Raw genomic sequence first — 72,089 nt, forward strand, 5'->3', positions numbered from 1 at the left:
CGTTATTTTCTAAATTCACCGTTGTGTTTGGTGAAGCGATGAACGCAATGGTTTTTAATATTCCCTGCAAATTTTAGTTTGCATAGAGCACAATTACATTTTGATCAACTTTTTGCTATACTGTAGGCTACTGATGTAGGCTATAAGTTTTCATTTACCATTTCGCTGCTAAACAGAGCATAAGCCTAATATTGTTTTAGCTGTAGTGTTAAAACGCTTGCAAATAAATCTTAAATGAAAATCATCAACGAAAAAGTGTTGGAAACCATTGAAACAAACAATATCAACTTTTACAAACTATCAGAAAACTTATTCAAAAAAGTACCGTAGAAAACACGCAAAGTAAACTGAGCTGATGTCTTGAACTGCAGGCTGCAGCATCGCAGTGCAACTAAATTTGTGCAGACAAACTCGTCTTCTTGAAGTCTGAAAATATTTTAACATTGTGGACATAGCCAAGACATCATAACCTAACTTGTCTAAATTGTGTTCAGTTGGCCAATTCCGACGGAGTAAACAGTTTTGTTCAGGCTTTTTATAGCCATCAATCTATCACTCTCGCAGTGCTTCTCTCTGAAGTGATGTCCTACGCACTTTGGTTGAACTGTGCTAGTGGTCAAACTGTCTTTGTATTTTGGGTCACAAAATCGACCTCATCTTTGAATATGTCAAGTAATATTTGCATTGCAACTAAATCATAATGCCCATTGTATTCAATGCCTCGCACCCTAGGTAAACATTATACACAATGCTTGCATGTTATACAGTAGGTCTACTACACCGACGTAAATATCAACTGCCTCTTACGCCGCTTGTTACGCCGTTAAATGGCCTTTTAATGTTATGTATCGCAGCTCGAAGTCCAGCTAGGTTACGACTTCAGCGACAATCTCTACCTAACAATTATTGCGTCATTATGTCACTTCCAAAGCGAATGCTATTTCCAAATCACACCTAACGCTCATGGTTGAGTAAGCACAGTTTGGAAAATTATTAACTCAAATAAAAGTCTTGAGCTGACGCTTCAACAACAAGTTGACTGCGAGGGCGAAGCTTTTACAACAAAAAAACAACTAGCAATCGTGAAAGAATTTGCACTCAACGTCAAAAGTTTTAGGCTATTCCTTATGTTTTATCACTGAACTAATTCGGACATGAAGTTAATCAAACCAAAAAGTAATAGAACTTTTGACAGAAAAGACACGTTTTTAAGTGTCAAAACGTTAAACGTTGCTCTATGAACGTGGCGTAGATTACTTTCTAAAAAAACGGTCAACATTTTCGTTTCTGCGATGATGGTAGACCTGGGGTGGATACCAGATCCAGGAAAAATGACGACAAATAAAAGCTTGAACGTTGGAGTTCTTTGCGCCCAGAACTAAGAAGTAATGCGAAGTAAACACACAGCGTCACCAAAAGGCCTTGGCGAACGTGTGCCATTGCGTGACTTTGTGAACGAAGAAGCTTCAAGACCAAGCGGAGCTGGTTCGACTTTCGGGGTGTGCGCTTGAGCATTGAGCAACGCAGTTAAGGAGTGTTCTCCATTCAGCGGAATCTAATGGGTGGAATAATTTCCCGCCAACAGTACTTCAACAATCGGAAACTTCACTTTGTCAATCTCGGTGACCGGACCTACTTCAGTAGTTCAAAGTCTTTACAAGTATGCGAAACTGCCAAGATTAAGCTCTCAAAGAAGCTTTGCCAGTCTGAAGATAAGGATTCAAGCATATAATGCGATGTGTAGTTGTGCACACTGCACACGTCTTGACGTGGCAATGTGGGCTAAACAATTATTGTGAAATGGAACTGCGTGCCACTCTAGGCTATGCCTAACCATGCGTGGGTCAACTTAATTGTTTTGCTCTGGACCCACTATTCTTACTCACTTACCACTCTTTCCATCTTCAATTATAACATTTTCTTTTATTCCATCATAAATTATGCCTACATTTGCAATTAATGTAGGCCTATACATCTACATTTATTATATTATATTCATTACACATACATACATAAATTGCATTCCATCATAGAAATCTTCTATTGAATAGAATCTAGTCCATTTCAAAAATTTCACCATCTTCAAATTTTGGGATTTCTACTTTTTTATATGCCACAAGTAAGCACGCAGACTATGGGCTAAATTTTACAACAGTATATTTTAATTGCAATTTTCTGTGCCCACCAACTACCAGCAACAATTAGTTTGTTATTTTTTTCAAACGTGAACCTCATGCCAGACCATCATCCGCATTATCAGGTGGTGGTAATTTTTACCTTGTGCTTTGATTATTTCTTGCTTGAATTGTCTGTGATGCTTCTCACGTGTATTCTTCATGTTTTCACGTTTTTGTTTTTCCCAATGCAGGCTACTGCTTCAGTTTCTTCATGTTTTTTACGTGTTGTTTCATTGCACCATTCAAGGTAAGACAATCAATTTCTGGCATGACGTTTATTTAACCAAAAACTATTTTTAGATCTGTTTCTCAACCCACTTCATGATACCTTCCGCTAGAATGCTAAATAATACAAAGATAGGTCTTCTAATTTTAATTTCTAACACCAGACATAACGTAATATTTAAGAAAAATTGATGATACTGCTGTTAAATTTTAGCTTAAATTTAGCTTACAGTTTATGGGCGTACTTATGGCATATAGGCTTACCTACAAATGCAGAAATTACAAAGTTTGCAGTAGAAAGATGGCATGGAAGATGAAAAAAGGTTTTGAAATGGAATAGAAGATATCTACAGTATGATGGAATAGAAATGGAATGAAAGAAAATATTAAGTTGGAAAATAGATAAAACGTCTTTCATTCCATCTCATACCCTGCTGATAAGGAAGATTGGATACATCTTGTATTAAATCCAAAAATTTGGCTCATGAGACTTGTACTGACATTTCTAATCTAAATTTACATTATTGCAATCAGTGCATGCAATACCTTCATTATTGTAACTACATAAAAAAAACAGTCTGTTTAATTATTAAAAACTTGAGAAACATGATGTTAAACCTATATTGTGATTTTTTTTTTGATCCAATTCAAAATATGGGTTTAATTGTATAATGTCCTTTTTTTTAGTTGCACTGAAATGTTCAAATTTTTAAAGGTATTTTCTTGTAATTGTTGATTCTTTCAAAATCTGCTTTAAATTTACATGAAATTTGCATGATCAATTTTCATATTTAAATTTGCAAAATCACAATGATTGTGCTTGATCATTAACCAAATTGCTGTAATCGATTTACATTAATTAAGACCAAGCCAGCTCAGGCAGCCAAAACAAACACAGATGTCTTTTGTTTTTGCATCTTGCGAACCAGGTTTACTTTCAGTTGTTGATTGTAGGCTATTTTATTTTTAATTAATAGCAGCCTACCCTGCAGTAGGCTTACTACAAGAAATAAAAAACTATAAGTATGCCTTATATGAGTAAAATGATCAGAGCCCAAAATGCAGAAACTAAACTTACAGTAGGCTAACTACAGTATTTCTGAAATTGGTTGTAGACAAATGTTTTTATGAAAAAGTTTTGAATACCATTCTTCCATGAGTTCGTTGACAACAGAACTTAGAAAATGACGTCAGATAGCATTAGGGTTCAACGATGAAATAAAATAAACTGTCGGTCGACAAAGTCTATGGTTTGAGAAAGCAATGTTTTTGGCAATTGGAAGTGTTCGGTTGGTGATCTCAAGCAGTGCTGTATTCGAAGGTATACGGCGGTATACGCAGTATACTCTCTGCTTTTTCGAGCAACTGTAATATACCCTCTGGGTTTCCAAAGAGAGTGCTTATAATATCCTTACTGATTCTTGACAACTACTAACTAACTACTTATCCATTTGAGGACCAATGGTACACGAGTGTAGGCCTACCATAAACTTAATTTCGTACCGAGATACAAAAACAGGTACAAAAACAATTTTGTATACTTATGTCATAGTCCAATTTTGATGTTAATAATTCATGTTATGGTAAAATAAAGATCAGTATTTTGCAAGTTATGTATTATCTATCATTTTGGCAAATCTGACAGTAAACCATGTGCTTTTTTTACGAATACAGCGCTGATCTCGAGGCACAAACTCTACCTACTACAGTCTATTTAACACTTGTTAGTATTACATCCCTTAAACATTAGCCTACTATACGAAGACGCTGCTTTTATATAAAAAACAAAATCAGAAAAACAAACTTGAAGTAAATGAGGTTTGCAGAATACTTTTACATTGATTAGAGCAGTGTTTTTTTTAACATTCCTTGAGCCGTGGAACACTTTATGCATTAAAACAATCTTGATTGTTTGTTCCCAAATCAATGCATTTCTTAATGAACGCGGTTTTGTGGTTGTGAATTGAATGTGCAAATTTAGCTAACAGAAGGTGGCGCTCGCAAGCAAAACTTTTCACTTTTGTTTCGTTTAATTGATAAAAATTCTTGCTGTATCGATTTCTGAAAGTATTTGGGAAAGTTAGGAAACCGAACCTTTGTGCGATGCCCTTTAAAATTTTAAAACGATGCACCAGGGAGATGCGACGCACAGTTTGAAAATCGCGGTAGCCAAATACACAAATAAAGCACAAACAAATATATTTTTAAATGTGGTCGTCTATCAATCATGCTGAAAATTAGAAAACTTTTATGGACTCCGTAAAAACGCTTCGCGAATCCCCAATTGAGAACCACTGTTCTAGACAGTCCTTTGGAAACTTTGACTTAGGAAGTTGGTAGGCCTACATTTTGTTACACTATAATGCTTGTACAGCTGCTGGTAAAAAATATAAATGAATCTTGCAACTCGTAAAAATTAACAACCAGCAGTTTAATTCGTTTTACGAAACGAACAATAGAAAACAAAGTTAATAATTTAACATATTATGTATCAGAGATTTAAGCTAGATTCTAGGTTTTTATGAACTTCGGGGTTTTGATGATCGAAAATTTTCGCATTCTTTGAGATACACGTTCAAAAATGCGTATCTTTCAATAACAGCTTTGTTTGAGTAGGGCAATGATAGATTAATATTTTAATGCGTATAAGTAAGGTAGCCATACTGTAAAGCATTTTGGAGTAAAAGTAAGTGGCCGAGAGTTCGTAGCACGATCAATACTGCAAGCTTGCAAAACAGCACTGCTAGGAAAAAAACAAAAAATAAAAACATTTCAAATCAGGCTACATAATCTTGATACAATTTACTACAGTATATAAGGCAAGAGCTTGCAATGAAATTGTAAAGTATTTTGGCTTTGACTGCACCACATTCAACAGCAGTGGAATTCAAGTGACAGTAAGGTAGGTTATCTTGAGCAGCTTTTATTGATGCTGGAGGTATTTTAATTTTTGTTTTCCTCCACAGACATGTTCGATCTCCAAGTCATGGAATTTGTGACCCTTATCAGACATCTTACACCACAGCAGTAGCTTGAACAAACTGTTATAAAGTTAGTTTGCAGAGCCAAAGCTTTTTTTTAACTTTCAGTAATATTAAAAGATTGTGCAATTTATTTGTCTGGTTAGCTTAGAGTTATTCATGGGAAAGACCCCAAATTACACGAAAACAAACAAATCAATAATTAAAGTAACGATCGGAAGCAAAAGATGCTCTCTTCATTGTATTCGCATTGCATTTAAGCATATTGTTAAAAATGTTGAATTTAGCTTTGCAATCAAAGTTAGATTTCTTGGCCAACAACCTCCGTTGCAACGTCAATTTAGCAACTTCCAAAATCATAAGTCACAAAACTCGGCAATTTTATATACATGCTTGGAAACCTACTTCTACAGCAATAGGCTAATTAGTTTCGAAAAAAATCGAACTTATTCTTTATTTGAAATAGGCTACAACAGTTATTAGATCCATATGCACGAAACTGAAATAAACAGTATCAAATGTTAAACAAACATCACAATTCAAAATATAATTTTAATAAAACAATAAATTATAGGAATTGTACTCAATATTTCATATCGACACATGTTTCATATCATGTTAATTTTCATGTTTCATTAGCTGCAGCATGTGTTACGTAAATAATGAGGGATTGTTCGATTACGATGCTCCAAATACAACATATGTTTAGTAAATACATGAGAATGAAAATATTTTTGGTTATAATAGATCGATATGAAGAACAAACTATTCAAAATCAATGGCTGACCAAGGCAATTCATTAATGTTCCTGTCACCAACGGTATTTAAAAAACACTCCTTAGGTTTTTAGCTTGCATTCTCTGCTGCATTGTTGATGAGATGGTTACGCTTTGCTGGGGTTTGCATTCCCTGAAGTAAACAGACTAATTAGCGTTTGGCAACAAAAGTTTCCCGCATAAGTGAATGATTGAGAGGGTATTTGTTTTTTAAGAGTAAGTGATGGGAATTTTTCTTAAGATCAACTGACAATTTGCAAAGTTGCACAGCTTTGAGCCACAAACATATTTTTTTATCTTGTTTCCATAGAAGTTAGTGGTGTAAAATTTTGTTTGCATTTAAAGTATTCTTCTTCTTCTTGCTTATGAGTTTAGACTTGGTGAGGCCTTCCACATTCAACTTCAGCAAGGTGATGCCTTCCCATACGACAACTGAAGTTGCCAACCCTGGACAGCTATTTGACATGAAGGGCGCATGCTCTGAGTCCGCATCACTCTGAACAGGATGGAGTTGCTTGTAAACCACTCCATCGACGAGTTGCAGATGGAAATACAAAGCTTTTAAACTATTCGCTTGATTTAACCAGGGCTGTGGGGTCGGAGATTTTAACGTGTCCGGAGTTGGAGTCGGCCTGTTATAAACCGAGAAGTCTGAGTATACAATGTTTTTTTTGCCAATTTCACGTAGCCCTGTCAGAACTGTGGAGTCGCAGTCGTGGAGTCGGAGATTTTGCCGTGTCCGGAGTCGGAATCGGCCAGTTATAAACGGAGAAGACAGAGTCGAATTTTTCGCCCGACTCCACAGTCTTGAATTTAACCGTTTTTCTGTGTAGGCTACAAAGTCTTCAATGATTTTTCAGGTGCTCAGTAACATACATAAACGTAAACTACTTTAAGAAAGAAATGTGTCGTCAGTCGCAGATTTAAAAAGAGTGGTGGAACTTTATTTGCTTATCTCCCTCCAACATAGCATACAGAATAACACAATTTTCTTTAGTCAAATTTTGTTTAGTGTGAAATTTCCACCTCAACGTACAATTCATATGTTGTCTTAAAACAAACATGCAATATAGGCCTACATTCAAAGCTACACGAGAATTAATGATTTTTAAACCATTTCACAATCTTTCTCGGTTTTATGTAATATTTGAGAGGATATTCAAACCCAAACAAGTAATCTACTTAGAAAAGACAGCTAGCATACACCCAATCAAAGTTTTACAACCTTTTCTTTCCGTTTGAACCAGAAGTATTTAGTAATAGATTTCAATAGACCTCTGATTTGCATTATCGCTAGATGTGGTCGCTTGATTGAGAGAATTTTTTTCGTCGGATTGAAAGAGTCTCTTTGGGATATTATTAGTAAGTCTATAGGTTATGAATTCTGTATGTTTGTAGCAAAAACGAATTATTACAATTGCCTTGTTTAGTTTTATTAACTTTCATCTACCGCATTTTGCCTACTGTTATACACAGGGGCGTAGTTGAACACCCCTCCCCCACCAATGTAGTTGTAAAATCGAAGACCCGCCTTCGCATACATTTGACATCAAAATAATTTATTTGTACTAAAACTGAGCAAATTAAATATATTTTAGAAAACAAATCAATAGCTTTTATCCCTAAAGTCTGAACCTTAAAACATTTGACCAGGCTATTTCAAAAAAATTAATTTATGTCGTGAAACCTGTTTTCGTTCATTAGAACTCTTCAGCACAACTGAATTGAAACAAAAATTAGCCTACAATATAAATAGATGTTAGCATAACTGGACTAAAACGAACGAAAAATTACATATTAAATAGATAAAAATATTCATGACCTTCATATTCTTTTCTTTTTTTCATTGTTTTGGCAAAATCGCAACTAACGAATAGGCTACTACAATTTTAGAAAAATAGCTACGCCGGTGGGTTGTAGGCTACAATACTAAACACTTTTAGTTACGTTAACTAGTGATGTTTTTTGTGCAAAGCTGTATTGGCTTACTCAGTTTACTTCAAATCGTGTTTAAATTTTAAACACTGCAGTCCCTATTACAGTATTACAATTTTATTGCAGACTTAACTCATGACGTCATCAACCATGGCAACTTCAATGCCTGAGACGACAATGATTGCCAGAAACGTGACGGTGTACAAGACTACCTTCCCGCCTATATTGACGACAGAGTGGACAGTATCTCTTGTCTTGACTATTTTGTTCATTATCTTTGGATTTTATGTCACGGCGAGTCTCTCCGTATACGAGTACATTATGCTGATGAAGAGTAAAAAGAAAGATAGAGATGTAAAACTACGCGATAAAAGTAGAGCCAACTGGATGAGATGGTTATGCTGGGGTGGTTCAGTATTTGCCTTATGTCGGTTCGCACTGGAATTGTTAGAAGTTCAAAGTGGTCACACCCAAGATGGTGTTTGCGACGCAGCAAGAAAAGCAAAAGCGATACTATTAAGTGGCGCGTTTAGTTGCATTTATTTGGTATTGTGGCTTAGACAACGCAAGTTTTATCAATCATCGGCACTGCTGCATCTGAGTAGCCGTTGGGTTCGTTTCTTTAGTGGATCTGTCATCATCTTGATGGTTACTGCAAACATTGTAACAGTAGCTCTGTACCTTTTCACTCGAGAATATGAAAGCTCATACAGAGGTTGCATTTTAAAGTACTCAACCATATGGAGCAAATTGCCTGGAGCATTACTCTTCATTTTCACTTGCTCTTTTCAGGTAGTTCTTGTTGGATTGCTGATATACCCTTTATATAGGCATCGCTCAGCTTCAAGCAATGTTAGTCAAACAGCAGAAATGAAGATTGTAAGACGCGTCGCCATTGAAGCTTTCGTAACCGTGATCACCTCAGTGCTTTGCAACATAGTAGCAGTAGCAGTATTGACCGATGGATACGGACTTTTGAGGCAACTTGTCTATGATTTTGATGTTTCGGTTTGCATGCTTGCAGTCATACATTCGTTTCATGATTGGAGAACAAGATTGTTTCTATGTGTGATGCAAAAGAAAGTAAGCAGTAGAAGTACAGAACGATCCGTACGACCGCGACCTGCTTTGACCAGCATTAGCTCACTGACTGTTAACGAAACTCTTTAATTAGGCTATTCACACGACTTTCAATTTAAACTATTGCTAATCCAGATCGATGAGATGTTTGGTTTGGAAATAGTTCGAAGAATGGAACGACGAACTCATTATTACGAAACTGTAGCAATCGATTATTATGATTTAACAATCACCTTGCACAATTCTAATTCACTTCGGTAGGAGATATGCGAAGGCTGGATACATACATAAATAAAAACTACTGAAATTCCGGCCACTCAGGGAGCCGCAAGTCCAGCAAACTTTTCCAAAGGCGTCGCAAAGAAGAAAAATTGAGAACCACTGAGCTACAGCATTGGCAACACCATGGGCAATGGTTACTTAAAGCATTTTGTTTACAGTCTTCTTTGTTGAAAAAGTTGTAAATACAGGGAAGAAAAGCAAGAATGGATGTTAAATATATTACGACATTGCTCAATGCGAAATGAAACTTAGTTAGACTGCGAGACTATTGTACAAACAACCATATCGTTACAAAAAGATTAATAAAAACCATAGAAATCCGATGGATCGAAGTATTTTACAGCTGCTCATATTACAAACACAATTACTTCACAACAATCTCAGGAACTATGGAAACAGTCATGGGTGGGAAGCCAGCAAGCAAATTCTGTAATACAATGTTGAAAAGGTTAAAAAATGGCAGCTGTTGCTATCTGGGAATGTTCAGCAATCGTATTTATTTTGATGGGGGTCATGCGAGCAGGGCTGTTGAGAGGATATTTTGTGCCTGGTACCAATGAGATCTTTGGGTCTCAAATCAAAACATTTAAAAGAAAAGCGCACTGTATCCAATAAATAGCCTACGCTGTGGTATCATGTTTCTGGACCCCGTGAAAAGGTTCATCGCCCCTAAAATTATCTCGGATCCGGATTTAAAAGTACCCCTTATACCCCCTGCCAAGGCTATTGCAAACGGGGCAGGCCAAATAACAAAAGCCGTAAAATGTTGGAATCTATCCAAATATTGGAGAAATTCATCATGCTGCGCAACCTGACTGAATTGTAATCAGCCAACTTTTTGTCGTTGTAGCCTATAGTAGCTGCATTATAAAGTAGTTAAACATAAACTCATTTTCGTTTAAATTAATGCTTAAATATGTACTGTATCATAGAAAAATAAACCAATACAAAATAGTCTGTTAATAGCATTAGGCAAAATAAGAATGACCTCTTGCAAGACTGTAAATGATAAAGTTAAATTATTAAAAACAGCCATCGCGTCTCATTATGGTCTCATGTTGCTGTGTCATCATTGTTCCAAACGTTTATTGCGATAGAACGATTTAAAGGTTTTTATTGCTATTACAACGTTTTAATGACATTGCACATGTTGAATGACGTTTCATAAATGTTTGGCCACATTTAGTAACTGTATTTACATACTCTTTATTTCAAATATTAAAGTGTTTGCTCCCCGAACAGTCGCTTTTGCCTCCCTTAAGTTTTTTTTTTTAGCTACGTCAGTGGACCAGACTATGTTCATCAACTCATGTGTCAAATCAGGCACATAATCATCCTCATTGGCACACCAGGACGCAAATGAACCGATTTTATCGGAGCTGAGTTCAAGTTTACAAAATATGTGTTTGCAAGTCTGAATTCAAGCTTGACATCTTCATCTGTAGTTTTTTGTGTTGCTGCAAAAGACATTGTAAATATTTTCATTTTTATTTCAAACTCACTGGATTAATGAACTCCGAATTCAATCAATTTTTATTTTGAGTATATAGCCCATAGCCAGGACCACTCAGAAGATAATCTGGACCGGTACCAATGAAATCTTAGAGCACCAAATCAAAATATTTCTAAGAAAATATTCAAAGAAGACGAGTTGGCTTTTTCAAGTTTCCGAGCCCCTTAAAAATTTTACAGGCCCTTAAAACCACCCCATTAGGCCTGAGTCTAAAAGTACCTCCTGGATCCTCCAATCAAATCTGTTGTCTCTATAATGATTTATATGTTTTGTACTAGAGTTAGAAAATACGGCTGAGTTCTTTAAATTTGTAACCACATCGTGTACACTTTCTATCAATGCACATTTTCTTTTGTTGGCAACATGGTGTGGATCTGGAGAAGGTGTACAAAAATTAAATACATTCCATGAATGAGAAATGATTTATTGACACACGTCGTTTCCGTCAAAGGTTTGATACCGTTTAAAGTCTGAAAGCAGATCAAAACATAGAAACTTGTTGAAAACGGACTGTTTTCTGTTTTTGAGAAAGATTTGCTTTGAAACTATATTCATTCAGTTACTACTAGGGAGAAAGGCTTACTTAAAATGCTTCTGATTCGAGTCTCTATTTTTTTCTGCTATGATCCAGGATTCCATACACAACTAGATTTCTTTTAAAAACCAAGTTTAACCGTTTTTAAAAATATATATAAATGTCACAAGCGGCCACTCTTATACCTACTACAATACTGGTACAGGCAAAAGAAACAAGCAGTTGATAAGAATGATAAAGAATTTTATATATCTAAACCAGTGGTTCCCCACGGTGTGCGGACCGGTACCGGTCCGCAGCAACTTTTGTGACAGTCCGACAAAAAGTTTTCAATTCTTCACTTGGTCACGTGCCCCACCCAAAATCAAGAAAAATAACATGTCACTTTTCTTCCTTTTTACAATCTTTTCTCGCTCGCTTTGCTAGCTCAATCACAGTTCATTGACCTTGCAGCAGCATGGGCGTCGCGTGTTTTGAAAAGTAGTGTAAATATAAAAGATGTAAATTTTTGTGCCTCTCAAAAAAAATATCTATATTAACAAAATGCGTATTAGTTTCTGGGCAGCCGATTTGTAGCAAGAATTGACAGCGATAGACACGTGTTTCGCCCATGAGGCTAGGCTCATCAGTATCGCACCGTATTTCAAATCGGCTGCCCAGAAACTTATCGTTTATTGGAGGTCTAATGGCTAGCGTGGAAGCTACACCGTTGTGGTTAGCGAAACGCAACTGCTGCTCGCTGTACTAGTGAGTGCTCAGCCTTGTGCTGACGGCCGGAAGAACGCTTCTTCTACACAAAATGCGTATTTTTATTTAGCATCGTATCGTTTATTTCATCACAGAATGCATTGCTAATCAGCGCTTTACGAAGCAGACAGTGTCAATGCAGCCGCATGAAGGCGCACCTGAGAACATTATTACCCGAATCCATTCCATTGCTCAGTGCCAAGCAGGAATAAAGATTTAACGCCACTTTTAAAAAGTCTTTGATATGACCCGACAGAACATCAAACCCATGCCTACCGATTCGGAGGCAGACAGATTAACCAGTAAGCCATCTAAGCCATAATACAAAATTGCGAAGTAAAACGCATTGTTTACTCAAGTAGTCAACATACGTCATACTACATAATCAAGTAGTCAACAATTAAATTGTTCACACAGTCAACAATTTAATTAACATATTCTAGTGTTTATTGAAGTATACAATAAAATGTGCCATGTGTAGGCCTACCTACTATATCGGAAAATGGGGATCAAGGACGTAGCCACGGGGCCTTAGGGAGCACCCCAAAATTTTATCTTGCCACTCCAAAAAAATATTTTAATACGATTGTCATTCTTGTTAAATGACGTTTGCTCCCCAACGGTTGCTTGTGCCCCCTTTAAGTTTTATGTTTAGCTACTTCACTGGTGAAATCATCGCGGACGGATATTCAAAGTTTTCACGAAAGACTATAGCCTATACTACAAAACCAGCCACATCTTCGTCAAAGATGCGCTATTAAAATCATGTCGCTATGAAAGAAACTAATTTGAAACTTAATTTCAAGTTTAAACCAAACTTTGTAGGCTAGTTCTAGCCTTTACAGAAATTAAGTTTTTGATTGGATGAATTTAATCAAGTACAACGTGTTAGTCTGAGGCGAAAACAGTATATTGGAGCACAAAATACACAAAAGCGACCAAAACAATGCAAAAATTTGCATCTTTTAGATCTCGAAATTTCATTGTTCATTTAGCTAAGAATTTTTGGGTCTTTAATCACATTCTGGTGCCGCGCAAACTTTTTTTTTTGAATTTCTTATTGCGTACAAACCAGCACTTGAATATCAATCTTAAAAGTATTTCAAACAAGCAACTTAAAGATAATTTTTTTCTCTACACACACCAACATATTTGCGTAGGCTGCATTAAATATTTGAATATAGTTTTGAGTAAGTTTTTTTTTTTTTTTTATTTCTTGACGCACCCCACCTAAAATAATTGTTCCCGCGATACTCTGGTCACCTGTCCGCCAAACGATTTTTATATTTTTATTGGTCTGGCAGTATTGAAAGGTTAATAACTACTGATTTAAACAATCTAAAGTAGGGGTTCTCAGCCGGGGATCCGCGGACCCCAAGGGTGCACGAAATATTTTCAGGGGTCTGTGAAAGTTTCCGAATTTGTAACTTGATTAATAAATTACAACATTTAAAAATTAGTTATGTTTTAATTCTGTAGGCCCTATTACAATGATTCACAAGCTGTGCTTCAAATGTCGTCACACGAAGGTTCGGTTTCCTAACTAAAAAAATTCATATCGAAAAGTTAAGTTTTTTCGTAAGTCTATGTATGCTCAACTCATTTCTTTTGAGATTGCAGATTGCTGATCAATACTTAATTTAGAAATGCAAACTTTAAACAGCACTCACACTTTTGCCATGATTGTGATAACAACGAAACATTGATCACAAATGAAACAATGTGAAATTCTTTGTAAAGATTGCAAAAATTCTAGCAATTTTCGATAAAATTTATAAGAAAACATCAAGTCAGCATATAGGTTAGGCCTACTGATTTTTCATCAGGTGTGCTAATATATTATGCAGTAGCCAGGGCCGTTGACAGGATTTCTCGGGCCCGATACCAATTTATTTTCGGGCCCTTTTCATCGACAATGTTATAAATATGAAGGTTGTATGCAAAAATTTATTGATGTCGTTTAAGCATGGTCGTCTAACGAATCTTGCACAACCTTAAAATTTCCCGAACCGCAAAACTTACTATCTCTATCTAGCGGTTGCTTTTTTGAATTTTTATTTGTCACATAGCGATAGAGTATTACTTTTTGATTCCATTGATGCTCCACCGGTCATTTTAGGCTCACCAGAAGGGAATTTACAGCAAAGTTAGTGCAGACGGTCAGAAAGTTTTCAATTTGATTTGGAAAAGGTTTTTGGGCCTAGGTCAAGCATTTGCTGATTGCTGCAATCGGAAAAGCGGTTTTGGTCTAATTTTTAGTGCAGAAATAGGGATAGCAATCTTCTTGTTTGTGCCATTCAGTTTTTGAGTTTGAACAACTGTTAGTCTATTTATTTTAAAATTCGTGTTTCCGGTTATTTCAATAAATATTCGTGGTTAGGGAAATCACTATACTAGACTAAATTCATATTTTATTGTTTAGTGGCTGAGGTGGCTATTTTACCACTGGAGAACTGAAGTGGGCCCGGTACCCAGATGGGGGCCCGGTACTTTACCAATTGACGGCTGAAGTGGCTGTTTTAACCTCTGATGGCAATTCCTTTAGATCTAATTATATTAAGATCTTGATAATGTCTGAAATTGCCGGGAATCTTTTAAATCCGGGCCCTTTAAATATTCCGGGCCCGGGTCCAAAAGTACTACCTAGATCCTTCTGTCAACGCCCCTGGCAGTAGCTCATAACGTGACTTTGTCATTGTTCTCAATCATCATACGTGCCTCGCAAGTGCAGAAATTTTTTTAAGTGAGTCACTTCGATACTATGAAACATTCGTTGCCTGTTAGGAAAAGCGATATACTAAAATTTCAGATACTTTTTAGGGGTCCACGACCGCTTCGAGAGCACCAAAAGGGGTTCGCCAAGATAAAAAGGTTGAGAACCGCTGAATTCGAAAGGTCTGTTCTAAACGATTCCAAATATGTTTACATTAACTTTTTTCTCTCTTGTCTTCATGGTAGGCTACTTTCTCCAGCATTGCAGTATATATTTTATCAGACTCATCATCGTTATTAAGTTTCTTCCTCTCGTCGAGGGTTGGAGGCAATGAAGCGCCAAGTTTCTCTGTTGTGAGATTTTTCTTTTATCAGACTATGGTGGAATTTATATTAGGGTGTTTTTAATTTTCTCATATCGTAAGTTTGATTTGTACAGGGCACCAGGTTGTTACAATTGGTAAAAAAACAATGTCTTTCAAATTTCAAGAAAATATTTCAACATTTACAACTTGCGCAAGGAGGTTGAAAAATTCGCAAAATCAATAAAACAAGCAACTTTACAACACGCAACCAAATAACCAGCTTTATTCAGTACTTTTAATATGCACGCATTTCAGGCACGTTTATAGGATAACAAAGCAAATATAGCAACAAAGCAACTATTCCTCTAACAACCTTTACACCGTGTTTCACCCATAACCGAGATGATCAGAAGCAGTGGCGTATTTAGAAAGCTTATTAGGGGGGGGGGGGGGGGGGCAATACATTGTGTCAGTCAGCCGTGTAGCGGTCCAGAATCGCCAAAAATACCCTCATATGATATTTGAACGGCCCCATACTTTAAATCAAGAGCGATTCCGCAGAAGTAAGTACTGTTCCAATCAATGAACCAACAAAAGATATCAAACGCTTCAGAACATAAACAATAATGGAACATAAACAATAAGTTAGTCCTTCCGACCTCGAATACTTTTGAATATTCTCGACGATTCGCAATGACAGCCATCGCATTAAACTTAGAGTTTGCGCTTGGCAAATATGTCAATGACTGCATCATACTCGAGCACAATATCCTTGTTTAAATACATCTGAGCTAGACCATCCAAACATGGCTTGTAATTTTTTTTGGCTACGGGAAATTTTCTTCGATGATGCTGCAGAACGTACTGTTTCTGCTCCTCATCTCTAGTCAATGTCGAATTGAACTCTGTCATAAGCGCCACTCCTCGTTCTGCCAAATCGTTTGTCACCCTCAGGGCAAAAACTGTTTCCTTGGCACTTTGGTACGCCTCATTTTCATTGCGTTTGGCGGATCTTCGGATCCATGACTGTTTGCCATACTGCAAACCATTTCCCTCTTATCAATGTCAGTGACTCTGCTGTCAAACAGTGCAAAGGCAATGAGACCTTCCGACAAGTACCACAGGTGTCTGGAGTAAGCCTTGAAGGCTAATTGAGATACTTCTCCATCAGCATACGTTGTTAAGTTCTTCATAAAATTCAGGTCGTTGAGAGGTGCCTGTATGGCTGAATCACAGCTGTACCAGTGGCCTATGTAAACACTCACAATAAATAAGCACATGCGTAGCAATTGATTGGACGTTTTGGGCTGCGTCTGTCTTCGGCCAGTGGTACGAAGGTCCAGTTGGAATTGCTTCCTGAACAGCCATATTTTAAGGGAATATATCGCTCGTGCCATCCATCTGGCTCGATGAAGTGCACCAGGGTGACGGAATTTAACACCTCTCTTCGGCACTCCTCCGAGAAATATGATACTGAGTTCTAATAATTCAGCGTAATCGTCCCGAGGATGATTGAGATCTAGCTTGTCGCCGCTAACTTCAGGACTTCTGCGCGGACAGGTTGTAACTGATCAGAAACAGCAGGATCGTCCAGAGATGTGCTGAAGTTTGCTTGATCTATATTTGGCCAGAAGTCGCGGAACTGAGCGAATAAGTCGATGACTGGGGACTTAGAAACAGCATCTACCAGAGAGAAAACTTTTTCAAGGACAATCTCTAAGGAAATGACCTGAACTGCTACTTACCAGCCAAATTTTATCTTTAGACCTTGTCACAGCCATTGTACAACCGCAAATTGTTAGTAAACTGAAATAAATGCAACAGCACAACAGACATGACCAGTGTAATTTTTGTAGTTTTACGAGGTGTTGCAATTGTGACGTAACAATGCTTTATTTGTTCTGTGAAGTGACGTAGCCTACAAGTACCGGTGATTGCTTATATTCCGCTGCTAGATTATAGGCTAAACAACCTAAACTTTAGCTTCCTTGCGCAAGTAGTAAATGTCGACGGATTTCAACAAAAATTTGCCAAAAGGGTTTTTTTACTGAATGGAAATGAACACCACCCTGTACATTAATATTAACAATGGTTAGAATTTTGCGTATTACGCTAAAAACACCCTAATTTATATAGTACCGGACTACCGTCGGAAAAACTTCAAATCATCTTGTTTCAATGACATTGGTTTATTAATTCCATTCTATTTAAACAAGGTCAAATTGAAATATAGAAAAGTTCTTGAAAATAAAATAAAGTTTATAGAAGCAGTAGAATAAGATATGTATATTTGTTGATCGCTGCTATAGGCTGCTCTTGCTTAGTCAAGCAAATTCCAGTAGCCAATCTTAGAAAAAATAGTAATTTACTATAGGGCTGTTGGCTTGGCATTCGATTTTGCAACGTAAGCTATTTTTATATTTCATCGTCTTTGCAACTCAGAATAAGAAAAACGTGACGTGACACAAAATGTAAAACTTATTGCGGAAGATGGCTGATTTACACATTTAGACAGATTAGAAGCTTTAAAGTGTTTACTTTTTACAACATGACTAATGTGGTTATTAATAAGCCCTACTTACAGTTGAATACTCCAACTCTAAATAAAAAAAATCCGATATTTAAGAACGTGGTGTTTCCTTCACTCTACACAAAACATTTCGATATTTTCGATTGTGTTTTATTTTGTATCGACACTTTTGGAGAATATCGAGACACAGGCAAATCAAATAACGTTTTCCGAGGCAAACAGTTTTCATTTGCCTATCGATTGATAGGTTGAATTTTAGGGTGATTGATTGTTACCGTCCCAGCAAAGAGATAGCAAAACACAAAAACTTGTCTCATGTTTTATTTCATAATTGCGTCCAAGTGTGAAGTTCAACATCAGTTGAAAGTGATTTACTTCAAAATGTGTGGACCGATCCACGTTACTTCAGCTCTTCATGCTTTGAGTCATCTTGCATCGTTGACGTGCAAAATGTGTAGAAGCTGAACTGCATCAATCATTGCATGGTCTCAATCACGTACTATAGTTGAATCAAAGTAAAAATGACGAATTTTGCTGTCTGGGTTATATTGGGATGAGTCAAAAAACCCTTGCTTGTTAAAACGAAGAAACAACACCACTCTTGCTTGGCAGTAAATATTGTAATGAAATCACTCGCCTCGCTATTAGTCCTACTACGCAATACTAGTGGCCTTGCATATTTAAGCAGTATATAAAGAAGATTGGGCTATTCGATTATATGTTACTGCCATATTTTAAGATAAATATTAACAACATGTAGCTTTCGATACCGGATACAAAATGGGTTACAAAATCGTTTTAAGAGAAGCTTCCTAGCAACAGTGAGCTTTGAACCCGAGTCGTTGAAGGTTACGCCACTCACTGCGCCAAGACTTAAATTGTGAAAGTACTGCTCACCATACGTTTCTTTAGTGGCCTACATGTAAAAGAGACTGACGACCCCTGACATAGATGATTACATTATGAAAGAAAGTGGCGGAAGCAGCAAGCAGTTTCTATACCCAGTCAGCAAAATTACCTTTTTTATTGACGCTGATTTTGTAGCGCAAACTATTACACTACATAGCTATATACACGCAACACAATGCAGCCTTTATCAAACGAAATGTAGGCTATGCTTAGGTACAAGCGCATGAACATTCCAAGCACAAAAATTTGGTTGAAATTGAATAATAACACAGACAACAAAATCCGTCATTTTTACATTGATTAAAAATCTGCAGACGTTAAACTAATGTAAAAATGACGGATTTTGCTGTATGGATCGAAACAGCTTTAAATGTTTGTAACAATGTTTAGTCCACTGGCTTACGTCTAGAAACGTCGAGTCAATATAAAAAGGAGGAATTTTGATTCTAAGAAACTTCGCTTTGTAAGCCGAAGTTTTAATGTTTTTTCGGATCGAATATAAGGTAGTGAACAAGAAAGTACAGTAAGTCTATTAGTATTATGCTCTAGACTAGAGTTAGTTTTTTGAAGAGACGTAGGCTACTATAGAAACATAGTCAATAAATATAAATTGTAGTTCAAAATAACTTTTTAGCTGATTTATGTTTCTGGTAAATTAATTTGCAACCATGAGCAGAGAAGGGTACTTTATGACTTTTTCCAAAGGTAGACTACTTATTTCTTGATTACTGTACTAGCAGTATTTTTGTGACTTTATCCAGTAAAAACAATTTTTTTTTGTATCATAAATATTGAATATATCGGAATATTTTTACTACTGTTGTTGAGAAAAAGAAATCACTAGCTGAAAAATGTATTATTTATTTTATATCCGTTACATCGCCTATAAACATAGACAAGGATTGGTAAATATTGGCTAAAAAATAAGACGAGAAAGTTACCAAATACTTGACGCCAACAACGAAATTTGTAGTTTAAAGAAGTAAATTTCTTTTTTGGCTTTCAAAACTTCCTCAAAGGAAAGGCTCATTTATGTTAAAGATTTTAACTAAAACAATATGATTGATCATTGAAACCGTGGTTATTGCTGCAAAGTAAACGAATAAAACAATAGAGAAAAGGTAGGCAATTAATTTAAAGCCCAGTTTGCCTTTCAGCAAATTGTTTTAAAACGGTGATAGATAAAGGCTTTAGCTTAAGCCTTTACAATATTCTTCACAAACTGCCATGAGGATTTCCGCTCTCAGCAGGTAAACTTACACAAGAAAGTTTCCTTTAGGCCAAGAAGTTTAAGGAAGAATGAAATTTTCTTATTTATCGAAACTATATCAAGGGAAAGCGGATCTGACGTATGCCGAAATAAAACTCCATGATTCAGCTGAAGAAGAAAGAGGTGGTGGCCAAAGAAACTTTGATGATGCAATTGGAAGTAATGATTGATGCATTTTTATAGTTCTATTTCTTATTTGGTACTGAGTTCAGTGTTACAGGTATATTAACAATGAAGATACCAACTTTAAAACGAAATTAACCTACCAGGCACGACAATTACCCAAACTTGATTTGACTCAATCGTTATCCTGCAACCTCATAAAGAACTTAATTCTCGTATTTTCTATCAATATGTATCCAAACGTCGCCAAAATAGCACCAACTTTGTAAACGAAAAAACGGAAATGTCAATTGACCATGGTTCAACTCTCGGGGTTGGGCTTGAACATTTCACTTTAAAGAAACCTCTCCATTCAACCGCACCTTGTGGAAGAAATAATTATAACAAACAACAATAGTTCAAAGACAAATGGAAATTTATTATATCTCGTTGACCGAACCTGCGTTACTGGTATAGCTGCCACAACCACGGGAAACTGCCGTAAACAAGATTTCAAAGAGACTTTCTCAAGCCGAAGATATAGTTTCCCACATAAAAGAGTCTGACTATATCCCCACTTGTTTGTGTTGTTTTGTTCAAGTTTTTCATCGACTTCTTGATGGGTATTTGCGGCCCTAGAATTACAGCAATATGAAATTTCATTTGGCCCTCAGAACACTTTGAGCGCACAATCTAATCATTTTGAATTGTTTTTAGGTTATTTACCGAAAACTAATTGCTTTTTCTTTATTTAAAATGAGCCTTCGTGTCTCTGCGATGTACAACAATGCCACAACAAAAAGCCCAAACATGAGTTCAGCAAATACAACGGACGAACCAGACTACACCAACGAAAAGACAGCATCACTCATTATCACCATTCTGCTCTCTGTAGCAGGAGGATATATCTTTATAAACAAGATAATGTATGAATATCGAGTCAACGTGAAAAACAACAAAGCCAAAGCGGTAAACAGAAAAAGAACAAAACTTATTGTTGATCGGTCAGCTGACTGGATGAGGATATTATGCTTAGTTGCTTCTGCATTGACATTGACTCGCATTGTTCTCGAATCACAAGAAGTTCAAAAGGGAGAAAGTTCGGATCACGTTTGTAACGCTGTTCGACAAGCTAAAGCTGTACTGCAATGTGCAGCGCTTTCGTGTATATATCTTGTATTGTGGATGAGACAACGCAGGTTTTACAAACTTCCAGTAATGGAACATCTTACCAACAGACCTATCCGTTTTTTCAGCGCTTTTGTGATCGTCATCATGGTGATCTCAAATATTTCAACAATCGTTCTGTACCTTTTTACGCGCACCTATGAAAGTTCACCGCGTGGCTGTGTTATAGAGCGGCCGCCGATTATTTGGAGCAAGCTGCCTGGCCTACTACTATTTTTGTTTACTTGTTCTTTTCAACTTATTCTTCTTGGATTGTTAATCTTTCCTTTGTACAAACACCGGACATCATCTATGCTTGTGGGAAAGGGATCTGAAATAAGACTCATGAAACGAGTTACTATTGCAGCTGTTGTTGCCACTTTAACCACTGCTTTAATCAGTCTTCTAGCAATAACTACGCTCGAAAATCGCTACGGAGCACTAAGGCCAGTTGTTTATGACATTGATATTTTGATAAGTTTATTGGCAGTCACTTTTTCGTTTACGGATTGGAAAGCCAGATTATGCTCTTTCACAGTAAAAGAAGAAAAAATAGTTGGAACCGTGAAGCGCAGGCTTATTGCTAGTGAGAGAAAAGGCAACTTAACTACAGTTTGCGATGATCCGACGTCTAGTTAAAGGTACAACATTCTTTTGTTAACAGCAGGACTGCTGTCCGTTTAAAGATGGTCAACCTCTGAAAAAGAAATTTTCTTTGTGACAAGGACTCGTCAATATAATTACTAATAAAGCAAAGCAAGAAGCAAAAAAAGGCGAAGAAAAGCAAAGAAACAATCATCACAAGCAAACACATACATATCTACTCTACATTGAAGTGTAAAAAGTAATGTTTGAGATTCTCAGCATCAAGGTTTTCCGAGATCTACAACAACCAAACATTTATTCCCAAAAAGGGGGAAGGTTTATTAAGGTTGCTAAAGGAGAATTAGGCTACAGTAGAATTCAATTAATACATTTACCTCAGGACCAGCCGATTTGCGACGTATTGCATGCAATTAAAATTAAAAGTTTTTCAATTTAGCAATCGACTGGGATTAAAACCAGAATCAATCTTTTGCATTTATTTATTTTATATTTTACAATATATTTAGTATTTGTTCAACAGAGAAAATCTGTGGAGTAGGATATGCTTCGGCGGAAATGTCTTTCTTTGCTGGTCGTACTAACAGTGGATGTTTTGCTGGTCGTACTAACAGTGGATTCAATGACGCCATGCTTCAGATTTCATTGCTATGTCAGTATTTGTCTCATTTGCACTTGATAGGTAAACGGGGATTGGGTTAATAAAGCTAAAAAATTACTTTTATATTACATAGATAGGAAATGGAGACAATAGAGTAATTCCATTTCTGAACAAATGGGACCACAATTAAAATCAATAAACTTAAAATACACTTTTTATCTTGTCTTCAATGGCACTGGTCTTCAGATGTTTTGTTGCCCTACATTTATAATTGCGCAGTAGCTTATTAGCTGTTCCTGTTACGGTTTGCTTTATACTGATCTGTTGCGTAAACTTACTTTCGATGTTTTAGCACAAAAAAAAAACATTCTTTTACCATTATAGAGAAATAAAATTCTTTATGAATAACTGTTGTGTGCAATGATCATTAATTTAGCAATTTTTAGGTAGGGCTACCATATGTCCTCTTTTAGGAGGATTTGTCCTCTTTTTTCATAAAAAGTGAATTGTCCTCCGAGGACACTTGAAAATACTCAAATGTCCTCTTTTTTGCATTGCTGTCATTTTCAACAAGGTTTTATTTTTATGCAGTGGCGTAGACAAGGGGGGGGGGGGGGGGGTTGGGGGTTGCAACCCCCCCCCCTTTAGCACGCGTGTGACGTCACGATATCGAGAATGGTGCTTTCAGTAAAAAAAAAATTGCCTAATTTTGAACAAAATTGCATTAAAAGAGCGAGTTTTGCCAATACCAAACATCTCAGCCAGGAATTAAGCAACAAGAAAACATAGAGATTTAGCTTTATTTCCGAAAAATGCGTCTTTGCCTGGTGTAATTTAAACGCCACGTGATGTGCCTTTCTTCTATGTTCTGCCGTTTCATTTTGCATTTCGTTTTTCAATTCAGTGTTTAGATCAGTTATTCATTTTCATTGTAGATATGATAAGCAGTTATTTTTTGTTACTTGATAAGGGCTAACGTGTGTATGGCCGAAAACGTTTGTAGCTTATAGTTTATGTTCAATTTTAATCCATTATGTTAAATGCCGTGTGGTTGCTTGGTTGTATATGTCTGTGGCTGAAGAAAGTAACCTCTTTACCAAAATTGTATTTCCGAAAAATGCCGAAGAAAACATGATTTTATTCTTTTGCTATGCCACCGGACAGCAATATTTTACAAGAATATTCATACCCACATTTTTGTTGAAAATGCTCTCAGAATGCACCAAATTCAAAGTAATTTTTCAAAATTTTCTGGGGGAGGCCCCCCAGACCTCCCGCCGATGGGTTGTCAAAACCCCCCCTTTCAAAATTCCTGGCTACGCTACTGTTTTTATGTAACCTTGCCGAAAGCTAAATAAGGCTAAGAAACGATACTAAAAAGGAAAAGTATGTTTTCTGTGAGCTGTGGCAGAAGCAGGCTATCCTTGTTTAAGAAAAATGTTTATTGACTTTGAGGTTGACAATACATTGCTTGCTGTGGATATGATGGATACATTTATTTCTGTGGCAAACGAAGGCAGTGTTATTCGATAACCATGTCAGATGTATTTCTATTGTTCGACTCTTGTGTTGCCTATTTAGATGAATAGACCACTAATTTCATTTTCCGAGTTCACATTCTTTGTTGGATGCTTATGCTGTCTTACACCAAAGAATAGGATAACGCTTTTCAGCGGTGTGTGGAAGTATTTGTAAGAAAAAAATGTTGGCACTGATGATGTTAAACTGTTCGATCTATACCAAAGTCAGTGCAAAGGCGTCTTAAACCTGATAGCTAGCTTGCATTAGCTCTCTCTAACTCTAAATGATGGCACATTAGAAAATGGACAGAATAGTTCAAGTATTGCAGAACTATAGATTTTTTTTAATGAATTGTTAAAAATCGAGCAATTCTTCATCTGCAATAAACTATGGCTCAAAATACAAACGTAAAACGCATGTTTTCTGTGGAGAAAATCAAATGAACAGCAAAATGTTCATTGACTGAATCTGACAAATAAATATGTTATGTTTTTTATTTGTCACATTTGCTACATAGGCCAATAATCATCTAAGAAGATGCAAAAATTGTTTAAATGTAAAAGTTCACTGGCATTTTACTTGCTTAATAAACATGTCCTCTTTTTGGGTGATGAAAATATTGTAGGCCTATTTTTAGGCATAGCGTAATACAGTTTGTCGTAGCTATTTATGCGCACGTGAATGAGAATAATATCTCTCGGTTCATAAGCCCCATTTGCCTAAAAGCCTAAAACTGTCTGATTCCGAGGTTGGTTTCATCAGCGGGAATTATTTTGGTGTTGTTGTAACAGTTATGCCATGAGTGTGTTTTTGAAAAGTGATTGCATTTTTTGCTCTAACTGTTATAGGAAGTCTACCATAACGTCTTCTAAATACTATAGCGGTGTAGCCAATGGAGGTTTCAATTCCTCACTCAATCACTCACGACATTATTTCTTTAGCACCACATGGCGAGGATTTTTTGAAACAATTATTTCAATCAACCTGTTGGAAAAATTCAGTAAGTTGCTTTGTTCCAAAGGCTCATTGCACATGCAGTAAGACGCATGTCAGAGTAAAAAATAGGTATTCTTTATTATATCAGTTTAGCTTTTTGTGTAATGTTTTCCACAAAACATGTTCTTGCGAATGACTACGTTGTTTGATATTAAAACATTGTTTATTATAAGTGGTTTTTCAAAATTCAAGTTGATAACATTGTCAATTGCAGTCGCTAATAACATCGTTTTGATACGAAAAGGTTCACACTACCTCGGTCTTTCCCAGACAGCGAATCATCCGTTTTTTTTACATTATGGACTTTGTAACGTAAATTAAGTCTGGTTCAATGTCTGCAGACGTTGAATCAATGCAAAAATGATTGATTTGCTGTCTGGTTCGGACCTCAATTGTTGTTGTCAATGTGATGCGTATAATATATTCTTGCATTGATTAGTCCTTAACCCAGGTTATGCTTGTAGACTTTCGACTGCTCAGATCTATTTGCCTGAAAGCAGGCTCGTTGAAACAAAATGGCAGTAGGCGCTTCTTCCAGTCCACAAATGACAACATGATAAAAACAAATCCTAGTAGCAATTCACTCTCCCATAAAACGATAAGAAGAAATACAGATTGATTGTTAAGATAGTCAGTTAGCACAGCAACAGCAATGAAGAGAGTGATGCATAATAGGTCTGCGACAAGTATTCGTCTTATTACTTGAATATGTTCACCATTGTGATGGGTTTGGGTGGGTTTCTTTCTTTTTCTTACAGTTGTCCGGCTATATTTTATTAGTGGATAAACGAGCAAGCCTAAAAACAGCAGTCTATAAAGGGCTATGAGAGATATAGTAATTGCCAACCAGATTTCTTCCGAGAGAAATAGCATAGCTTTGTTTCTTTGCATCACACACATTCCTTCGTATGTGGAAGAATACCCGATAATGAAAACAAGGAGAGAAAGGGTTGTTGAAATAATCATGATAACGAAGAAAAGCCAACTTATTGCGCTTGTGAATTTTGAATTGATTTGCCGCATGGCAGGATGCATGTAAAAAGTTTTTTGACGTAGCCAAAGAATTGAATTGAACAAGATCTCTGTCAAAGTTCTTAAAACATGATGTCCTTTACTTAGTCCATTACAAAATTCCATACTAGGAAAAAATTGAAAAAGAATCAAAGTAACAAGTCCACAAAAAGTAGTCACTTTCAAAATAATGGCAGCAACTACACATAACCGTCTCAAAATAACTCCATACTTTGTTGACGTGCGCTTTTGTTCAGTGATAGAGTTAGTTCTTGATAACTTTCTTTGGTGATTCGATAAATAGCGCCACAGTGCGAGCGAAAAATAAAAACCACACACAAGAATTCCAGAGTTGACTCCAAGGAATATGTTTGTTTCAGTTGAAAATGGATTAAAATTGTGATGCTTGTGAGATATATTTCCTGTAGAATTTAAAACCGCGTTCATCGTAAGTAGTTTCTCCTGTTTATTTCACATCCACTTCTAATCCCAACATATATCTCTCACTCAAAGGTTTGAGCTAAATCTAAATTATACTTTAAATCTGCAAAAACCAACAAGAATAAATGTTTTTATTTAATGGTTCTAAGGTTACTTTTAGTAGAGTTTTAATGAAGTCAAATACCTACAACCTGGAATCCAAAATGACAAAACAGAATAATACAATGCCTCAAAAGTTCAAGCAAAAAGGAAGGTTATTATAATATGATGTTTCATATGAAAATATGCTTAATATGTATTCATGTAGCCTAGGCCTAATGTAGGCGATTCCTCCCCCGCTGAAAAAAAAACCTCCCGAATTTGGACAAAAATGTCCAGTTATTTGGGCAAATCAATCTTAATTATCTTACCATGATGTTTTGACATCTCACCAGCTTACAAACTTTACATATTTTTTTAAAATTTATGAAATAGTCTACATTGATATTTTCCAATGAATGTAAAATATATTATCGTCAATTTTGGAACCTATTGCATGTGATATTGCAATTTGAGCAGAATGATAAGTTTTGATTCAACATCTGCAAAGAGTAAATGTAAAAGAGCACAAGTAGGTTAGGCTACGATAACATTTTTTCTTAGATTGTAAAATGTAGCATCTTCAATTTTGGAAGCTTTTGCATTTGGTATTGCAATTTGGGCTGGATGTTAAGCTTCGATTCAGTATGCACAAATTAGATGTAAAAGAATGCAATTAGTAAGCAGAGGTAAGCTTATTGCAGATATTCATTACGATACGATTATTACGATTAGTCCGCCCCGTTAGCTCAGTGGTTACGCGCCCGGCTCAAGATCACGCAGCGCAAGTTTGACTCTCGGGGTGAGGGCTTGAGCAACGCTTTTTCAGGACTGCTCTCCATTCAGCGGAATCTAATGGATGAAATAATTTCCCGGCAGCAAATAATGTATAATTATTATAATATAATAAAATTATAATAATGTACAAATCCGTAAATTCAATTTGAAAGGTTGAAACCCCCAAACCCCCTCCCTTTGCTACGCCACTGGTGCAAGACAGTGATATATTATTTAATTTCTTTTGTTTTCTACTGCTATTGTCCACTGTAATATAGCCTACCAAAAGTCCCACATTTTTGACATGTCTGATCTGTTAAAAAAATAAAATTCAAAATAAATCAGTTTGATTCCGTATGGGACTTGCAACTGCCATGGCTAGCGAAATTCTGCGTATCTTTTTTCCAGATTGAAAAACCATTTTTTACAAACGCACTTTCTGATTATCCAACAGTCTGTTAGTTAAATATGCCTCATGATTTTGACTAGTCTGTTAGTTGACAGAGAAATTATCAAATACTGTACTGAAACGCTGTGAAAACGTTTTTCCATGCTTGGAAAATACAGATGTCAAAGCTTAGTAGATATATCAAACGCAGAAGCGGTCACATGCGTATTGCGTAACCTATGACATTGTGAGAATTGAGGCTAATAAAAGTTAATGGAATAAATATACTGTGACGGCCACCGGGCGTAGTTCAACTGCAATAAATACTCAGCCGGTGTTAAATGATTTTTTTATTCTTAATATTTCTTCTTCCTATCCGCGAAGATTTCATCAGGAAAATGCACAATACCAAATGATAAGTTTAAAACACAACATTAGAGAGCAATTTTTATATTTCTTATTAAGATGCCAAAAATGCAGTATGACGGAACAATACAGCTAAAGTCAACATGTTTCTACGTTTATTAGACGTAAAAACAAGCTTCACTGAACGTAAAAATAATCAATTAAAACGCTAACCCCAGCCAGCTAAATCTGCTGATTTTACATCGATTCAACGTTGTAGGGCGTTGAATCGATGTAAAAAATGCACAATCTTGCTCGCGGGGACGCAAGTCTTCCAATTTGAAGACAATAAGCAACGCAATATCCTCAGAAATAAAAGAATGAGAAAAGAATTTTACTACAAGTGAAACGTATTTTAACGTCCAATAAGCGTAGGAACATGTTGACTTTAGTTGCATTGTTTGTTTTGTTTGTGTTTGTTTATCTTTATCCTGCATTGCGGGAAAGCGGATTTGAGCGTTATGCATCGGTGTACGCCTTCCGACGTACACCTGACCCACGCTGCAGCCGACGGCAATGTCTGTTTCCGGTTGTCTACTCTGCTTATGACTTAAATTTGGTACTAGGCTACCCATTACTCGAAATCGATCACTGGGTAGAGGCAATTATCGTAAAGTTTCTTGCCCAGAAACAACAGCAAGTGCGGGTGGCTGGAGTCGAACATGCAGGCTCTCGACTGCGAGCCCAACGCGCCCAACGATTTTTTGCATCTTAATACGTATATAATATAATTGTTCGCTCATTTTGTGTTTTAAACTTTATCGTCCTTATACTGCGCATGAAATCTTCGTGGATAGGATAAAGAAACATTAAGAATAAAAAATCATTTAACACCGGTGGAGCATAATTGCAGTTTAATAGAATAAACTTTAACTAATATTAACAGGACTATAACATACCAAGCTGTTGAAAACTCGACAGGGAAAGCAAAATGTGGCATCCTTAGCTTCTGAATACTCCAGCCAGAGATAGTCATCAAACCACTGGTTGCATACTGTATTACTTTAGTAGACTTCGTTGAGTTAACCCTTTGCTTTTCAACGTTTTTTTGGAAGTTAACTGCTCAAGGGGGGGCCGTTTTTGGATCAAATTCAATCAGCTGTTACGTGTTATCCGCTGGTGCTATTTCAACAGAAGTTGCACTGGTGTGAAAACAAATCATTTGTCTATAAGTTTGAAAAGTCATTATTTTAAAATTTTATATGCTAAACTTGATATTTCAATTTTTGCAAAGGTACCCAAAAACGGCAATTTTGATTTATCTTACCGCTATTTAATTACCATGCTAATCCGATTTCATGCAAAGTTCTGAATAACAAAGAGCTCAATCGACTGCACGAAGTGTGTGTGCGGTGTGCCGAATCATTGCATTGGTAAAGATTTGCGAGCAAATCTTATTGTAAGCTACTCACTGATTCTAAAGTAGTTACAATCAGAGTAATATTGTTACACGAATTTGAAAAAAACAAAACTGCGTTTGTTGTCTTACATTTTTGTCCTAAACTAATGCATTCCGAAACTCATGGCTAGCTTCTAGTTTTATGGAACCAAATTTCTCATAAGTAACACCTTAGCCTGCTTGAACAGCTGTTTACATCTTCGTTTGTGTATTTTAGGTCTACAATTGAGTTTGTAGTATGAATATTTTTAGTAGAGAGAAGACAATTGAACAAGTTGTTGAAATTATCTGAAATTTCTAAGTTCAAATTAGGTGCTTTTGAAATTGTGGATTTGTGTCAAGTCGCATCACAAATATCATGCAGGCTCCATCATAAGTCATTTCGCTTACGGGTGTTTATAAACATGACTCATAAATTACATCCACAAAAAATACAGCATTTACATCAACAAAGCTAAGTTCGAAGCCCACTTTTTATTGAAGATTGCGTCAATCAATTTGAAAATACATTTTTAGACCGCCAGCGTCGCAACAATGCAACAGCGAATTGAGGAACATGCGTAAACAAAGGAAATGTGAAATAACCCACAGTCAGCAAATCTACATAAATTTAACGTTTACAAATGTTGAATCAATGTAAATAGACTGGATTGCTGACTGGGTCCTTATTGTTTGAAGCACAAAAAATACGCGTAAAGGCGACAACATCAGCAAGGCAATGATTATGTTTCTGGCCAAAAAAAAATTAACTTTTGACTTCAAAGATAAAAATGATTATAACGAAGCTTCAAAGTTTGTCGTAAAACATTTTGCAGAGATACAATAAACATAATCACTTTGTGCCAGATTGTGAGAAGACTTCCTAGATTCTTTCCAACCATTTGCATGATTGCAAATTATTTTCTATAACTTTATATTGCCAAAAAATGGCTTCTTTGTTGAAACAACGTGGCTACAATTCTATAAAAAATTCTTAGGCCTACTACATTGAAGTAATGAAAAATTATTTTGTGATTTTGCTGAGGACGTTTTACAATATCCGAGAAGTAAAAAATAATAATGATGAATTATTTTACAAAACCGTGGTTTGCAAGCGCTTCACAAAAAATTGTTGGGGGAAAATTTACTATTAGACGTAAAACGTTTGTAAAAGAAAAGTGTCGGTTTACGTATTTATAATGTTTATTGCGCTGTTATCGAATTATAAACTGCCTGTGTTGTCTACCTTTGTGGTTGCCGGCCAGCTTAGAGCGGCATGCAAACTAAGCGTTTATGGTATTTGCATCGTGTTATGATTCTCGAAAATTTCCCACAAGGTCTTTATTTTTATCGTGATATTTTCTGCCTCTTCTGTCCTAAACTTGAAGTTATTGTGCAGCACAATCCACATCGGTTTTTAGACTCAGTCTTCATTGAAAATCTTTTGTGTGGTCCATCATTTCAAGTAGTGTCTTCCCCTAAACTGTTACACAAATCGTCCAGAACCAGGTTGATTATTATGTATCTTACAGCCGTTGAGAGCCTGTTATTGTATGTGTAGAATTATTACTGTAGATGTCTGACTAAATTCATGCCAAAGTCGAGCAAATTCTGCTTTCGGGATCCTTGCCGTTATTTACGGTATTTTTTGTTGATAAGTTTAGGCAGCATTTTTCCAAGATAAATGAAGACATCGGTATTGTTCGTCACTTAGATTTAGTTTTCTCAGCATTGTTTATTCATTCTTTGATTCACTAGTTTGTCCCACTTTTGGTATAATCGGATCGTTTATAAATGGCGGGTCTTCACAATAGCCGGCCTCTTATACATTGGGGCAACGTATTCAGATGTTGAATCAATGAAGAAGAAAGCTAATTTGTTGTTTGTCTTATGTGATGCCTAACTATATGTTTCGTCTACATTACAAAATATTTTGTAATGTAGATGAGGCATTATCATCTTTATTTTGCGCTCTTTGAAACAAAACACAATGCACTGTGAAACAAAAATACAGGACATAACAACAAGTAGGCGACATAAAGCAGGGTAGGGACGCCATCGAGTTAGCTGCTATACGTGTAAATGGAGCCTATCTCATAATTTTGAGTGTATCTCACAATTACTGTTTGCAAAAACGCTATTTCTCCGGCTTCTCCAAAAAGCATTTGCAGTGATACATTTCCTCAATTGCAAGTTTTGTCAATGAGAGCATTTCCATAGAACGTTTATTTCGAAACCAGGTTTTCGTGTCTTTACTACCCAAGAGAAGATTTCTTATTGTAACGTTTTTTATTCATCAATGAATATTATCTGCTTGAAACAACTGTTTTGAATAGCTTGTGGCCTCCATAGCCTACTATTTTGATCGTGGATTGCTATTCTTCTTTGTAGAGCTGATAACGCAAAAAACGTTTGCTATTATTGTTTCTAATTAACAGCTTTGCGATCACTGGCTTTTCTTTGTAGCATAAGAAATAACGCGCTTTGTATTATTGAGGTCAAACCAAACAAAGGAAAGCAAGAGGATGCTTCTCTCTGCTCGCGCATATCGATGCACGAAGCAATTATGAGCTTATGGCTTGTTATCGCAATGTAATCCATTTCACGCTTTGCTGGAAGTTAGCTAGAAATAGCAAAAATTCACTAAAATTTTGAATTTACAAGAAAACTACACAACTTTTAGCATCAAATTTAATATCATCAGATCCGCCTGGCAATTTTAGAAAAAGTCAAGAAAAACCAAGTGCATGGCGTTACTGTGCTTCAAATAATTAAAGGAAATTTGAGGGGGGGGCCAAATCTGGCCTCCCTTTGAGGAGCAAAGTGTTAAATCTACATTATATCCTTGAAACATTGAATGACCCACTGCTGTATGCACTGCCACCACTCAAGAACCAAGCAAGAGCCAATCTGCTGAACAGCCGGTAACAATTGTTACGTGATAGGCAGCAGGCGAAGTACGTGAATAGAATCACAAAATCGTAATACTAACAGCAGCAAGAAGAGCAAGTTTAAAATAAAAGAGAAAGCTTTTACAGCTGCCCCGCCTGCCCCTCCCTCTGCCGTCGTCACTGGCAAAGACAAAAATTTTGGCAAATTTTGTTCGTTCCCAAAAATGCTTCACTCTCTGACGACCATGTTTGGAGCCTACAGTAGGCCTACGTGTTCTAAAAAGAATGCCTCTATCTATAGTAAATTTCAATTTTGAAGTGATCTTGATTTTATTGTTCTTCAAGATCAAGATCACTCAATAAAATATTGGTACAAGTTATTGGCAGGCTACAGCTGTAAAACACACCAATTGTTCTTTGTATATGGTTCTATAAAATAATTTCTTTACCAAAATTGATTTGTTCTTCGGTTGAAAAATTCTTACAACTGGGCTATAGACCAGTGTTTATGCTACACTTTTCAGCACTAGAAAACTGTAAGAACTGGGGTTTTGGGTGTGTTGCAGTGGTTTATCAAAAAAAAAATTGACTGTTTTTCTTCTGATTTCTGTGATACATTTACCGTTTCCAATTACTTTTAACGCGTGTCGTTAATTCGATAAAAAGTAATTTCTTTGAATTAAAACTGTCACGATTTCGCGCCGGATATGCTTTTGTCTAGCAAACGTACTGCAATTCGTTGCATGTCTTAAGTGCAGAATGATAAATTGATATACTAAATTGATTTGGCAGTCAAGGATAAGAAATAAATTTGCACTATTTAAAGTTCACAACAGAAGACATGAATCAGCACTTCATGATGGGTCAGATTGAATTTGCAGCATTTTCTCACAAAACCCTTTAAGTTGTATGCTACAGATGCACGGTTATCTTATCCTTGTTTCTACAATACCCAACCAGACACAAACTATCTAATAAGGGAACATTAAACTACAGCCTGCAACTAACGTTTTAAGGTACGGTAGCCTACGGCAGGTTGGCAGCCACAGTAAACTTTACTTATTGCGTACGACCCTAGTTGGATGCCCACTTGAAAGCTCTTTCGCCTGGCAAATGTTTTTTTGTATTTATTTTTATGAATTCGCTGCTCTACCATGTTTGCGTTTAGGTACAAGCAGACAATGAACAATGGGGTTGAATCTTACATTTTGTATTACGTTTAGGCCAATAGCTAGCGTATTTGTCGCTTTGTTGATGTAAAAATAGGTGGTCTTTTAAACAACAAGGTTGTCGAAAAACTCTGCTTGAACTGAAACTGTCAGCGAAAGGTCAAGGAGACTTGAAAATGCAGTACCGTACCGTAGTTGTTTTGTTTCCTTGCTAAAAATAAACCTGGTCAGTCAATGATTTGAGAAATAGAGTACGCAAAACCGTGACAGTAGGCAGCCCACTGTAACGAGTGGGCTAACAACAGTAGGCTATGTGATAATAATCTATCTCAGGGTAGGCAACATTTTCCCGCTATAGACCGGGTATAGCCTACAGCCCTACACTACAGTAATCTATCTGAAAAAAGGTCCGCCATCGCTATGCGTAAATAAGATGAAAAACTCTTGTCAAATGATCGGGTAAGCCACAAAAGCACAACTTTTTGTTCTCAAATGTTTTGATAAAACTATTTTATTAAAAAAAGCATTACATTTAAGTACTTTTAAAGTTTATTTGTATCAAAAGTCAGCATGGTAATCGAGGCAATAGACAAAATTATTATTTAAAGATGTGCAATAATTTGTAAACAGTTTTTCCACGAATTTGTTGTGACGTTACAGTTTTTGGTCCAAACCGATATAATAAATGCGTGGTAATGCAGCAGTTCCCATGACGGCTGCATTTCCTACTCACTTCATACACGCACTCGATGGCTTCAGAGATTGATGCGTGCAACGAATCAGCATAAGTTATATGACCTACTGACCGAACTTCGTGAGATAGACTGGCAAACAGGCATCAGTCTGCAGCATCGTTGACACTCGGGAAGACGAATGGATAGAATCGCAAATCAGACTTTGCAAAGTAAGCCTGTTGTAGCGACCAGACAAAAACGACTATTGCATCATAGCATAAAAAAACGTTTTAGTAGACCACTTTAGAAAGTTTACAAATTTTAAACCTTCATTTAAAATAATTGTATTTGCTACGTACGCAGAGCCGTGTGAGCACCATCTCATCCCCCTAGAAATCCACTAGTGGGCCGCCCCCTATGTTTAGTGATGGCTCTTAAAAATAGGACCAGAAAGCGATAGTTTATGGCCGCAAACTCTTTCAATGTGGGGAAAAAATCACATTCCTAATTTCAGCAAACCGTAAACAACCTTACTGTAGGCTAGCCCAGAGGTTCTCAACCTTTTGAGATTCAAAGACCACTTTAAAAAATTGTATCTCAGTCACGGACCACTACTTTCCTCCCCTTCCTCCTCGCCTTGTAACGAACAACTGTCACTTATTGCTTGCTAAGTCATGAACGGTAGTTGGTATTAGAAAGAATGCTACATAGTGCGAACCTTGAGCTTGCACATCTGAGCACAGCATATCCAAACGAGGTGTAGCCTAATACTTGAAAGACTCAATCGGAGTTCATCTTCGACTTCAAGTCGAGAACAATACTTTGTTTTTAATTTAACCAGTGCAGAAAATCCAAATTCACAAAGATAAAATGTCGCAAAAGGTAAAATTATTTTCAAAGCTTTCCGAGACAGTTGTGGATACTCATGCGAAGCTTGTATCCAAAATTCTATACTGGTGAAATGATATCTAAGTTACAATACCAATAGCTGGCACAATTTTTCTGTCCCGTCAACTGATGATGTGGGTATTTTGATTGATAGCTCATTTACCCCCCAAAACGAGGAAATTTACCCCTAAATTTACCTCAGTTTAAGAAATGCTGTTTTAAATGATGTAGGCCTACCATTTGGTGTAAATACCACTGTAAATGACAGTGTTGAGCAAACGAAACAGCAGTTAACGAAATTTAAGGACGTGTTTGAAAGACAACCACCAATGAAAGGGGAGAAGTTTAAGATTTCACTGGTAAAAGGAGTAGTTCCTTGTTGTGTTAAAAAAGCCAGAAGAATTCCGGTAGCATACAAAAATGAACTACAAGAGGAACTTGATAAGTTACTGAAGGAAGGCATCATCACACCAGTGACCACCCCGACAGAATGGGAGAATCCAACTGTCATCCAGCCAAAGAAAAATCAAAATGTGCAATTTAATGGGAAAGTACGTCTCTGTGTCAATTTTTGCTATTTAAATAAGTATTGTTCACGTGAACACTACACTACGCCGAGTGTGCTGGAAGCAGCACAAACCATCAAAGCTGATCAAGCCAAAACTTTCTCCACATTTGATGCATGGAAAGGCTATCATCAAAGTCAATTGGCTAAAGAAAGCAAGCCTCTTACAACCTTCATTACACCGTTTGGTCGGTATAGTTACGAAAGAGCACCTTTTGGGAAAAACTAAATCAGCGAACTCTACAATCGTAGAATGACTGAGGAGCTGTACGGATTGACCAACACTCACAAAGTAGAAGATGACAATGTTGTATATTCTTCGAATGACTTAATTGAGCATGTTAATCATGTCAAAAAATTTCTGCATAAATGTAAAGAAAGTGGTATTCGTCTGCATAAAGACAAATTTACTTTCGCTCAAAATGAAGTAAAATTTGCTGGTATTGTGCTTAATGAGCATGGTTATAAGATGCAGGACAAAATTTTCAAAGCAATTTCCAATTTCAAACAACCACAATGCTTGACAGATTCGCAGTCATTTCAAGGTATGGCTAATCAACTGGCACCTTTTAATCGTGACTTAGCAAAAGCCATGCAACCTCTTCGTCCATTGTTGAAAAAATCAGGCAAACCTTTCAAAATGGATGAATTTCATGTCCAAGCATTTAAAGAGGCTAAACAAATTTTGGCAAGTCAGAAAACCATTGGTCATTATAGACCAGGTGCACCATTACAATTGTTTACTGATGCCAGCGTAAAAAATGATCTCGGATTTTATTTAAAACAGGAGCAATCAGATAAATCTTGGAAGACCATTCAAACTGGTTTGAGAACTTTGCAACCAGCTGAAACACGATATGCTCCGATTGAACTAGAACTACAAGCCATTGTCTATGCGACAAAACAGTGTAAAATTTTTCTGGCAGGAACAATGTTTACAATTTTTACCGATCATCGACCTTTGGTCACTATTTGTAATAAACGTCGCCTTGATGAAGTAAACACCAGGATTTTGAGATATCTGATGAAACTGATGGACTATAACTTCGTTGTAGAGCATATACCAGGCTCACAGAATAAAGTTGCTGACAGTTTTTTTCCGGCACCCTGTAGACCAACCTGACAAAAGTGACCAAATCGATCATGACCTGCAACAGTTTAACATGAACACTATGAGAATTGCAAAAGCTCAAGAAGCTGAATGCTCTTTTCGCCTTGAGCGAGTTCGTGATGAAGCAAAAAATGACCTTGAATATCAGCTGTTAAAAAATCAAATTGTTCAAGAATTTCCTCAACAGAAGTTGAACTTACCCGAGAAGTTGCATCTTTACTGGAATGTTCGAAATGAACTACTGCTTAGTGACGATGACTTTATACTGAAGAGCACAACATTGTTAATCCCGCAAAAGTTGCGTAAGTCTGTGCTTTCTGAATTGCATGCTGGCCATAGAGGTATTGAAGGCTGAAAGGCTCGAGCACGACTTGTTGTATATTGGCCTAATATTGACAATGATATTGAAAACACTTGCCGTAGTTGCAAGCGGTGTGAGAATGACCGCCCCAGTCATGCTAAGCAACCGCTGAGGCACCTTCCATCACCAAGTCAGCCTTTTGAATTTATCTCTGCTGATTGGTTTGATTTAAATGGTGACAAATTCTTAGTTATTGTTGACTGGTATTCAGGATATTTTAATGTTAAAGGAACAGTTAAGCATCCAGATGCTAATTGTGTTATCGGTTTCCTCCGTGGATGGTTCGTCAACACAGCTGTGTGTGACTACTTTTGGAGCGATGGAGGACCACCGTTTCGCTCAGCTGAGTTAGAAGATTTCTTCTCGCGGTGGGGTGTGAAGTGGTCTCCGTCATCACCATGGTACCCACAAGAAAACTCTGTTGCTGAATCTGCTGTGAAGTGGGCTAAGGGCTTACTTTGTAAATGCTGGAAGGGAAAGGACAATCACTGCGAATGAATGAATGAGTGAAAGGCATGCTGCAATGGAAAAATACTCCACATAATTCCACCGGTTTATTTCCAGCAATTATGCTACATAATCACTCAGTGCAAGAGTTGATTCCCTGCCACAAAAGTGTGTTACAAAGAAGTTGGCACGATGAAAAGCTCCGTGTCGATCGTGAGGCTGCCAAAAGAAAAGAGAGACTAGAAGACTATTACAACAAAAGTGTAAAACAATTGAAACCACTAAAAGTTGGTGATCCTGTATGTATACAGAATAATACCACCAAACGTTGGGACAGATACGGTATAATCTTGGAGTGCTATTATGATGCCCGCAGGTATCTAATCAAACTTGAATCAAGCTTGCTTATCAGGCGCAACAGAATGCATTTGCAAAAAAGGTTTATTGAGGTAACACTATATCCTGTTCAAACCAAACCTATTAACTTACAGGACATAGATGAAACTTAGTACTGTCCCCCTGAGGACCGAGAACAAATGCCTGATACTCAGTTGAGAAGATCTAGCAGATTTCGTAAAATCCCTGATAAATTCAAGGATTATGAAATGTCATAATTGTGTATTTTGTGTTTTGCAGGTAGAATTTTGTTACATGTGATCAGTCATTATTGGCTTAATTAGATTGATGACTTTCCCGCAGAGTGATGTAAATACGTGTGCTGTGTATTTCATGAGTAATTTTTTCTTAAAAAGGGGGATGTCGTCGTCGTCTGAGCTTCTGGGGCCGAGGGTCTATCCTTTTACCACCCCAGATTCACGATGTTCCCGGACTACACTGGAAGGCTGCTAGAGAGCAGCCAGTCTTTAGTTTCATCATCCATGACGCGCAGACCTTCCACTCCGTTAGGTGGCTTGAAGATGGTACAGTCATTGATGATGTGGTCTGCGGTCTGTTCCTCGGCACCACATTCACAGGAGGAGGAAGAAGCCATTCCCCATTGGTGCATGGTTGAGCGGAAAAGCCCGACGCCCGTACGGAGACGGTTGAGGCGCACCCATGCCTGTCTCTGTAGTGTCAGGCCGATGGGGCGTGTGTCGGCGTCGGGGATGAATGAATGGAGTCTGGTGGTGCTTGACCTCCATTCAGAATGCCATTTATGGTCCGCCCAAGTAGCCGCAGAGATGTCTTGTTCGTCAGCTTCGTTGATCAGAAGCCGAGCGGCTGGCACGAATGGGTGTCTTGCTTTCAGTCGGCGGGGGTGCCCGTTTGGGAAGGCAGAGATCTTGTGGTGGAGAAGATGATTAGGCTCCAGTGCCCGTCGACCGAGGGACAGAGTGGCTTCTTCGCGACGAAGCTCAGCAGGTTGGATGCCAGCGAGAATGGGGAGACTGTCCAATGGTGTGGGACGCAGGCATCCGGTCACGGGATGTGATATTGTGGCAATGTGTTGTTACATTATAAGTGGGAAACACTGTTTTCTGTCGTAAGCGCTGAACCGTGACTGTACTGGCATTTCAAATAATAGACGTGAGCTGAAAACTGTGCATGTTAAACTTGTCATAAGAAATATCCTACTAGAATAGATCATCAGATTAGTATATTACAATGGACAATACTAAACGTAATGTCCGAAAAGACAAAGCACTATATGGGTGTGGGGGGCTTGTTTCTCAGAAAAAATTTACAAACACAATTTTGTTTTGGTCACTTTTTAGGCATTTTTGGCACAACAATGTTTTTTTTATTAAAATGCACATTTTGTGAGCAACCCAATTTATCAAATTAAAATTAAATTAGGGTAAAAGGTTTAGTTTAGAATTTAATCAACCTACAATTTCAAAACAAATTTATTCACGACCACAAAAGGATTTGAATACTTTATTTTTTGAAAACTTTTATAGACCAGCAGGCTAGCACTTCGAAAATCTATCTGAGGTGTCCTCACCTTGCTTCGCCTAATGTATTTTCATGATAGGCTACATTTTATTTTGTAACCTATCTCTATTAACACCCAAATTAATTAATTTAATTGTTAATTAACTAAACTATTTGAGTGAACAGTGTTTACTACGGAATATTATGTCTATAATTATTTCGTTAGTTTTTTTGGAATAAATAAACATTGTACTCCCTTAACTCACTTTCTGAAATTATGCATGCCCAACATTGCTAGTTAGGTGAATAAAATGTGATCAAGCGAGCAAAGTAAGCGAGAAAATTTTGCAAAAACGGAAATAAAATTATATATTAAATGTTTAGAATTACAAGCCGAAAAACATTGAAATCAGTGGGCCCCAAAACGCCGGGGGCGGTTAACACGACCCTGGCCGTGCGTCACTTGAAAAATCACGACAATGAAAACTTAAAACGTTCAGTCAACCACAAATGTAAAAGCGATTGAATACCAAGGGGTAAGACAAAAAGTCCAATGTAGCCTACAATGATCAGAATATAACGCGAGTCGTTGGTTAAAATCACGCGATACAACAAACAACGACATAGAACAGTGATTCATACATGTGAATTGTTCCAAAGGCCAGGCTATACTGATCTGAGAAAATGAGGTTTAGAATTACATCCCAGACAGCAATATCCGTCATTTTTACATTGATTCAACGTTTGCATGGCCTTGCTGTCCGGGATGCTGCGTAGTTGGAGACCATGCCAAACTGCTACACTCAGACTTTCTCAGAATCCACGCAGGTCTTTTTAACAAATGCGCATTGCAAAAGGTAGAAAGATATTTTTACCAAAAAACTAACCAAAAGAAAAATCAACAACTCAATTTTAGAACGACATCGTAAAAAACAGCGCGCCAGTGCGCGGTCACATACGACCTAATGTCGCAACATAGGATACATTAAAAACAGAAAATTTCATGACTATAACTATTGACTGGTTCAACGAAACAAACACAGAAAGCAGTGACTTTTTAGGATATGTTTGTGCGTAGTTGTCTGTAGTAGTTTGACCTTTTAGGTCCAAAGGTATTTTCCATTACCACAACAAAGTATTTTTCCGGACCACATCGGAAAGACACTGAAGAGTGAAGAGCAGATAGTCTTTGATCTCATCGCTAAAGATAAGCAGACCCTCTGATCCGTTTGGCGAAGAAAGGATGACGCAATCGTGGATGACATGGCCTGCGGTCTGTTTCTCAGCCTGACACTCGTAGAAAGATGCCACTAAGTCCAGAGTTGAACCGAAAAGCCCCACGCCGTGCAAAGTCGTTGTGACGCACAAAGTCGAAAAGGTCAGCACCTTATCAAAAAGGATAAGCCAATGTGCGAAGTTTCAACAGCATTTTCTATGCACGTCGATCCATACAAAAGCCGAATCAACAATCATTTAGAAAATTGTGCTTTAACTTGGAGCATAGGTTGGTAGGAAAACTTATTACGGAGGTGTCATTAAATATTGTGTCATCTTCTTTCCACATGGGCAAAAGTGTTTCTGAAAACAAACCCCATTCGTTGAGAAGAGGTAAGAACTTGCATTCGTTTTTTAAAATACGCGACGGCGTTGTCTCAAAAATCAAGTCGAAACTATTTCCAACGATGATAAGGTTCGGCAAACGTTGATGCGACCAGTTGGCAGACAAGAGATTATCCGTCAGCCACTTATCGCAGTGGATCATGTAGAACAAGGTTGGTGATTCGACAAGACGTTTGCCTTCCTCGTTATTTCCTATCAAACTGATGTTGAGACCTGCAAAGAGGGCGTAAAATTGAAGTAAACGGAAAGTAATAAAACAAGTTGATGACAATAAAACCTATAAAATGCAGCTTATCTCAACAAAGCGGATAGTCGATCGATAGCAGAGGCATGCTCAAGCATTTATGAGGCATGCTCAAGCATTTATGAGGCATGCTCAAGCATTTATGTTAAAACGCTACTTTCACAATTTAATAAATTTTTTTATTAATTTTTATCCAGACTGTTCGCAATAATCTGTAAAATGCGACAAACCGGGCAAACATGATACAACTAAAAGTATTTTCAATGTTTATTTATGTTACACTTTGCCTGCTGTGGTGCCAATAGAATTATAAAGCTTTTATAAAGAGTTTGCTTTGTTGTACCACAGACATACAAGACGATATAATTATGTAAAACAAATTTTAAAGAGAAAGCGTTGCAATGAAACTCACTCTTCAGTAAATCAACATCGCTATGATCAAACACTGGATCATACGCATAGCAAATAGGAGATGATCTATCTGGTGGTTCTGAAGCATCCACTCGAGCAAGGGTTACGAAATCACGAATAATTAGAAACAAAGCCAGCTGATACACAGATATGCGGCCGATAGAAGGCTTTCCCAGGCCATAGCAAACAATCTCTTTCACTTGTTTTATTCCGCGATCATGCAGCACATTGTTTAGTCTTGAAATAGTTTCTTGGCAGAAATCACTCGCTTTCAGCTTCTTCATGAAGCGTTCCACACTTTTTCGTGTAAACTTTTCATCGCTGACGTGAGTGGTGTCGTCAGAAAGAGCGGTTGAAGTAAGAACGGTTTCCTTCAGACGATTCTTTTTTCGTTTTTTGTAAGGAACAGTCCTCCATTCTGCTTCCATACAGCAAATATAGATACTAAGTGACTATCAAGCTAAAAAGGAGAGCGAGGGTTAGTTGAAACAGAGATGATTTAATGATCGTACCAAGTAGCCTAGGGTTGTTAAAATATATTAGGTATAGGTAGCCAAAACAATGAGAACGATGGGAAAAAATGTCATATGGAGGCAATTTTTTTTTTAATATACGATTTGAACAGCAAATTAACTTGTTTAAAAATTGTCTATGAAACAACGTTCTTCAGAACTTGCAATGAAACATACACGTTTTCATCTTCAAAATAATTAACTACATTACCAAGAAGTTTTATATCACAATCAAATGTAGCCTACTATGATTGTTTCTGAGTTCGTTCTCTTGTTGAAAAGTGAACATGGTAAGTGTAAGCATGATGTTCAAACAAAACATAATTCGGCGTATTACTCGTTGGAAAGAATAAACACTACGCCATAAACACCAAAGTATGATTTTAAATTATACAAATAGTGTAGCAAATGATGATACTGCCTTCATCGATTGCAGTGTGGAGCCCCTTTGACTATAAATCTTGATTTCTCTCATGATTATGAACAATACATTGCTCTAGAGAGAAATGCCTACGGCCTTTCTTACGGCTATGGCCTGCTGAACTGATACGAAAAAAAAAAACAATGCTGTTTTCAGCTTGTGATCTTGTCAACATCAGTTGATAGTATGTCACATTCTATAGTTTATATTCACATTCAAATAGCAAAAGTTCTTCACTGGATAACTGTTTGCTTTCACTGGCAACTCTTCAATAGGAATTTAGAGGATCTTGATGAACACTGAGCAGGGATACGAACTGTTGGGATACCATCACAATTGGAACAGAAAGGTTTTCACAACCAATCACGACTATCATCTATCTCTTCTATGGCGGTCCGATCTGTGGCGGTCCGATCTGTGGCTGTCCGATCTGTGGCTGTCCGATCTGTGGCTGTCCGATCTGTGACTGTCCGATCTGTGACTGTCCGATCTGTGACTGTCCGATCTGTGGCTGTCTGACCCGTGGCGGTCGGATCTGTGGTTTTTGTCTTTGTGATCTCTGCACAGAAAAAAATAAAAGTCAATTTCCAGAAATGCATTTGACAAAACACAAAACAATGACGTTGATAATACATATGGAAGATTTTGGTACGTTTTATAAGATTGTAAGTCGGGAGTCATGAGCATCTAAACAAAACTATCGTTGTGTTTCAATGGCTGTAGTGTAGCTTATGGTCAGCAAAGCGAGGCTGCCAATCATCTCCTTCATCTCTAAATATGTTGCAGGTGAGAACAAACCAGCCGTCTTTGGGTTTGTTTTCACTGTAAAGTTTTCAAATTTTCTTTTACGTTGAGATGATTGGTGGACCGTGCTTTGCTTTTGGTACATCATAGCCAAAGAGAACATAAACAATAAACATATTAAAGAAAAGAAATAAAATAATTTCATACAAAAGGTGTCCAAATCTGATTCCGCGCCATTTGCATACTTTCGTTCACCCCAACAACAAACGTCATTCGATACCAACCTACACAACACAATATGACGCCCGACAACCCCTCAAGCGGATGACATGATATTAGAACAAGCTAAAAAGAAATTTAGTCGAGTAAACTGTTACTTTTTTGACTTTTCTCTTCTTCGTTTGTTGAGAGGATTGCGAGGATCCGAAAGGTCGTATCTGTCCTCGTTCACTTCTCTGTTCATGTCCTTCGCATCTCGTAGCTCAGCGTCGTTTTTCAAGGAATGCGACCACCTGTCGAGAAATGTACAAAATCATAAATACCAGTAAAAAAAGCGACTTCATGTGAACTTTTGACAGAAATGGTCGTCATACTGTATGTGCGGGCAGTCTATGACGTTTTTTACACCTGTTTCGTGTTGCTTTGCCGACTAAATACAATAAAGTAATCAATATCTAAAACATTCATATTTCTTGCTTTATCCTTACCAAGCAATTAGATCAAATGACATTGTTTTGGGGCTCTATATAGCCTACTTAGATCGAGGAGACAAATAGTTACAAAACCAATCCTAACCATCCGGCATCTTCGTCTTCTGCATCTTCCGAGGGTTCCTTTTCTTCTTCTTCAACAGCATGCATCTTGCTCTTGAACTTGTCCAGGAGTGCAAGTGTCTAAAATAAATGCGGCTCTTCAATGTTAAAATGCACTCAGCAAAACGGCAACAAAGTAATTTTTTTTAGATTTTATCCAATAAAAAATTTATCATAATGGTATGAAGGCAGAAGCAACGTAAACAATCAAACATACATCGGCTTCTCGGTTGGAACCCTTCTCTTTGTTTTTCATCGACTTCTCCTTGTAAAGCTTCTGCTGGTTCTTGTAATCAGCAAATTCAGGATTGTTTTTTGATACTTCGTCTGTGTATGTTAAAACAACAAAGAAATGTCGCAGTCAAATCCATAAGTACAAGTCAAACCTAAATATATCTCTATGCACTATGCAGATATCAGAAAAACAGTTTTGTAGTTATCATAGAAGAAAAATTCAAAAAGTGGTGAGGATAGTGGTGAGATATCAGAAAAACAGTTCTGTAATTATCATAGAAGAAAAATTCAAAAACTTGTACAAACATCAAGAGGCACACGCAACAAGTACACCACAGTAGTGGTTTGAAATAAGTTCACTTCAACATCATTACAAACAGCTAAATTTTCAATGTAAGCAAAGTATCTAAACATGTACGATTCTGTTCACCAACCATCGCTGCTTTCATCTGAATCTTTTTTTTCTGTCTTGGCAGCTTCCGTCTTTCGAGAGCGTAATATTTCACGAGCAAGTTTTCGTGATTCCTTCCTCAACATGTCACTAAAACATCACTTTGTGAGACAGATTGGAAGGTTGTTACCATGACGATAGATAAAATAAAAGTTTGTTCAAAAATGCAAATCATTCATTCGTCAGACACTTCTTCCAAAAACGAATTACTCTAGTTATGCTAGAAAATAATTCCATGGAAAGATGAACGCTACAACGCAAAAAAAGAGAGACAGCACCGGCTTTGGAAAATTTTAACAAATACATGAACTCATTAGAAAGTAGTAGTACCTCCTCGGAAAATCAATAATGCTTTTACTAATAAAACTTTACAACTAAGGATGTTTTACCAACTTTGTACGAACAGTATGCAAGAAGTCGTAGACTAAACCACTTTGCTTGCAAAACTGCTTCACATTTATCAACATAGTTTGAACGTACCTCTCTGTTAGAGTGGTCTTCGCTGTTCCATTTGTATCCAACTGCAATACAGAAGGTTTCATAATTGACTAAATAATTTCACATGCTGATTTTACAAATTTTGTTTTACACAACAATTAAAACCAACCTTCGCTTTTTTGTCTTGTGCAGAAGCAGCAACTTTTAGTTTGTCTTTGACATTTTGCAAACGATCCTCTTGAAGGGAGTTATCCTCAGCACCAACTTCTTCAATGTCAGACTGTTAGAATACGTTATTGTGACAAAATATGTCAAAATGTTCAGATATGAAAAAAATGGAACTAGGACAGTTCGAAAGGTTTTGGTGAAAAATAAAAGCCAATGAGTGGAAACAAGATTAATTTTTTCACAAAGAATGTAAATTCGAAACGAAACAAAATTAAAACATCAAATTTTCAAAACGAAATGTTTTTGTGTTGAACACTCGTAAGTTCGAAAGATTGGCAAGTTGTTTTATTTCGAATCCACGAAATAAGTCGTGTTTTCTTCAAGATGAAACGAAACCAAGCAAGACAAAATTATGTCGGTGAGTTGAAATAATCTATTTCGAGATATATTTTAAATGAACAGCCTTGGTAAAAGCAAATTTTTATCGCTAAAACCCATGTGCTTTTCATTGAGACTGACACAAGCGTTAGCAGTAAAATGCTTCTTGCTATTTGATTCGATACCGAAGCGGTGGCGTACATTTTCATCGTTAAACTTCCGTTTCGAGTTTTTTTTCTCTTCAACGACAGGTATCGAACTGAGTTTGGGACCATTGGCGAGATCGTGACTGCTCTTGCTGACTGTCGCATGTTTCTGCACACAAAGAAATGAAATGGAGCTGGCGATGAACGGTGAATGAGTTAGCTTGAGGTACACACAACACTAAGACACCAACTCGATTTCTACGAGTCCAGTGACTGCTTGTCAATTGTAATTTGTGCAAACGTGAACCAAGATGAAGAAAACTGGAGTTAACTTTTTTGTTGAAGTTTTTCTTTAAATGTTTTGGTCAAGCTAAAACGCTAAATGAATGAACTTGCGTCGTTATTCATGCCATGAGACCTTCATGTTACAATCAAAGATTTCTTCTTGCTGGTCAAGCACAAATCACGGCCTTCACAACAGTACTCTCATGACAAACACACGAACTCTAAACTGGCAAATAATCTTATTTTTTAACACTGTGTATTGAGTGTGTAAGTGTGTATTGTGTAATATACAAAATGCCTTTGTCAACATTGAACCTCCATGCAGCACAAACCTTGTCAAATTGCCTGGTATCATTTTCTTCTTCTTCGGCTTCCTCACCAAATGAGAGTAGTTTAAAGTCTCTAAAAGAAATCAAAGCTGTGCAAAGTGTGCATTGACGTAATAATTATAATTGCGAAATACAACACAAATATTATAATATAAGCTATTTATTTTTAGTCAGGTGTCTACAACCTACATTTTAAACAGAATTTTATAACATTGTAAGATTACGTTGTAAGAAACCTCCAAACTACAAAGTTAAGTACAAACAAAATTACTTTGTAGCTTTCATATTGCTTTTTTTCTTTTTCTTTTCTTCGGCTTTTTTCTTCTCAGGAACATGCCTCGGTACAATATCATCGAACGGGTTTGCTAAGACCTTTGTATAAAAGACCGGATTATTATAGTCATTTTAGTTTACTGTACATTTTCAATAAACATGAAAATGAGTTAGTTTCATAGTTTTTTTTATGCACATACCTTGCACCATTTAATCACCGGAGGATTGATAGGTCGTTCATTGTCATCTGTGTCCACCTCACCTAGCCTCACTAAATTGTACACTGTGTCACCAGTCACCTAAACATCAGCATGAAAATTTAGTATGAAACATGACGTGAAGTTCAAACAAGACTGATTTCAAGGCGATTAGTTGATAATATCAACTCCACAACCTTGTGAATTTCAAGCTAAAGTTACAGAAACATAGTAAAATAAATCTTTTCATAAAAGAAAAATACAATAGTGAGGAAGTGGCTTTAAAAAGCAAGTATACAAATGCAACTTTCTGTACCTTTCCGAATATTGTGTGCTTCTTATTTAAATCTGTACATGAAGCAAGAGTAAAGAAAAATTGACTTCCATTGTCATTCGACCCAGCATTTGCCATTGCAACAAGACCACGACGCACAAACCGTAATCTTGAGTGGAACTCATCCTTTTAACAAAAAAGACTATAAGAAAATGAAACAATAAATATATACTATTAATATTAATACTACAAAAAATGCTCACTGTCAAACAAAAAAGCCAAACAAGAGTAAACTACATCAAATTCAGTTACTGTTCAGTATTCACTAAAAACCGCAACCGGCTGTTTCAGTGTTTCACCCTTATTGGAATCATCACAAGATTTGTATTTAAATAAAAAAACATTTGAATAAGAGCCTTCTGAGTTTTGATGATCCCTATAAGGGTGAAACAGCATGCTAAAGTTTTTAGGGAATAGTAACTGAGTGTGCAAAAAATATATTTTCTGAAACAAATAAAAAATTTAATGTCAACAAATAAAATAAATCAATTTAACAGTTAATAATAACCAATCATAAAACAATCTAATTGTAATAATTTATTAAGATTTATGTCATATTATATTATTTTAATGCAAAATGTATATATACAACAATTTATTGTTAACCTGGTGTAACAAAGTGGAATCTTTTAAATAGTTAACTTCAATTAACAACTTTAAGTAAGTGGAACTCTATTACTTTAAAAGGCTTTCCATAAATTGACTCTCCTCCTTCGCCTGTCCCAGTTGGGTCACCACCTTGCACTATAAAATTGGTGACAATTCTGTGAAATATCAAGCCGTCATAGTATCCTGCAAATATTCAAAAATCAACAATCAATATTCAAATATAAAACTAAAACTCATCAATAACAAAGTAATAAAAGTAAAAAAGTTTTTTATAAAGTTTTTTATTTAAAATAAGTTATGCCGGCATCAGAATAACATAAATCGTACTGAATACTGAAACGTTTGGGTGTTCATCAAGACAGTTATTGCTTCTAGCACAAGTTGCAACGTTCATCTAATGAAAGTGAAAGTATAACCGCACTGCAGTAGGCTATATAACTTTGTAAATGTTATTTTGTATGTTATTCGCTCTGAGAATGTGTACTGTCATGATGCGTGAAACGTCAGTGAAGCAATAAATCAACCCGTTTGTGGTTGCTTTTACTTTCACTTTCAACAGATGAACGTTGCAACTATAAAAACAAATATATATGTTAACAAGTGCTTTTATCAGGGTTTGCAATCTACATGTTATTGCTGCCAGTCGCATTATTTTCCACACATTTTTTAAGGAGCATTTTATTGGGCGGATGGTGGAAAATTATTCCGCCAGAATAACAGTGGTGTTCGGATGCATTTTGGAATTAAAACAGTATCACTCACAAAACAACAAACAAGAAAACTGGCAGCAGCGCAAAGGAACATGGAAAGAATAATATTAAACATAAATAGAAAAGAGCCTAAAACGAAAAATCATGGACACAGTAATATTGCCAACATTAACATACGGAGCAGAAACATGGTCACTCACAAAACAACAAACAAGAAAACTGGCAGCAGCGCAAAGGAACCTGGAAAGAATAATATCAAACATAAATAGAAAAGACAAGATTAGAAATGAAGTCATCAGAAACACAACTTGCATCAAAGATGTCATAGAAACAGCAACAAACCTAAAGTGGCAATGGGCGGGACATGTAGCAAGAATGACAGACAACAGATGGGCCAAGATAACCACAGAATGGACACCAAGATATGCAAGAAAAACTAGAGGGAGACCAAAAAAAAGATGGCGAGATGACATAGAAGAAAAGATTGGCACCACCTGGATGAGAACAGCGAAAGAAAGAATGATGTGGAAACATATGTGGAGGCCATCTGCCAGCAGTGGCATGACCGGCTGATGATGATAATCACAAAATGCACAATTGTAATTTTAATACATACAACAATACCACCAAATTATTACACGCTTAAAGAAATACCTTTCTAAATTCTAGTAAAAAAGAGTATATAAAGATTAAGTTAACAAATACAATTTTCAGGTGGTTAAAAAACTGGTCGCAAATACACACATAGACTATAGAATAGTATCATTAAAATTTATATTCTTCACCACACATAAATGGTAAACAATCTTTCAAATGTCAACAAAAGCATAAAAAATCAACAACTCACCTTCCATGCAAAGCTGAACAAAATTCCTGCATGCCAATGGAGCTTCTTTTGACCATAGCTCAATATCTATATCTCCAAGTGACGTGTGGAGCAAAACCTTGCCAGATGTCGGCGGCTCTTTGATGTAAATGTTACTCATCTAGGCTTGTGATGTTTTCAATTACAGTACTTAGTCACTCAATCAAAAACTCAAGCATTATTTGCTGCAATAAAACATGTCGAATCAGCATGGATTGATGTATTTTGTGGAAAGCCTAGCAAGGTAACATATTGAATAAGGCTATTTGAATAAGACAATATTGATTGATTGAATCTTTATCCTCGGACTGGGAAAGCTTCTTGCAGAGCTTAATCCTGGCAGTTTTGCATACTTGTAGAGACTTTGAATCACTGATGCAGGCCCGGTTACCGAGATTGACAGAGTGCAGTTTCCGATTGTTAAAAGTCTTGTTACTGGGAAACTAGTCCATCCATTAGATGCCGCTGAATAGAGAGCAGTCTCTAACGTGCGTTGCTCAAGCGCACACCCCGAGAGTCGAACCAGCGCCGCTTGATCTTGAAGCTTCTTCATTTCAGAAGTCATGCGCTAACCCGTTGAGCTATATGGGTTTAATATAAAAATAATTACAAGTGGAACAACAATTCTGACTGTTTTTGTTAAGTGGAGATGTTGCTTTTCATCACTTAACAAAAACAGTCAGATTTGTTATTCCACTTAATTATGGTACCGGTACTGAAGAAATGAGGAAAATTCTCATCAACTCCATCTCCTGGTATATATATGGCCGAGTTGATGTAACAACCGGGGATGTCATCACAAAGCTACCGTAGTTGGTGAATACTACACAGCAGTCGAAATTGAAAAGGCAAAAGATGTTATTGAAAAGGCAACAACCAGCTGCATTCGAAGTGAAAGTTCGTTGGTCTGTCATGGGATGCCACAAAATATTTTTCTCTACTGAAGGGTGCCGTTAGCCTAAAAAGGTTGGGAAGCAGTGCTTTAAGACAGTGATGAGCAACCTTTTCGTGACTGTGGACCATAAATTTTTTTTAGAAATCTCTGTGGACCATAGCCTATTTTGTATATCAGATTTATAATTGTGGCTTAAGTTTAGAAAAACAACATAGTGATAAGTAGTAAATTTAACCAAATATTTATAAGTAATAATTGACCAAGTATCATAAAATTTTACGTCAGTGACTGCCTTGTTCTGTCACACATTAAGTTTGTTGTTTGTCACACATTAAGTCATAATTACAAGTAAAAGTTTGATTCAATCTTAATCTTACTGTACTACGCTTATTAATATCAAGTCGGTTTCTTTTTTTACAAAAAATGTCATTAATAACAGAAAATCCAGCCTCAACTAACCATGTTGTTGGAAAGGATATGATGAAACATTGTACGATTTCGTAAATCTGTAGATTATTATTTATTATTTTAAATAATTATTTTATCCGTGGACCACCGAAAATTCTCTGTGGACCACTTGGGGTCCACCTGGACCACGTTGCTCTTCACTGCTTTAAGAGATACAAAGTAAGAAGTTTTACGGATGGTTTGAAATTGTTGAGATCCTGCACAATCATATTGAAATTTCTGGTGTCAAGGGTGGTTAAAAGGACAAGCTAGCTACCTAGTGGAGTACCGTAGCCGGATGCAACCTAGTTCGTACCCTGAACAGTTCGGACCCTCAGTTCGTACCCTAAAAAGATCGAAAGAAAAAATTAAAAAAAGCGGAAGTCGCTGATCGCAGTTTCCGCAAACATTTTAAAATTTTCCCCCTGAAAAGATCGATAGAAAGATAGCACAAAGCCGAAGTCGCTGATCGCAGTTTCCGCTAACCTTAACCAGCATAGGCTAATCTATGCTCTAACCACAGACATCTTATTATAACTAGACTGCGCTTCTCGTATTTCGATTGAAGAAATTGAAAAAAGGCGGCGGCCATTGTTAGTGTCTCAAACTCGCGTGAAAGCTGCGCTGTTAACGATAACATTTCTGAGCTGGTTGCGCTTCTGCAGAAAACTAACTTGTTAACTATAATTTAGAACTTTGGTGTAATAGAGGTTTTAGTCATCTATGAAATGAATAAAAGCATGTATTAAATTGCACAGTAGCTTGCATTGATTTTAAAGTTGTATAAGCATAACGTTTATTAAAACCAAGTCTCATTTTTCAAAAAAAGTTTTGAAGTTACATCGTTTTAATTTTATAAGCATAAAATTTACAAGCATACCAATCGTAATTTTTTATGAAAATATTATCATGTCTAAGCATCCCAGTTTTCAAATCACATTATTTCAAGTGAACAAGGATTCCGTGACCGGTTTCGCTCTTCTTAGAGCACATCAGACAGACTCAGGTTTCGAACCTAGACCTCCTGGTGTCTACAGCCAGACAAGTCTGATATTTTAACTACTCGGCCCACCAATGTTCCATGTTTCAATGGTGGCAGATTAGGATTATGTCTGCTTGAACCCCTCTACTCGACAGAGCTTATGCGATCTCATAGTAGCCTATAGTATATACCCAATTAAAATTCACAATATGTCACTCTACAAATAATTTTATTTATTTGGAGTTATGTTTATGCGTCTTGCATAGCCTACAAGTCGCAATGCACATAGGCCTAAGCGTCTGTCTTCATTAAGCAGATACAAAATAGGCTACAAGGTAGGCTATAGGCTGTTTGAAAACTGGAACTAAATTCAAAAATAGCCTATCATTGGCCAACAGTGCGCATAATCATAATAATAATAGGCTAGTCGTGTTTTTATTTAAGCCCATGCGGCAGTTAACTTTTCGTATGTTTTTCAAATGATTACCTTGTTCAAATGCTTTGGAAATGCCTTAAAACGAGTGGGGACAGCGTTGTCTCGTAAAGTCACTCGCTCACCACAGCGATACATGAACTCTTCCTTGAAATGATCAGAACAAATAAATGTGTGTTTAGAAGGTGTCCAATTGGCACGCTTGACGTTCGCAATCCATAATTTTCTTCGTTCTTCATTGGTTGGAAATCTAAGCAACGTAAAATAGCATGATACGTTATAGGCTAATGTAGTAGCTAGGCTATATATTGAAAGCCCGATTTCACATTTGTTTTGTTTTTTTATAAGAAAAGCGCCACAATTTTTGTCCAAAATATAACAAAAAAAATTACAAAAATATCCGCCTAGAAGGAAAAGAAATTAGTCAGTGTCAGTCCGAGGATAAAAATTCAAAACCAACCAACCAGTGTTATCGTCACAATAGTAGTATTTTCTATTTTCTCATAGCTCGCTAAAAGTATCACAATATTTCCATACCTGTGAAATGAACGCGGAAATGTTCTCTTCGCAATTGTCATACTATACTATAGGCCTAGCCTACTATATTATATGTAAAACTTGTTTGTGCGGAGGTATATAAAGCACTTTCAAAATAAAAGAAAAAGCAAGCAATTACGTACGGTAATTTAAAATTAACAAATTCCAACAATATGTTTGCGATTGTAGAACAGCAAAGGTGAAATCATATAAAGATTTCGTCATACTAGGTGAATTGCGGAGATATTTATTAGTTGTTATCTCACAGCAACTTGAAACTGAAGCTATTTCTTTAAAAGTTATTGTTGATGAAATCACACGAATTTACGTCATAATGCAACGTTTTGCTACAACGGAGAAAATCGAAAGCCATCAATCTCTATTGAACAGAATCCTGGTAAAAAGCTGCGGTTGTGTTGTTGCATAGAAAACTATTTGTTTTGTCAATTATTTGTTCACAACAACTGAGTTTTTTAAGAAACGCAAATATTATAGGAGAATTACATTTTGTAAAAAGTTAAGTTGTGTTCAGTCGTGTTCTCATTGCTGAATTGGCGCTCCAGTTGTTTCAGGAACGAGGAGGCGACTGATTCTTAACTAATTAATTCATCTACTTCTACTTGTTTTAAAGTATCAGGTTTGGTGGCCGTGCTTAACTATACTGTATATTTATCGATTCATATACCGCAATATTAGATCCTTTCATGCACGTCTTAAACCATTATAGTTTTGCCACCTTTTCCTTTTGTTGGTTTTGTTCCTGTATTTCTTTTTCACAATATCATTTATTTTGCATTCTGACAAGGAAAAATAAATTGAATTGAATTAAAAACAATGAAAATTCATTACGGGTCCCTACAAAAGCATTGGCAAACGCGCGGAATAGGTACACTAATAATGGCTGACGTCTGAACCTGCTTTCTTCAAAAACCGTAAACGAGAGAAGTGACGATGCGCGGTCTAGTTATAATAAGATGTCTATGGCTCTAACCCTAACCCTCGCTGATCGCAGTTTCCGCAAACATTTTCCGTAGATTCCGCTAACCGCAGTTTCCGCTAACCTTTACCCTAACTCTAACCATAGATTAATCTATGCTCTAACCCTAACCCTCGCTGATCGCAGTTTCCGAAAACATTTTTCCGCAGTTTCCGCTAACTTTTACCCTAACCCTAACTATAGAGCAATCTATGCTCTAACCCTAACCCTCGCTGATCGCAGTTTCCGCAAACATTTTTCCGCAGTTTCCGCTAACCTTTACCCGAACTATAGAGCAATCTATGCTCTAACCCTAACCCTCGCTGATCGCAGTTTCCGCAAACATTTTTCAGCAGTTTTGCTAATTGCAGTTTCGGCTAACCCTAACTCTAATCATCGAGTAATCTATGCTCTGCTCTAACCCTCGCTGATCGCAGCTTCCGCAAATATTTTTCCGCAGTTCCGCGGTTTCCGCTAACCCTAACCCTCGAGTTTGTTTGCGGAAACTCCGATCAGCGACTTCGGCTTTGTGCTATTAAACTGCGATCAGCGACTTCGGCTTTTTTTAATATTTTTTCTTGATCTTTTCAGGGTACGAACTGAGGGTCCGAACTGTTCAGGGTACGAACTAGGTTGCACCCACCGTAGCCTACTGTATCCTTCAAGACTGTCGAAAGAGACTTGCTGCGTTCAAGGAGCTTGTCCAGTAAGTCTTCCTTTCCTGTCGTGGCAGACTTCAAATTTAAACCATCACCAACTTGTTTATTTTTTATTCTTGTTTTCTCGACCAAACTAGGACTAAAATCAGATTTTTGCATTTGCAGAACATCAAAGTAGAATGCAAAATTTAAGTCACAGCCATCCGGAGGAGATTAACATATAATCAATCAATCCACAACACTTTTTATTAGGCTGTCATTCATTACTACATGTTTGCTTCTAGTTCTCTCTGTTTTTGTTTTATTTTTTGCTATTTGTTTTTTGGGTTTTGTGGCCATGCTAACTACCAGTGGCGGCTCGTGGTCTCAAAACATGGTGGGGCTGCATCAACCAGTAGGCTAACCTAATATAAATAATTATAAACCTGTACCGGACTGAGTAATAAATGCACTGAGTTAGGGTTAATAACACAGTACACAGTACAGTAACATGTTCTTTTAATTGGCTGTCGTTTAATGTTTTTATCATAGTAAACTTTTGATAATGGCTTGAATTTGGTCAAGTTTAGGTGGCCACCAGATGGAGCTAGTACTATTATGGGACTTGGTATTAACTTAGTTGGTTAGATCTATGCTTGTGCTTTCCAACGATAGCAAATTTGTTGAAATTGAACAACAAATGAATAAATGGGAGACAATCTCCTTCAGGTGTTTTTTAGTGCATTTCCACCCTGTACTTCCTCCTTTATAATAGTCTATTCCAACTTGTGTGACGTTTCATGACGTCATCATCCAGAGGGCGAATTGTGAAAGATCAATCAATCAATCAATCAAGTTTATTTCGGCATAGCTCCACCATATAGTGGCTCTGGCTCCACATTCATTTTCAATGTACATATCAGTAGATATAACAAATCGCTTTTTTGATATGGAAACTACACCATGGAGGCACCGAAAAAACCATGCGGTTATCTAAGTCAAGGTGCCCCCCCAGAGACAGAGAGAAAAACCTTTTATTTCGTCTGTTGCGACAATAGTACGGTACAATTATACACAATACCGGTACGAATAAAATAGTACCATACCATAGCTATCTAAATACCACAACAGACAGGAAGCAGCGAAAGACTATATCAGTCATCGAGTCAGCTGCTTCCCAGTTCTTAATGTGACAAATGTCAAGCATCGGCAAATTACGTTGAAACAAGAGCGCAGAAAGAGCACCAATATTTAGCCTACAGTAATTGGCTTTACTTCACATCAAAACTAGTCTGTCTCAGTGACTTCTCAAAACACAGATCAAGTAAAGTAACCTACGATCCCTTCACCTAATCACCGATAGCTTCCACACGCTTAGCCTAAAGATTTACGAGAACCAAAGCTGGAATCCCTGACCAGGGTCTGTTCTATTTGGTAACAACTAGAACATCACACGCCCAGGGAGAAAGAGAAAATTGAATTGAGTCCTGTCTTTGTCATGAGTTACCATGGGGGGTGGGGGGGACAGATTAATACCTGGGACTGGTATATAAGTCCCCTCCACAGGGGCGCCGGAAGCGGGGGGCAGGGGGACAGTGCCCTTTTAAAGTCATGTAAGCTACTGCACATTTTGCAACATAACAATTTCTGCTATTCGCTTTTAGCCTAATTATAATCTTTCATTTTTGCCTCAAAATAATATTCCCAGCCAGCAATTACCCATATGGGCCCCACACGGGGACCCACATGAGCTGATGTACGGGCCCTATGTGAGCTGCCTATATGGGGCCCATACACATTGCGTCCGCGGGCATCACATTGCCCCCATATAGGCTGCCCATATTCATTTATGGGTTTCATGTGGGTTGCTCACACTCAACCCACAAATCTAATATGGGCTGCCCATATGTAACCCATAAATCTAATACAGGCTGCCCATATGTATATCAGGTATATATATAACTTCAGACAGATGCCAAAGTGCTTAAACTGCAAGCAGTGAACTTTGCGCAATGCATAGCAAGGTGCCCCCAGTAAAGTGCTCAATCGGCGTAAGCCAAGAGCGTCAATTAGGCTACTGCAGACAGTGCACACCGTTTAATATTTATACACTTGGAATGGCCATGAAGGTATATAGCTCCATGTGACATTTTCCTATTTGTGATACGTAAGCACCAAAAATAGTACTACTGCCAACCTTGCCGAAGTGCTCCAACTGCAAGCAGTGAGCTTTGCGCAATGCATAGCAAGGTGCCCCCAGTAATTTTGCTTGTTCAATTTCATTTTGTGTTTGTTTAAAAGATCAATAAAAGTCGTTTGAGACAACTAAAAAATCCCAAAGTCTAGACAAATGCTGATCGAGGTGTATATCATATTAGTATGGGTTGCCCACAAACCTTTGAATCACTGTGTGGGTAGCCCATGGTCTGCCAATAAAAAATGTGGGCAGCCCATGTTCTGCCCATGAAAAATATGGGCAGCCCATGGTCTTCCCATAAACAAAGTGGGAAGCCCATCAATATTTCATGCTTAGCCCATGATCAATAATTTTATGTGGCTAAATTTATTAAAATGCATTTATATGATCACGCATTTGAAGATTGGAAGTTTTATATTCCACCTTGTCATTTAGCAACACATACTGCAAGAAAGCCCATATTGGGCAGTAGGCAGAGATGGGCGTGATCTTGATCTTGAAGATCACAAGTGATCTTGAAGATCAAGATCGTGATCTTGATCTTGATCTTCAAGATCACTTTTTTTTTGGTGATCTTGATCTAAGATCACTTTTTTTCGTGTGATCTTGATCTTGAAGAACAATAAGATCAAGATCACTATAAAATTGAATTTTACTTCCTACATAGAGGCATTTTTTTTAAACTCGTACTGTACAAAGTAGGTAGTGGCAACTACTAACATTAAGCCACTGTTAATATGATATGTGCCCAACAAAAGACGATTTAAAGTCTCCATCTAATCTGATCAGTGTTGCCATTTCAAAATTGAAAAAGTTTTCTGTGTTGGTCATAATAAAGAAGTCAACTTCCGTGTACTTTATGTTGACGTATAATAAAAAATGATTTAATGTAAATTTTAAAGAAATGTTTGCTTTATTGACCCAATTTTAGATGTTTCAAAAGTCTAGAATGGCGGTGATAAAAAATCTGGATTCTAGCCGACTTTGGTCATGTAAAGTGGTTTATTGCAGCAAATCAACCAGACCAAGACTTGTTTAGGGTCTGAGTATGGAGCGGTTTGTCGGACCGCAAACCTCTGAACTTTTATAATAGCAGACAACAGTATCAAGGTTGCCAGGTGGGTAAATGGTGCAATAAACATTTACATAATGCAGTGAAAGTTAAAACTACTTAGTAACACGAATAAAAACTCCCACATGAACCAGACAAAAATTTGGTAAAAAATGATGCAGTTCAAAGTTTATTTTTATTTATTTATTATAAATAAAAAGTATAAAACTAATTGCAAATTTTACGACTTTTCGGAACTAATGTAATTAACCTCGGCCTTGGGGGTGACGTTGCGATTCTAAGCAAACTACGTCAACAATTGATAGGCCTATAATAGCAACAGTCACTAACTTATTACACTATTACAGTTCTTAGGCCAGCGATCGAGTAGTTAAAAGTAAAAGTTAGCAATACCAACTATATACCTTTACCCAGATTGCTTATAGCCTAGTTATTATTTTTTGCAACATCATTGATCAAAAACTTCATTTTTTTTCAAGTACACAAAAAGTGATCTTGAAAGTGATCTTGATCTTCAAGATCACGATCTTGATCTTGATCTTCAAGATCACATAGTTTGGTGATCTTGATCTTCAAGATCACCTATTCTTGGTGATCTTGATCTTGATCTTCAAGATCACCAATACTGGTGATCTTGCCCATTTCTGGCAGTAGGGCACATATGGCAAAAACACAAACACCCACATAGAACCCACATGCCCATTAAAATAGTATATGGGGCCCATATGGGCTTGCTGGCTGGGTTTACGGCACAAAATTTTGCAACACAGTACAGGCCTTAAAACTCGCTTTTTCGGCAGCCACCGTGGCCTACCAGGAGTTTCTTCTCGGCGGCCAACTCTGCGTGCTTGGAGGCCAAAATACAAAATAACGATAGCACAAGTAAATAAAATTAAACTTGCACCAATGCTGAAATGATCACTTAGCGTTGTTGAAGTCTGGGCCTGGGCGACGTCCTACAATAGAATCGTTGCACCTAGCAATAATTGCTTTATCGGGATTGTAATCCAGTACTGCGGGACGATCTAAGATTCTAACGACACTCGCACGAGTGTCTCCAATGTAGCTGAGTTTAAAGAAGTTCGCCACTCCACTAGAATTCTTTTTAGCAACGAAAAAAAACGTTCGACATGTGTTGACGATGACAGCAAGGTAATAAGTATTTCAATGATGTGAAGGGCATTACTAAAAGAAGCATAATTTTCGCAAGATATGATTAAAAAATGTTTTCCCCTCGGATGTCAACTAACCTAGTTCTCCTTTTTAACAACGATTCAATGTCCGGCAACATCGAATCGACATAAAAACGACAATATTGCCAGCCGACGTAAATTAGCACTTCGGATTAAGACTTTGTTAAAATAAACGTCGGGAAATACAAACAATACTCACAGCGCTGGTGATCGCAGATAGATATATTCCATCAATAACAAATATTCCTGCACAATGCAACAGTGGCGATTATGACGCGCTGACCTAATTTTGCGTCACTCTTTGATACTACATATTTTCGACAGTTAATCCACGATCATTCTATTGCAAAATTAAATAATTGACTAGAAGAGACCCGCGGCCAAACTTGGCCGATTGAGGAGGTAGCACCGGCGGCCATTCTAGCACTACTTAGCGGCCATGGCCCCAGGCTGCTTTAAGGCTTGACAATAGGTTACATCATTATAACATAGCATGATGCCCTTCTTTGTATACCGGACACTTGTAGGCTATCATTACTCAATACATAGTGAGCTGATAGATTAGCATTATCGCTATATCTCATCTTAAAACTTGAAAAAAAATGGCCTTTTAGTAAACAAAAGTGCCCTTTTTTCTTAATCTTGCCCCCCTAGTCAAAAATCGTTCCGGCGCCCCTGCCCCTCCACCCCCTTGGTAACTCATGACAAAGACAGGACTCAATTCAATGTTCTTATTCGCCCTGGGCGTGTGATGTTCTAGTCTTTTCCGTTCTATTTGCAGTCCCTGCAGCGCTTGTTCAGTGATGCTTGAAAACTTTTTTCTGAAAAACCTATGTCATAAAAAAAAAAAGAACAAGCAACACCGGACCTGCAAAATTTGCGGTAGGCACTTTTACATGGTAGGCACTTTAACATGCAGATATCCAATCCAGCACGAACCAATCAGAAGCTACTCTTTTCTTGACGTCATCAAGATTGCGTTTGGGAAGAATAAAGGAAAAACGCAAATTCTAGCTAAATTAAATCATCGCTTTGCAATCGGTTGGCTTGGCGCATTGGGTTAGGGCGGTAGTAGTCATTACAATGACGTGGGTTTGATTCCCACCTCTGCTATAGCCCATTTTTTCTTCTGTAATTACCAAACAAAGTTCAAAGTAATTATTACTTCTCTGGCTGAATGCTGAAATGGTCACGATAGCAGATAACGTACAGATAACGTAGCATCTCATTGGTTCGTGGTTGGATTGGATACGCGCGTGGATTAGTAGAAATCTGCTTGTTAAAGTGCCTACCCTTTTACGTATTACACTGCCCGAAAAGGTAACCGCAACCATGCGTGACATACGACATCGCTGATGTTGGTAGCGCTATCATGCGTGACATGACTCAACACGTGATTACCTGGTCCTGGTCGTCTTTATCGAAAGATTTTGATACAAGGAAATTTAACTGAATGCATCGCCACAACCAACGTTGCCTAATGGTTAGGGCAGAGGAGAAGTAATTTCGATTGCATGGGTTCGATTCCCACCCTATTTTGGATTCGATTCCCACCCTATATGCTAATACTATTTTTTCTTCTGCAACTGATCTGAGTGCAAGAAGAATCGTAGTGACTGCAATCAATGGAGTTTATGAGAAAAGTTGTGACTAAAACACCAGTAATGTCATATACGTTACGCATGGTTGCGGTTACCTCTTCGGGCAGTGTAATACGTAAAAGTGCCTACCAAAATTTGCAGACCCAGAGTTGCCAATTAATTTTTGTAATACAATTTTTTTTTATTACAAAAGAAAGTTAATATTAGGAGTTTTTTAATTCTTCAAGCGAAATAAATTAAAAAAAAACATGGCAAAACTATCTATGTGTAATATAATTCGCATATGCACAAAAATGTTGGGGGGGCTGCACAGGGATATCTAAAGAAGGGGATACGAAGGCTTTTATTACGTCTGACAATAGAAGGGCTTTTGTTTATTGTAAATAATCTGTGTTTATCGTAAAATGATAATTGGCACCGATAGTAGTTTAATAAATCTTGTTATGATAACTTGCATTACGCTATTAACATCATGCCTGGATATTCACTGCATGCTCGTGGTTGCTTGTTAATTCAACTACTCATATACTTGCTTTACATCTAGCCTCCTGCAAAGGCTTTGTTATAAAAAACAGCTTACTGGTAACTTTTCAACTGTCTTTGTAAACAAGTATTCTTTAAATATACTCTACGTAACATTTGCTAACTGTCTTTTGTAGCTCATTGTACCAGCTGCACTACAAAACTTTCTACGATTTTAAAAAGAACCACATGTTTAAAGCACTACAAACTACCGCCCTGGTAGTGTCATGAGAATAAGACAATCGCTGCAAGCCTTCATATCCCCTTCTCTAGATATCCCTGGGGCTGCAGCCCGCAGTCCCTTATGACGAGCCGCCAGTGCTAACTACTGATATATAGCCTACTACATAATTTTTCATTCAGGCACGTTTTAAACCTTTCAAAGTTTTGCCACCTTTTCCCGTTCGTTAACATGCTGGTAGGTTTATATCGAATTTGTAGTTAGTATCTTTTTCGTCCCGGACGTGTTGATCACGAAAAATAAAATGATTGATTGATTGATAGCGATGAACTGTTTTATTTTGATCAACAACGCACGAGTACAAAATAATTGACACGGCGAGAAGAACACAATAAACATAGCCAGGTCAGAGACTTTAAAGAACCGGCCTGCCACGCCCGCGGAGGCGGGGAGCGGCGTGATTATGGGGTGGCGATGCACCCGGAAGGGGAGTCCACCAGCTTAGGTCGCGGGAGCTATGCTGGAGAGTCTAGGTACCTGTGGAAGGAAAGTGTGGATCGAAAATTTTGTGCGACTCTTCTGCAAAATTTAGAATAGCGAAACGGGCCAGGGAGACGGGCTTAGCTTTCCGCAAACGCAAAAAAGTCAGCTCACGACGGGCCGGGCGGCCCGTCGTGTGGGGCGACTGGTACCGGAAGAAGTTTTAAAGCCGGGTAGCGCCCACGTCTTCATCACGTGACCGTAACACAGGTACGTTTGACTCCTATACCCGGTCTGCCCGTAGGCAGAGCGGATAAACTTTGGGGTCTCCCACGAAGAAGAGAAGCTTATAGCTACAAGTAAAATTTAAATACTCGTGGGAGATGAAAATTATATAAAAATCTGGAGCAAAGGCTCAATTAATTGGTGTAAAAAAAAAGATGGTATGTGGGAATATATTATATTGTATGCTTTACCTACCAGAAAAATGTTGACGTAGAACCAACGAGCACGGATGTGCACTGCCCAGACGTTGGGGCAGGTTCGCCCAGCTGGGTCGGGGGGATTAGCGATCGAAGTGTATGATATGACTAGGCTACGTTACCAGGAAAATATAAAATAGTGGGATGAAACTTTGGAGGTTGCATCGAGTTGATCGAGAAATCATGTTTATCGTTGTATTAAAAGCAACGCGAGGTTGATCCGAGCGGGCAAGAGCAGCATATCAGAAGGTAGTGTGTGTTATTCTAAAATATTGAAATATGAAAATACAGATCCAGTGTTGTTAATGATATTGCGTCATTGACACATGATATGAGTCAAAGTGTTGCCCTTCCTTTGAGAAGGTGCTAACAAAAAATTAAGCGAGGGGGCGTGAATGCAACAAAAACTTTTGCCTAGAGCCGACAAGCAGGTCTGACTTAGCAATCAGTCAGCATGTAAGGTAAATGAGACTTCGGAACACCGTACTAAGCATAATTTCGGTCCTTCTCTAAAAAGACATGCATATGTTTATAAAGCTTTAGGCTACACTTCACCTGTTGGAAAGAAACAATGACGTTTATAAAATATTTTTGGTCATTTAACAAACTTCCGGGAACCAGTACCTGAAACAATCTCGGGCCCTGGTCCAACCATGTCAACCAGGGCAAAGACAACCAGTTTGTTTCGTGCCTGCGGCGCGAAAAACCACCTTTACGTCTACAGTAGCATTAATCCAGCACTGCACAGCATTTTGCAGAAACTTCAAAGACTGAAAGAAAAAAACAAACTCAAAATCACATTTTTCCACGTATGGGACCTTTCAAAAGTCGGGGCCCAAGGTACCTGCACCCTCTGCTCCCCCCCCCCCTAAATCCGGGCCTGATGTCAACGCTAGCAGCTCCAAACTAATAAACTTCATTTGAGTCGTTATGCTTCCGCGTTCGGCATGGCGGAATTGATGACGAAACAAAAGTACATTTTGTGATGAAAGAGTAGGCTATCGTGTAAATTTTAACTAGCATTTGATTTTGAATTGCTGTCCATTAGCCTACCGTACACCCATTTAATCCACAGCAATTTGAGTTACTGAAACAGGAAATTTCAAAACTTTTATTGCTTACTTATTACACAAAAATGTTGACCAATGGGGCGCCGAAATTGAAACTTGCCTATCTAGAGTGCAAATTAATTTGCGCTGGCCCTGTGTAGGCCTACAGCCTACCATCACAACAATAGTGCGCACTTCACTTTTCAATGATGCTAATTTTTAATAGTAAGTTTTTGAGCTGTTTCAGTGAAATATTTTTGCAGCATATCTATTAAAAATAGCCACAAGGCGCCACTGCATTTCGGGGTTCACAAGTGGGGCAGTGCTGAATGCTGTGTTAATTGTGCAATTCGGGAGACTGATTCACAGAGACAGGATATCAATTCGGTAATGCCCGATTGAAATATATTGCCATTAAAACGTCTCACTCCTGTGCGAAGACGATTGAGCTTTTCACAATCTTTGCAGGATACGGTAACTCTAATCTTGGTGAAAGTGTTCCGTTTGGAGGTTCTGTCAACTGCTCTGATGTAGTAGTTACAAGTAGTAGCATCCCAACGTTTACTCGAGACTTTTTGAAGGCTAAAATGCTAAGGCTATCGAAATCTGAATGGTTCTGTAAATTCTATTTGCACCCCACCGTGATCGATTGAACAGCCTATGTGCAGACACTGTAGCCTACGATTCTTGATCTTGACGTTTTTTGTTCTTCGCATATTAAGTCAGGCGCTTATAAACAACAGAGCCACAGGGGCGGACATTAATTAAGTCATCTTAAAAACAGGCTCATTATATTTTAAATGACTCCAAAACAATGAAGATTTAATGAAGTCCGCCACGACTTCTGGAAATTCTGGAAGTCCACCCTGTAAGCTCAGTGGGTATAGGCTCCCGACTCAAGATCAAGCGGCGCTGGTACTGCTCCAGGGGTGTACGCTTAAGCAACGCGTACAAGGACTGCTATCTATTCAGCGGCACCTTGTGGATGGAATAATTCCCCGGAAACAACATTTTAATAACCATCGGAAACTTCACTTTGTCAATCTCGGTGACCGGGCTTGCGTCAGCGATTCAAAGCCTCTACAAGTACACAAAAGTGCCAGGATTAAGCTTTAATTTCAAAGAAGTTTTCCCAGTCTGAGTATAAAGATTCAATCAACCAATCAAGTCATTTTTTTTAAAAGCTTAGTTCAGTTTGTTTTTACGCTATAGTTATCATGCAATGCTACTATAGTAGAATTCGTCTATTTCGTCAACTCGAGGGAATTAGGAAGAATTGACAAATTAAGCGAATTATGCAAACAGATCAAAGTTATAACGACTCGTATGCATGGAACATTTATTTGCTGTTGAAGCAGTGTGTGACTTTTATTGTTGAATACAATATATTATGCTCTCCCACACAATCAACATTTGCAACATTAATCCTTTGACGTTTGTTTAAGATCGCACACGTGTTGATCTTACTAAAGAGACTGCGTAAAGTAATCCATGTGCAGTAAACCATAAATTTATACGATTAATCCGATTAAATCAGGGGTTTCCAACCTTTTTTATACCGTGGACCCTTTTAAAATCTTTGAAAAATCAGCCCCCCTATTCTTTTCAACCTCTTGAAAAAATTAAGAAACGTCATTTTAATTAAAAAACTTGTTTATACAGTAACCGGTAGGCCTACTAGTATTTTTATTAAATGTCAATTTATTTCTTTGTTAGGCCTATATAGTGTTAGAGTGGACTTAGAAATGATAAATTAAAAAAATGATTATTTTTCAAATTTTTCCATGGCCCCCTTTAAAAAGGTTCATAGCCCACTAGGGGGCCATGGCCCCCAGGTTGGGAACCCTTGGATTAAACCATAGACAAATAAATCATCGGATTAATACAAGGAAGAAGTGTGAGACACGTTCTAAATCCATAGCCTAATGTGAGACGGGGAAAATGTGTAAGATAAGTTTATTAAAGATTTAGGCCTAAGGAGTTTAATTTCTATCATAAAGTAACATAAAAGATAAGTATAGGCTAAACTGAAAATTTTTAATTTTTAAAAAAGAAACCTCCCTCAGTTGGCACTGGGCTAAGTTTTTGTTTTTAAAACAGAAAATTCCCTCAATTGACACTGGGCCTATGAATCGGAGTTGCGCTTTGTACGTTTCATTTCAGTATTTCTGTAAGAGCGAAGTTACAGAAGAGCAATGCCAAGCAAGCAAAAGAAGCATGTTTAGACTAGAACCAGCTTTGCTTGAACGCATGAATCGAATTTGCAAATTACGAATTTGCCGAACAAAACGTTTCTCGGGAATATAAAGAGGTGACGAATTGAGAGAATTAAATGATGATGAATTAAACGAACTTACAATCATTGTCAGAGAGAACAATGCGTGCAATTGCGCTGCAAAAAGGCAATTTTCGTAAATAGACATAGTCCAAAGATCAACATCCGTGCCAAAAGGGAATAATTACATCACCTATAGTCTATTAATCAACTGATTCGACAAATTTTATAGTGATAACATCTGACAACACATATAAACTCAGCAGACAGCAATCAAGGCAGCAGCCTCAAGCCAAAGAAAAAAACGTAAAACGACCCGCTGACTCCAACACGATTGGTCATAGCACATGACTAGGGAACTGCGTTCCAAAAGCTAGTGCAAACCGCTACTACCACAGTAAACTCGCAGCATCAGGCTAAAAGTGGTCGTTTACTCGTTTGCATCTACATTTGTGAAGTAAACGAACCAGAATGTACACGAAAGATAAGAATTCTGCCCTGATCGACAAAAATGTGACGACTGAAGCAAACTGACAAATTAGACGAATTTTATTGAATTTGAAACACATTTCATGAACGTCAAGTTGGGTATACTATCGGTTGAATATATTATAAGCTGCATGTTATATAATTTATACCACTGTAAAAACGTTTAATGTAGCTGTAAACTTAATCAGTGTGTTTTGGCAAGTATTCATCAGGCTTGTGTAAAGTTAATTGCTTATTCAAAGCAATTTTCATTTCACTTTTCTTTAAAGAATAAGCATTGTTCTTCCAGTTGTACCATCCACTTCCCCGATGATTCGTCTTTAAACCTTGCACATATTTTCCGTTCAAGTTTGAGCTTCCACAGCTTCGGTGCCACCAGGCTCCGTGTCGTGACACTGCGCAGTTTATGCCACTTGGGTCATTGTCCTTGTCCTTTATTGAAAATGGCTGTTTATAGTGCCAGGCCAAAGAGTTGCCTAGATGTAGGAAAATAAACAGGCGATATCTTTAATTCATTACAATACGTCGTATTGAATGTGATACTATTCATTAGCTAGAAAGATTGGAGTTCATTTCAGTGGTTCTCAAACTATGTGTCACGCCGTCAGGTAAGTTGTTTGCAATTTCAAAAGGCGTCACATAAACATTCTGTTTTCTGACAAAAATTATAAAAAAGCTCTTTTTTATTAGCTGTGCCTGTGTATATTCAACTTTATTCTATTACTGTAAAACAGCAGATTGTACTTTATTTAGAAATGCAAACGTTAGACAGTAGTACAGCAGCACTCACAGTTATGCCATGACTGTAATTTGCAACGAGATATTGATTACACATGAAAAGAGTTAGAAATTGTTTTTAGTGGTTGTAAAAATTCTATTGATTTTCGATGCAATTTACAGAAAAACATTTAAGAAGCATATAACTGCAGACAGGACGTCACTGTTTTAGCAGAAGCTATAGGCTTTTGATCTTATGCGTCCACATACAATTTATAACAAAACTTTGTCAATGCAATGCAGTCTACACATATGCGGTTATGCCGTGTTATCAATCGCCACAAGAACGTATAAGTGGGTCGCGAGTTCAGCAAATTGTTTTAAGTGCGTCGCATCAAAAAAAGGTTTGAGAACCACCGCCGTATACCAACAACAGAGATTGCAAACAACGCTGCTACTCAGTCACCATTTTAATTAAAATATAAAACTTGACAATTGTTTTTCAATTTACATATTTTTTGAGTTTTCTGTTTTTTTTCTTCTCTGGTTACAGTAGCCTATTAGGTGATAAGCAGCATTAATAGGTTGTTTTGAATCTTTCAACTAGTAGCCTACCAAGGCAACAGGCATAGACAACTTTTCTATCAGCATACAACAATTCAAAACTCCTTCAGTTTACGTATTATAACCATTATTTATTATATAGTCTACTAGCCTACAGTATAGCTACAGGTGCCCTACTGAAAATACGACTATCGAGCAAGGACGTAGCCACGGTGAGCTTGAGAGGGGCAATCGCTCTCCCTTAAAATGTTTTATTAGGCTACTATTACAAAGTTTTAATACCATTATAATTCACGTTGAATGATGTTTGCCCCCTGAACAGTTGCTTTTATTCCTCTAAAGTTTTTTTTTCTAGTGACGTCACTGCTATAGAGTAAAACAAACTGCTGCTTCGTTTTCTTCCTTTTTTAAGAGCTGATTTCCTTCAAGCAATGTAACAAACCTATTTTAATATAAATAGTGTTTGCTGCAACAACATGCTGTGTATAGGTCAATTTTATGTAAATTTTCCCTTTTATTGTTGGAGTCTTGATTTCTTACCTGCTGTGCCGGTGTACGAAGCGACATTCAATCGGTAATCCGTAGTTGAACTTTCCACTGAAAATATGCTGAAAAGAATAATTGTTAGAAGAGTTGATTTGTGATACAAAAGTGGAATATATGCAAAAAGGTTTTTCGTAGATTTGTGCCGCCAAAAAGAATTCGTTTATTCTATAGTTCTACCTTAAAGCTTCTTTATTATGAAATTACTCCATGTTGGTTAGCGAAAACTTACTTTCTGTCTTCATTTTTTCTTCTATCTACAGTAAGATATAAATACCTCACCCGGTTTACTTCAACAAAACTGCAGCTTAGAAGTCGAAACAACCTTCTCCAAGCAATCGTTCATAATTAATTTGAAAATACTGCTTTTGATTAACCCAAACATAAAATAACATAGTAGTCTAGGCTACGAACCAAAGGTCTATATACGGATTCAGATTTTTAGAATCCTGATCCGATTCGAATTTTGCTTTTTGAGATCATGATCCGACAGTTTCTAGATATCTCAGATCCGGACCCGAAACAGATCCGAATTATTTTTTCAATTAAAGGCAATTGCCCACCTAGTCCCTTTGCTTGCACCCCTAGCCCTTTCTTTGCCCCCCTAGTTTGAAACTAGGTGGGCAATTTTTAAGACTTAATTTTTGTTTAAATTAGATCCAAGTTAAAGAATGAACAGCTAAATGGAAAGCTTCAGCATACATTTATAATTTATGAGCCTACCTTTGACCTTACTTATAATATCCTTAATGTTCCATTCAAGCAGATTAATTATCAATTTGTGTTGTGAGTAGACTACCTCAAATTTTGTGTGAGATTCTAAATGTCTGAATTACCGAAGTTTGCTTTCAGATTTTCATCAAAATAAAATACCAGATCTTTAGAATCATCTAATTCTACAAAGATTTAACTCATAATATCTTAGCAGTTGTGTTTCATATGTTATCATAATGATTTCTTTTTATTTTAGTACGGTAGCCTACAAGAGACCTCTGCAACTACATGTTGCTAGATTAAATTTTATTACATTATTATTTATAAAATATTGTGGACGGGAATGAATATAGGAATCAATTATGAGTCTCAAAAGTTTAGTCTAAGTATTATGTCTTTTTACCTACAGTTTACCTGAGAAATCTACATTTTTATGGTTAAATGTTTTCTGCTCGAGAAAAAATGCCCTTGTTCCCATCATTTACGGGTAAAAAATGCCATTTTTAACATAACTCGCGAGCTAAAGTGCCATTTCTTGAAAATTTGCCCCCCTAGTCCTAATTTATGAAAAAATGCTATGTTGGGGAGAAAAGTAATTTTACAGTTTCTGATGATAGGAATTTCTTGCTGAGGGCAAATAGTTCTTGCCGAAAACGTTTAAGTTTATTATGTTGTTATTTTGTGGGCTATTGTATTTGTTTTGAGTAATGCTATTCAATCCTATTAAGATATTGTCAGCCATTTGTTTATGGTATTCTCTGGTTTGGAAATGTAGTCAGGAGCTTATAGAAAAAGGTAGGTTTTTGTGTTCAAAATTTAAAAAGTCATGCAAATTTATGATCTGGATTCAATCTGGAATATGATGGCTTCTATAAATAAAAAACAGATCCGTTAAGGAAAAGTAAGACCCGGTCCATACACATCTGGTATGCGTATGTGGACGACAGTCAAAAAAACTCAATTCGCTATGGATTATTTTAAATCTATCTTCAATAATTTTTCAAACTGATCGTTAACTACTGTATATTGCAATACACATATGATAATTTTACAATAAACAGGTTTAAAATTTCACCCGTATTGTGCAAAAGCTTTGTTGCCAGCCCAGTCTTCTAACTCTATCCTCAGTGTGTGTGAAGAAGTTTTTGTTATCTCATGCAAATTGTCCAATCCTGAGAAAATAATGACGTTTGAATATGCGTAGGCCTACATAAAGTTAACTGTAACTATAAGCAGCCTATCTATTCAATAATGGATACTAGCCTACATGAGATAGGCTTAAGTTCAGTTGCAAAGTAGACTGCTTGTTGGAAAGCAATTTGCTTTAATTTTTCACCCCAGTCTTTTAATTGCTTTGCAGGCTACAGTCATAGTAAATGCACAAAAACAAATTTGAAAGAAAGCGCAGTTCTATCGAAACAAAAATTCTAAGAGGGAATGAAAAATACAGTGCAGGTTATGTATATAGGCTACGTTGAATTGCGAAGAGGCAACGATTGTGTGAGGTAAGCCTACTGGTTGTAGGGTTTTATATGCTGAATAAAAAACGAAAACCAAGATATGTTCGATTGAGGCAAATGTAGTACTTGTCAACACACAAATTCATTATAATCGTGGATTGGCACATAGGCAATAATTAACTAACTTACAAACTGCAGAACTGCATACGACATGGAATAGAGACCTATCCAGCAGCAGCAACAGGGCTAAATTTCAATCTTAGCCTACATCTTGAATTTCGCATATTTGTGGTTGAGAATTCTGATTTTAAATTTGAGTTAGGCCTATACAACCTTGACGATATTACACATTTTATTTTTCTTTATTTTTAAGTCAATAAAAGCATTATTTCTCAACACATGTTGCAAATTTTTTTTTGTCAAAGTAGCAAATAAGGTAGCTAACATGGCTAACGACTGTAGGCTATTACCTAATTTATTAACTGTTCTGAAAGTAAACGCATTCAAAACTGAAACGCTATAGGCAACTACGCACCCCACCAAAATTCACTATCCTTTCTTCCAAAGCCTCGAGCATAAGCTTGCCAGTCCAAATCAAAGTCGACAACGCCAGAATTTCGTCGGTGAAACACCTATAATTGATCCATAATAATTGATTGATAGTGGGAATCCTTATCCAAAAAAATTGTTAGGCTAAAACGAAACTAAGAAAACTTACATTGAAAATGAAACAAAATTTATTTGTTTTAAATGGCCCAAGTCATTTTACAATGAAAAGAACATTTAGGCTATTGGGCTGTTTGGTATGTGGAATAGGGCTATCAATATTTTTTGTTAAAATCCCCAGAATTTCAGTTCATTTTTTACGCTGTTTGCGCCAGAGTCAATTTTCTATTTTGCTTGATTTAATTTTTCAACTTTCATCGAAATGGCAACTTTGCACATTAAAGACGAGCAGATACTGTAAAGTAACTATTCACGTACCAGCCAGTTTTTATCGTTCTTTTGAAATTCACAGTAAATTTCAACGACTCTTTCATTCAGAATTATATTATAAAAGCCATCAATGGCAATTCCCTTGTTGTACAACTCGTCGCAATTACTGGTGTTGCTGTGAACTTGAATGTGCGTCAATTCACCTAAAGCAAAAACATATGAAGAGAATTGAGCTGTGTTTTTTTAGCTGTAGCAATATTAATGCCTAAAACGATTATTTAAAAAGTTTAAGTAGGTCAAGTCGTTTATCAGCTTTGCATATTGAAAAAAATGGTAGCCTAGCCTATGAAATGGCCTGACAACTTTGTAGCCTAGACATCTTACGCATTTTTATTTCAAACAAAGTTTCCAGTTCTGATATTCGCTCTTCCAAAGAAGCAACGTTTTGAAGAGTTTGATCACTTTCTCCTCTTTCTCCCTTCATCCCAGGTTCTCCTAAGGAAATAATTAGAGATATTAGCTATTAGTTCAATGTTGCAATTGTATTTGCTTAGGCTAATGTAGCCTAGTAAGCCGATCAAAACATTACGTTCTTACTTCTGGCTTTGCCTATGGCTCACTATATTACAGGCCTACTAGCCTATAGACGCGCAATGCCACCTAAAATACTGGAGGCGAGTGTTTTCAAATCACGTTTAACGTGTAATTGGTAAAGACAGTGGTCTACGAAGATAGATGGTCCAGACACCGTACACAAAATTTCAGGACTGAAGGCTGAAGCCGGTTGTACATAAAAGTACGCTTGGATTCTACACTTGCCTAAAATGTTTCTTCAAGTGTTTTCAGTGTTCAGTTGTTTCAGTGTTCAGTGCTTCTTTTTTCATTTTGCAATCTGAATTTTAGTCGTCGTCGTCGTCGTCGTGTGAGCCTCTGGGGCCGAGGGTCTATCCTTCTACCACCCCAGATTTACGATGTTCCTGGACTACACTGGAAGGCTACTAGAGAGCAGCCAGTCTTTGGTTTCACCATCCATGACACGCAGACCTTCTACTCCGTTCGGTGGCTTGAAGATGGAACAGTCATTGATGACATGGTCTGC

At 37.2% G+C, this 72,089-nt stretch overlaps 4 protein-coding genes across 4 annotated transcripts in view; all 4 read right to left on the reverse strand.

The window, feature by feature from the left end:
• Positions 1–25,402: 25,402 nt before the first annotated feature.
• On the reverse strand, positions 25,403–26,425 carry LOC145766613 (uncharacterized). The gene has a single exon (XM_082578331.1). The coding sequence runs from the start codon at positions 26,423–26,425 to the stop codon at positions 25,403–25,405; it is 1,023 nt and encodes a 340-aa protein (XP_082434457.1).
• A 13,353-nt stretch (positions 26,426–39,778) lies between these two features.
• On the reverse strand, positions 39,779–42,180 carry LOC145781925 (SRR1-like protein). The gene is made up of 2 exons (XM_082593625.1): positions 41,703–42,180; positions 39,779–41,259 (listed from the first exon to the last, which is right to left on the reverse strand). Exons 1-2 carry the CDS (start codon positions 42,127–42,129, stop codon positions 40,889–40,891), a joined length of 798 nt encoding a protein of 265 aa, XP_082449751.1. The 5' UTR covers positions 42,130–42,180; the 3' UTR covers positions 39,779–40,888.
• A 1-nt stretch (position 42,181) lies between these two features.
• Positions 42,182–49,772, reverse strand: LOC145770642 (spliceosome-associated protein CWC27 homolog). Its single transcript, XM_082582339.1, has 14 exons — positions 49,590–49,772; positions 48,103–48,215; positions 47,406–47,549; positions 47,093–47,191; positions 46,891–46,991; positions 46,623–46,692; positions 46,061–46,174; positions 45,483–45,593; positions 45,356–45,396; positions 44,859–44,965; positions 44,408–44,517; positions 44,174–44,271; positions 43,756–43,890; positions 42,182–43,193 (listed from the first exon to the last, which is right to left on the reverse strand). Exons 1-14 carry the CDS (start codon positions 49,726–49,728, stop codon positions 43,007–43,009), a joined length of 1,569 nt encoding a protein of 522 aa, XP_082438465.1. The 5' UTR covers positions 49,729–49,772; the 3' UTR covers positions 42,182–43,006.
• A 14,892-nt stretch (positions 49,773–64,664) lies between these two features.
• Positions 64,665–72,089, reverse strand: part of LOC145766630 (ficolin-1-A-like) — a 16,183-nt gene continuing 8,758 nt past the window's right edge. Inside the window, exons 3-8 of the mRNA XM_082578345.1 lie at positions 71,375–71,485; positions 71,039–71,193; positions 70,590–70,686; positions 69,670–69,766; positions 67,878–67,945; positions 64,665–66,532 (exon numbers count right to left, since the gene is read on the reverse strand). Coding sequence (XP_082434471.1) covers positions 66,237–66,532; positions 67,878–67,945; positions 69,670–69,766; positions 70,590–70,686; positions 71,039–71,193; positions 71,375–71,485 — 824 coding nt within the window. The 3' untranslated portion in view covers positions 64,665–66,236. The remainder of the gene's footprint in view (positions 66,533–67,877; positions 67,946–69,669; positions 69,767–70,589; positions 70,687–71,038; positions 71,194–71,374; positions 71,486–72,089) is intronic.

Source organism: Aplidium turbinatum, chromosome 1, assembly GCF_918807975.1.
Source record: "Aplidium turbinatum chromosome 1, kaAplTurb1.1, whole genome shotgun sequence".
In the NCBI taxonomy this organism is placed as follows: domain Eukaryota; kingdom Metazoa; phylum Chordata; class Ascidiacea; order Aplousobranchia; family Polyclinidae; genus Aplidium; species Aplidium turbinatum.

What these genes read in the sequence shown, in the direction of transcription:
- LOC145770642 (XM_082582339.1), bottom strand. Translation starts at nt 49,728, where the DNA reads ATGAGTAACATTTACATCAAAGAGCCGCCGACATCTGGCAAGGTTTTG. An exon ending in AGCAATATGAAAGCTACAAA is followed by an intron (nt 46,693 to 46,890) that starts GTAATTTTGTTT and finishes GATTTCTTTTAG; the next exon opens with AGACTTTAAACTACTCTCAT. An exon ending in ATACCAGGCAATTTGACAAG is followed by an intron (nt 46,175 to 46,622) that starts GTTTGTGCTGCA and finishes CTTTGTGTGCAG; the next exon opens with AAACATGCGACAGTCAGCAA.
- LOC145766613 (XM_082578331.1), bottom strand. Translation starts at nt 26,425, where the DNA reads ATGAACGCGGTTTTAAATTCTACAGGAAATATATCTCACAAGCATCAC.
- LOC145781925 (XM_082593625.1), bottom strand. Translation starts at nt 42,129, where the DNA reads ATGGAAGCAGAATGGAGGACTGTTCCTTACAAAAAACGAAAAAAGAAT. An exon ending in CGATGTTGATTTACTGAAGA is followed by an intron (nt 41,260 to 41,702) that starts GTGAGTTTCATT and finishes CCCTCTTTGCAG; the next exon opens with GTCTCAACATCAGTTTGATA.